The sequence below is a fragment of the Ylistrum balloti genome, unplaced genomic scaffold, assembly GCF_031769215.1.
Source record: "Ylistrum balloti isolate Yb309-2 unplaced genomic scaffold, AGI_CSIRO_Ybal_v1 Utg369594, whole genome shotgun sequence".
Lineage (NCBI taxonomy): Eukaryota > Metazoa > Mollusca > Bivalvia > Pectinida > Pectinidae > Ylistrum > Ylistrum balloti.
This window is the reverse complement of record NW_026781878.1, coordinates 158,477-230,565: the sequence shown is the minus strand read 5'-3', so window position 1 is coordinate 230,565 and position 72,089 is coordinate 158,477. Positions and strand designations below refer to the sequence as shown.

General features: G+C 35.7%; 2 protein-coding genes across 2 annotated transcripts in view; one reads left to right on the top strand and one right to left on the bottom strand.

Annotated features, from left to right (window-relative positions):
* LOC132545229 (NADPH oxidase 5-like) overlaps nucleotides 1-15,392 on the top strand; it is a 21,899-nt gene extending 6,507 nt beyond the window's left edge. The window contains exons 3-15 of the mRNA XM_060208908.1: nucleotides 1,629-1,740; nucleotides 2,235-2,385; nucleotides 3,640-3,850; nucleotides 6,601-6,989; nucleotides 7,785-7,960; nucleotides 8,807-8,998; nucleotides 9,296-9,428; nucleotides 10,095-10,244; nucleotides 11,568-11,611; nucleotides 12,039-12,092; nucleotides 12,988-13,197; nucleotides 14,385-14,669; nucleotides 15,261-15,392. Coding sequence (XP_060064891.1) covers nucleotides 1,629-1,740; nucleotides 2,235-2,385; nucleotides 3,640-3,850; nucleotides 6,601-6,989; nucleotides 7,785-7,960; nucleotides 8,807-8,998; nucleotides 9,296-9,428; nucleotides 10,095-10,244; nucleotides 11,568-11,611; nucleotides 12,039-12,092; nucleotides 12,988-13,197; nucleotides 14,385-14,669; nucleotides 15,261-15,392 — 2,239 coding nt within the window. The remainder of the gene's footprint in view (nucleotides 1-1,628; nucleotides 1,741-2,234; nucleotides 2,386-3,639; nucleotides 3,851-6,600; nucleotides 6,990-7,784; nucleotides 7,961-8,806; nucleotides 8,999-9,295; nucleotides 9,429-10,094; nucleotides 10,245-11,567; nucleotides 11,612-12,038; nucleotides 12,093-12,987; nucleotides 13,198-14,384; nucleotides 14,670-15,260) is intronic.
* Nucleotides 15,393-20,764: 5,372 nt separating this feature from the next.
* LOC132545218 (NADPH oxidase 5-like) lies at nucleotides 20,765-44,917 on the bottom strand. The gene is made up of 14 exons (XM_060208897.1): nucleotides 44,385-44,917; nucleotides 41,818-41,929; nucleotides 31,026-31,176; nucleotides 30,495-30,705; nucleotides 29,917-30,314; nucleotides 29,376-29,572; nucleotides 28,051-28,242; nucleotides 27,323-27,455; nucleotides 25,778-25,957; nucleotides 24,930-24,973; nucleotides 24,614-24,667; nucleotides 24,142-24,351; nucleotides 22,913-23,188; nucleotides 20,765-20,896 (listed from the first exon to the last, which is right to left on the bottom strand). The coding sequence occupies exons 1-14, from the start codon at nucleotides 44,915-44,917 to the stop codon at nucleotides 20,765-20,767; spliced, it is 2,823 nt and encodes a 940-aa protein (XP_060064880.1).
* Between the last annotated feature and the right edge of the window lie 27,172 nt (nucleotides 44,918-72,089).

Here is a 72,089-nt window from a genome sequence, read left to right as displayed (position 1 = left end):
TTTGTCACGTTTTACAACCCATTTCGCGATAAATGCCCGCCTTTGTTACAAATCCGTTAAAGTTTGTAATTTTTAGTGTAAATACATAAATATATATATATATAAGCGGTTATTGTACTAAAGCGTTTTTCGCACTAGCGTTATAATATTAGCATGCTAATTACAGAACTGTACTTCGTCAACATAGAAATTATTCCGATTGCTCTAATTCCTAGTTGCGCTTTTGTGTTCATCACTGATATTGCCCTAAAATTTGACACCGCCAACATTAATACGTTTACAGTATATAAATTACAGTTTTAGACATACATGTATTAGAATTCCCGTTATGCACAGAATACGTAATGACGATTATCTCAGCTCCATATATGGTTGGTCGGCTTAAGACTTCCGGCGCTCAACAGAGTTGCGGCCATCATTAATAAAATAAATAGGTATCTCATAGACTCCCTTTCGGTCTTTCTCCAGAAAATGTTCCCATGAGTATCATCAAAAGGAAAACCTCCAATATCGCTGTTACATAACCCGCTGAATATGAATGAACGAAACCTTTCATAAGCATATCAAATATTTATAAAGGAGCGTAATTTCACAGTCGTTAAAAACCGATCTGCTGCATATCAAATGTTGTCCGTACAATAACCTCTATCTATCACCGCCCTCCCAGCGCCAAGCTGTTACAGAAGTCGACTCGTAAATCGACACTTCGGTCAGTCGTCAAACGGACATTTGTAAGAAATAAAAAAAAATATCTTCAGAAGTCTTTATCGAATTGTTGGTAACTTTTTGCTCGCCCACAAAGATATTGTCCCATTTGTGTGCTTAGATGATATTAATGGGCGAAGCAGGGTGTCGTGAAATCCGAATTATAAGTTCACTTATAGTAATGTGACGATCGATGAAGGAGAGAGATGTATAAAACTGCAGAGTTTTAATGTTATTTAAAGCTAAAAGGCAGTTCATTCTATCTAACACTGTACTTGTCAGGGAAAACTTTTAATCGATAAATAAACCAATAACAAATTTTTTATGTAAATTTTTTTTCGTCAAGAGATACAAAAGAAAACATAGATTTGGTATCAGACAAATACTACATAAACAGTTAAGTCTACAGAAAAAATAATGAAAGAATGTTTAACTAGTTGGAATAAATAAGATATTTTCAAATCATTCCAGCGACAGCGTTTATATTGGTGACAGCTCATACATCACTTTTTTGGTACAATTTCATGATATAAGTCCAATATAAGAGGTGTTCAGTTCTGGAATATATATCCATGTTTCAGCCGTATGATTCAAATATTTACTACTGAATACTTTCTAGAAGCGGGCTTAACTTTACAAGGGGATTAGGGAAATAACCTTTGTGTTATAACGTATCGTGAATTTCTACCTCTTACTAGGTACAGATTTGATGGCCGTTACACGAGACATTCCTCCGGCGAGATTAACTGTGAAGTCTGGTGAGGTAAAACTCGAATCGTCATGTCGGATGATGATATAGATAACGAAGTGGAAATTGTGACAGTTACGCAGAAAAATTCCTCTGCGCATGCGCAGAAAATACCACATTACAAATCTCTCACTGATATATTTCTAACTTTCTTTCCACATTTACCACAATTTAGTGAGGAAGACGCAAAGTGGCTAGCATGGATAGAACAGCAGTTCACGACCATTGCTGGCGAGGACGGGGAAATCAGCCTCGAGGAGTTCAAGGACGCTCTAAAGGTCAAAAAGGTAAGTATTGTCATTCTCAAGGTCACAAGGATTAAGAAAGGTACGTCTATGCTATTTTTAAGGCCAAACAGTTTGTGGTCAGGGGAACTAAGATAAAAGCAATCTCGAAACCTTACATTGTGTAGGTAACACTAAATATCTTATAGATACATATACCTGCACAGCGTGAAACTAATGGCGATTTGCTGTAGATACCTGGCAGATAATAAGTCAACAGCAGATTTCCACACAGATCCTAATTTAGGGTATATCAATGTGACTATTTAAACACTTCCTATATACATCAGTGTAGATATATAGTGTAAAAAGATATTAAAATCATATATCAATCACAACGTATGTTTCATCTTTTAAGCAAAACTCGCAATCAGAAAGTTTTGTTTTCCCTCTAGAATTCAATCAAATGGTACTGTTTCTCAACATTACCAATTAACTCCATAGTAAGTACGAACCACGCAATACTTATAAAGAAAGTTATTTTTTTTATGTTTCAGTCTTTTTTCGCCGAGCGATTTTTTGCTCTGTTCGACCAGGATCGCAGTGGTTCTATAGAGTTACACGAGTTAATGGACGGATTGCGCATGCTCACGAAAGGAACACCTGCTCAAAAGCTCCGTTTTCTCTTCGATGTGTATGATGTAGACGGTAAGTAGATTCATGTTAATATCATACTGTGTATTGTTGTTATATAGGTAATGAAACCTAATCAGTGTTGCTGCCAGAATTGTGGTGTTTCAAAGAGAGGACACTATTGTATAACCTAAATTATTTTATGGTGTTTATCTTACGGAACAGTCAGGGTCATTCCTGGACGGGTGTCAAAAAGGACGCAAAGATAAGAAAGGAACGAAGATGATGAATCACGATAAAAAAAGTTACAATAGGTACAGCAGGAAGAAGACTTGAGAGTCTTTGGGAACCGTTATTAACACGTCTTCTATGATCAGTAAATAACGATGGGATTTAATGAAAACAAAGCCGAAATAAAGCAAGAGTTATGGTATTTATATGACTTAAACAACGTTATAATATGGTTGGTATTAGAAACGAAATTCTAAACGAATTTGAATCGTTAGTGGATAACTAAAACACAGGCAACACAATACAACAAAACTACATAGCATTCGACACTCCCAATGTTAAATTCTGGTCTTTCCAGTTAATGGCACGTTCCTTAATGAGAGCAGGTAAACAACATATTTCTCATGGTCGTGTTAATAAAAATCGTAAAATTTTCAAATTGTCGTCATCAACCTGCATCTCTACATGTTGTTTTAAGATGAAAATATGGTGCACGTTACTGTCCTATACTCTCACAATCAGTGACGTCCTGGTGCTTCTGTTAAAGGACATATGACTCATATAACTGAAATGCCCATTTTGGAAAGAACCATCAATTATACCAATGGTTGTAGGTTTGTAGGGGTTTATTTTTGTGTGACATTTTCCGCCTATATTCGATTTTGCTCTGTATCATCTACCACTGATACATAAAATAACCAATGACTCTGATACATAGCCAAACCAACGATATGTCTGAGAGCAAAATATTTTAAGATTTATTTTTGCAATATTTTGTTTAGTTTGCTGTGTATTAATTTACCATTTGGATGAAATGTTGCGACTTTTACGTAAAGATATGGAAAACATCAAGAAATATACCAAAATGTCAACTTTTCATAATCCGATCTCAATTTAAATAAAACTAGGGCAAAATATTTAAAAAAAGATTGATACGGGGACTCCTGAAGTAGTACAAGAATAAAACCAGGTCCAGATGTTCCGGAAGAGCAAAAGTCGATTGCTTCATCGGCGACACCCGCAATGTAAACATTGGCCTATCAAAGTAAATAACTTTACGTTCTCAAAATGACGTCCAGTATTTATATTGTTCAACAGGCAGTGGCACTATAGACCGGGATGAGTTGAAGACAGTATTGATGTCTTGTACAGAGGAGAGTTCTCTTTCTATCAGCGAGGAAAACATGGATGCCCTCACTGATATTTTGTTCGACTCCGCTGACGAGGACAACAGTGGCGCCATCTCGTTCGACGAACTGAAAGCGGAACTAGAAAAACATCCGGGTGTTTTGGAGAACCTTACTATAAGGTGAGCTTTGTGTTATCTCCCTTAAATTTGTATAGCCTAATTCTTCGTCATGCATATTTCATATCTTTAAACAAGAAATTAATTTTAATGTTTTGTAATTGTAATTCCGGCGTTTTTACGAGAAATACTCTGATTGAAAGCTTTGATGATTTTCCGTAATTGGTTTTTCCATTAGAAAGTGTATGTATATCAAAGGGGTATTTATGTAGAAAATATTCAAAGAATTTGACCTCGACCATCAGTTTCTCTTCTCGTTTGCAATATGTACAGGACGGTTTCAACTTTTGACTACAAATGCGCTACACACATGTAACAAAATGTCAGTAAGTTTGAAAACATTAAACACAACACACAGATGATACTTAAAGGAATTAGTTTACCATAACGTTTTAAAAGATTGTAAAAATAACACAAAAATACATAGTATCTTTTATTTTTTTAGGGTTAGATTTAGTAGAGCAAAGCAATGAACTAAACTACATCATACAGGTGTTTTGTCCTTCTAGAACCCGTCAGTGAAGCTACATCATACAGTTTTTTCGTCTTTCTAGACCTCGTCAGTGATGTTACATCATACAGTTTATTCGTCTTTCTAGAACTCGTCAGTGATGTTACATCATACAGTTTATTCGTCTTTCTAGACCTCGTCAGTGATGTTACATCATACAGTTTATTCGTCTTTCTAGACCTCGTCAGTGATGTTACATCATACAGTTTATTCGTCTTTCTAGAACTCGTCAGTGATGTTGAACTCACAGTTGCAATCTTAGGAGGCAACTGAGGAATCATTTTCAAGTATAATTGCTGATTTAATCAGCCAGAAGTTTGAGTGCTATTAGATAAGTAATATATAGATACACTATAGTATTTAATGCAGTGTGATCTACTGGTTTATTTTATACATATATTTATTTCAATTCATTCTGCCTTGTGTTAATTTCGCCCTACGATACTGACAATCTGATGTTTCAGTTTTAGCACCAGAGTATAGCTAATGATCTAATTTCACCATATTAATAATGGAGCTAAATGAGTAAAATTTAAGTTGTGGCGAACGTTTTCCCGCCAATAGTAAAGCACCTCAGATAGTAAAACCGAAGTCTTTATATACAATTATTTATTTACAACTATTACACCTATAGAGAGCTTATGTTACTACCAGTTTGTATATTATAGTACATATAAAACCACCAACTGCCTGAATCTACCAAAAACGCACACATACATGTGACAAAATCTCAGATCGGTTCACATGTATCCTATCAAATGGTGTCATTATGGTTATAGTGTATTCTACAAATACTTGAAACACCGGTCTACGTATCCCGTTTCTATTCCTTTTGATATTATATTACAAGTGTCAACTATCATCGCTATTCCTGTAATATCCTTAGACTGTGATCAGTGCCTCGTGGAGTATCAGTTAGGTAAATATTCTCTACTTATACCTCAAACACTCGGAAAGGTTATACAAAGATAGGATTATGTGAAAGTTGTATTTATAGACTTAATGTCTTTAGTATCAGTACAATGATGTTTACACTTATATTAACGTTTTCGCAATACGTGAAATCCTTGTGAACTGGTGTACGTGTGTGTGTGTTGGGTGGTGGTGGTGGTTGGAGGGGGCGGGGGTAGGTGAAAAATTGCTGAGCAAGACCTCTTTTATGGACCTTTTAAATACCGAAGCATTCTACATTCTTTTAGGTTTACGTTACTTTTTATGCATTTTCAACCATTTGCAAGTTAGTGAACTATTACGCTAGCACAAAGTAATATTTCATCGAGTTTGATATGATGAAATAGCAAATGATAGAGCAATATTGATCCTCGATATTCAGATCCACGCCGAGGGACATGGCACGACTTTCTAAATATCTTTAGGTATCATAATAAGGGCCATGTAAGGGCAGAAATCGTGTAAAATTCCTTGATTATGCAAAAGTTCAAAAGCATCATGGCAATAAAACGAATGATAAGACCGAAGCCATGTTTGAATATTAATACTTTGGAGATGATTTCACTTTATCAATACCGACAGTGTGATACATACAAATGAATAGCTCCTTATCGCGTCTTATATTCAACTTATCACGTTGAACATCTCTTATAGAATATCTCGCCAAACACTACAGAGTGATTCCTTAATAAACAAAACCACTTTGTTTACATTTGACATGTATCGTGTCAGCATGTAAATATTTACTCTAGAATTAAGGTTATGGGACTTCAAAGTATATTTGAATATCCCATCGCTTTCTACGGACAGATAAAAGTTTATAATTGAAAATAAATACGGTTTCAAATTCGACTCGAGTCTGGCTCTGAATAATATATTTAAAAAACGAAACGAAAGTTTAAATATTTGAATATTCCCATAAGATATTTTGTACTTGTTTTTTCTTTGATGAATATTCTTCATTTTAAAAGTAACTTTCAATTTGTCTCTCTCCATTGAAAGGAATTTAAATTTGTTCAGGAGGAATGCCAATAATAGAACATGACGTAACAATAGTAACAACGACAACCAAATAGTCAGCTAAATAAGAAATGGAAGTGAATAGCAGTTATATTAATACTTTCTGGTGTTTATCAGTGATATCTTGGGACCAGAACGTTAGAAACCCAGTTAGAAATTTAAACAAAAAAAGGTAATGTGTAATTTCTGGAATATATCTTTCATGCTTGATCATTATTTGAAACATACAAAAGAATACAAATATGATCACTTTTTTCAATATTTTTTTCAGTGCAGCACAGTGGCTGAAACCTCCTGCAAAAAATAAAAACAAGAGACGAACTCGCTACTGTACGTATGCGTACATTCGGAATAACCTCAAGAAAGTAGTGTTCTTGATATTGTACTTCTTGGTCAGCATCGGTCTTGGAGCTTACGCAGCCTACAACTATCGGAACTCTAATGGATTTATCATAGTGGCGCGAATCTGTGGAATGAATTTGAATTTTAACTGTATGTTTATCCTGGTACTGATGCTGAGGAAGTCAATTACGTACCTACTGATGACACGAGTGGCAAAATATCTACCACTAGAACAAAACATCTTATTTCATAAGATGGTGGGATGGATGATCGGGTTTTACTCACTGTTTCATACCTTAGCCCATGTAGGAAATGCCAGTAAGTTTAATTAGTAACATTATATATATATATATATAATATATGCTTGCTTACTTACATTACCTTCATGGATTGAATACGATTTACATGACAGGTGTCGTCGATGAAGCAGAAGACGCTTACTCTTCCGGAACATCTGGTATTATTCTCCTTGTACTTTTCCAGCAGTTTTTGTGTAAATCTTTCTTTTGTCCTAGTTGCATTGAATTTGAGTTTGAATTATGATAATGTTGCCATGTTGGTATTTTCTTGATATTTGTTGCTATGTTAACTATGCTACAATCTTTGAAATTCATCAGTGATCTGTGCCATATGATAAAGAATATTTAAGAATGTAGAGAAATATACTGTAACGATTAAAAAGAAACAGAAATATGACATCTGGAAAATGTGAACTTTTTCTTTACGATAACGTTACAACATATAACATCAAACCATAATCTAAACACGATCTACTCTTATGAATACATTGATAACCTCTCTGTGATATGAACAATATTAAGATAATTATGCTATTTCAAAGGTGTTTTTTTATCATTATTACTAAATATCGCGCAATATTGAATAGTTTATACCTGGAGGTTAAATATTGTGCAATGATTTCTGATATTAGAATTCAAACATTTAGGTATACCAAAGTTTATCGCTTGTAGTGTGGAGTTTAAAGTGATATATATGAATGTATAGAATGAAGCCATATAATCATCGTTGAGTGTATGATGTTTAACAAAAGGATCGTATCCTTTCATTTACACGTATTGTTGCTAAAATGCAATCTTATGTATTTTTTTCCAGTTTTGCTTGATATATCCAAACCCGACCTTGCATTATGGGAGATTTTCTTTACCACCCGTGCCGGATATGGATGGGTGTATGGTACAGCCATTTTGAGTGGTTGGGCACTGGACATAATCTTAGTAGTAATGATAATTTGCTCACTAGAATTCGTGCGAAGAGGTGGTCATTTTCAGGTAGGTTTGTATTCGCAAGGATGTAGTTAGTATAAGAATTTTCATAAGATGCTCAATGTCATATAACGTAATGATTTCAATTGCCATATTGTGAATTTTTCAATTCTGGATAGCAGCATTCCAGTATCCTTAACCTACAGTGTTTGTATGTCGCAGTTGATTCGACATTCAAGAGCATGTTCTCCATATCACAATCGTCGTGCGACATTTCGTCAACTAACATACATTCTCATATCATACGGTTTAGGATATATTACGGCCGTCTCAATATGTTTTTTTTATTCCTCTGTGCGATATGAAGCTGTACGTGTTTGATGTTCGCCTGTTGGTTTCCGTTGCTGTATAACATTGTTCCAATTTGAGAACGATACATTACTTAACTGTATTGACTACTTACATAGCGAGTGTCGTCTACTCAGCAGAAGACGCTTTCTCTTACGGAACACCTGGTCTTTTTCTCCTTGTATTTTCCAGGAGTCCCCGTGTAAATCATTATTTCGTCATATTTCGCCCTAGAGTTATTGAATTCGAGTTTGGATTATGATTATGTTTACACATTTGTGATTTCTTGTTGTATTTACTTCTTTCGATATTTATATTTTTTTCCAACCGTAATTTCCGCCCATTCTTTGTATACATTGATAGTGCAATCTGTATATCTGCTAACAATTGCTTATCATCAACTGTAATACATTTCCAGTTATGCACTTAACATATATATTTTACATGTACAATTGTTCATTATCAATTAAACTGTATTTCCATAATTATAACAGACGTATATTTTGCTGAAATTAGAAATGTTTATTATAAACAGTCAGTTATTTCTTCACTTTCACTTTCCAGGTATTTTACAATACACATATGCTATATATACTATTCTGGATCCTGCTGATAATACACGGCTCAAATTTCTGGAAATGGTTTGTGGGCCCAGGAGTGATATTTATCCTTGAGAAATTGTTGCGATCGAAACTGATCAAGAAGGCTAGATATGGCGATACCTACATAGAGGAAGTCAACTTGTTACCATCCGGTGTAAGTCTATGCAACGACATTATCGATAAGCTTAATCTATTATTATACTGTGTGGCTTACAAAATATTATTGACTTGTCTGTCCTGTTAGATTAGCAAAATTTAAACATCGTTAGTTATTGTTAAGAAAAGTTATCATATCTTTATATACATTCACATTTTATTGAGCGACGAAGTTGGTAAATTCCCAACATAAAAAGATATTTTACAACATCCTGGTGCCTTCAACAAATTAACGAATTATTATTGCTTCCTGCCATACCAAATCATCCTACAATGTGTTTTGTTATTCCAACAGGTAACACATTTGGTGATTTCTCGTCCGGAAAAGTTCAGATACAAAGCTGGGGACTACGTCTTTATACAGATACCCGCTATAGCTAAGCAGGAATGGCACCCATTCACCATCAGCAGTGCACCAGAGATGAAAGGTAACCTCGGTTTAATGGACAATTTAAGGATTTGTCTGTTGTGATGTCATCCTGCTGCGTTTCATAATGAAAGATCATTTAAGGATTAACTGTCGTTGTTTAGATGCTCAGATACATGAATAATACTTCGTTTCATATAAACATGTTTTTTTTTCTGAAATAAGTAACGTAGAACATTTCTGAAGGTTTCTTTTGCTGTCTTCCCCAAAATTAGAGTTCAAAGGTGTTTTATAGCTAAGTAATGAAATTATCGATATTTTTTTACTATTGGTTTTATTTTGAAGTGCATCGTTTGCACAGTGTTATTCAATCTTGCATAATGATGAAAAATGGGTCCCTCTGACAGAATAACGATATGAAGCTACACGTGGTTGATGCCCGTTGCCTGTTGGTTCCGGTGTTGTATACTTTTTCTCATTTGCGAATGTGAATTTGCTTACGTGGATTGACCACGATCTGCACTTTCGCAACTCCCGTTCCTATTCGCCTTTTGCAATTTCTTAAGTTCCCATGTGAATCGTTATTTTTTATATATTGACCCTGGTTATCGAATTCTAAGTTGGATTATGATTCTGTTCCCATGTTTATTTTTTATTACAGTATAGAATTTTTTATTTTCTTTAAAGTTTTCAACATTTATCAGCATTCAGCATTTCGTGATTACAGGACATATATGGTTGCACGTGCGATCTGCCGGTCATTGGACGAACAAATGTTACAAGTTTTTTGAGAACTTGGACACTGAGCGTGAGAAGGGTAAGAGCGTGGTTCGTGTTCCCCTACAGAAACGTAAATCCCGGCACATAGGCATAGAAGGTAACTCTTACTAACACTCATTTTAATTTATTTCTTGACAGCATCATTGGTTCTGTTCGTCGTTTTGTCCGTATCATAACTGAATGCGGTAAATTGTCCTATAGAATATTTGTCAAGAGTTAATAATTTCCCTTATGGCCATCATGAGAGAGAGGACATTTGTACAATGTATATGATTTAATGTGATAAATTGCACCTATTAGTCGTGGAAATGTTATCTTGATACTACATACATGTAGCGTAAACCAATGCAGAATAATTCTGATTCAAAATATCCCCCTGTTCCTGATGTGATATAAAAATAGTTAACCTTTAAAGTACCAGTAATTCGTTCGTATGTAATATTTGTTGAATTTTTAAAGTAAGTTTGTTTCGATATAAAATTTTACAACCAAATTCACACGTAAGTTTTATATATATTTTTATTTACTTTTTATCAGTGTCTTACTGAAACACTCATTTATTTTACTCACATTAATAATATAAGTGTTCACTATCTGTGTTGTTGTGATATATATCAGTAAGCACATGCATGATGATTGCATGTTGTTATAGAACACTCACCATAAAACACATTCTTCACCTGTTAAGTTCTACATGTTTGCTTTTGTAAATGCTTTCAGTGGTGTGAGTTTGATCGACTGTTTTATGCACTTTGACATAACTCACCTTTGTTTTACGTCCTGTACTTGATATAAACGATATATCATTAACTGAAAAGGAGATTATCACTAACTTAAATTATAGACAATTTCCTATTAACGGTAAAGGGAGATAACTCAACTATGATTTAAACATTCTCTAAAACACATACATTATATGTACTGTCATCTACATAGTTTACTTACGATAATCAATTATTCCTTAAGTATAATACCTATTCATATACATGTTGAGGTTTATGAATTTATGTGCGCGAAATTATTTAGGAATTCAATATTTTCCTTGTAAACCTAAACCACCTGATTTTTAGATGATACCTATTAATGTTGATTTAAATATTTCTTTAAATTACATTTATGTTGTAGCAGTTACAGTTTGTTGAATAACTATAAGATCGACTAAGATAATACGGCAGTTGTTGTTGATAAAGCAGACAATGTTTACCGTTTTTAAAAACCTGGTCTTTGTACGTTTTCAGGGGTGTACTTGTAATATTCTAGTAGTATTCAGCCTATACCATAAGGTTCATCTACATATAATATGACATACTTTTTTTAAATATTTATTACGGGAAAAGATTTTTCTGAGGATATTTGTGATACTACCACCTTCTATGAATAAATACCTCTGTTTCTGAGAACTCACTTGTGTGTTTTACAGGTAAAATCAAGATGTCACGGACGGGGAACATTGAAATAGAACTAGTAAGTAATTCATCTTTAATTAACATCAATGTCGTACGTGCATTTTATTTACATTAAGTATGTGCATCAGAGCCTTTTCATCCAGATCTCAAGCTGCATGAACATTTTCTACATCAATGATTTTAGGGTACATTTTGATACTCTGTAAACTGAACAAGTGCCAGAACGTGCTGTATACTGAAATATGGAACGAATATATTTGTTGTATCAATCTGTTTATCGATAAAAACATTACTATCCTATAATAGCGTGGAATCCCTTGAAACTTACCACCATACTCTTTCCGTAAAGAATGAATGCTTGCTTATTTTACAAAACATTTAAAGTTTATTTATGGAATTATATATTGAATTCTATGCATGGCTTTTAGTTGCAAAAAATCAACATATGAAAATGCAGTTTTTATCATGTCGTGGAATTTTCCTAGGAAGAAGAATCAGAAATGAGACGAAAGGAAAAGAAGAAAGCAGTCCGCATTCAGGTATGTTACTTAGATATCCATGAAGGTAAATGACGAGATATTCAGTGCCAATATCAACATAAGTTCCTGATTAGACATTAAACGCTACGTGAATGCTACAGCCACAGTTTGTAGTGATGTCTTGGGTCCCAAAATACGGCAACACAGACGTTACACGTCAAAGTATTGAAAAGATAATATTTTAATGTAATTTTTAGCCGTTAATATCAGAAGGAATTCATCAAACCACTTTCTGTCACTCGTCTGATGCTAATAAGCTGTTTCGTCTTTCTACTCTTGCTACATCATACAGTTGCATCACTAACTGCATCAAACCACTTTCTGTCACTCGTCAGTGATGCTACATCATACAGTTTTTTCGTCCTTCTTGGACTCGTCAGTGATGCTACATCATACAGTTTTTTCGTCCTTCTTGGACTCGTCAGTGTTGCTACATCATACAGCTGTTTCGTCCTTCTTGGACTCGTCAGTGATTCTACATCATATAGCTATCTATCCTTGTAAATTTCGTCAGTGATGATGATCGCCTAAGTTGTTTGCGATGACTTAAGTGACCCAAATAAATCTCAAATGTCAGCTCAAATACAACTGGGAGCGTACATTGATCAAAAAATTAAGTTAACTGTATTATTTTCGATATATTTATTTCGTTAAAGATATATGACACTATATGGGCTTAATGGAAGCAAAGACATAGGATGAATATTCCATTAAGGATCTTGAATTTCGCGTTTTTCACCTCATCGCGTATGTTTGACATTTACGTTTTATGGACAGCACCCAAACTATTCAGTTTCCATAGTTGTGCAGCGTATTCCGAATTGCAACTATGTTTAACCATCTCTGTTTCAATTCGATATTTTTTTTATATATTAAATCATTACATTTTTTTCAGTGTTACATAGATGGTCCTTACGGAACTGCTACTCGCGAGATCTACGAGACGGAGCACGCAGTACTTGTGGGGGCTGGTATAGGGATCACACCCATGGCCTCTATACTCCAGAGTGTCATGTATCGTTACAAATCATCATTACGTACCTGTCCACATTGTAACAAAAACTTCTATGGAGATATCCCAGAGACTACCATGAAGCTCAAAAAGGTCAGTAATATTTTTGATAATTATATGTGATATGCATAATAATTTGTTTATCATCTGTATTTTCTCTATCTTATTGGTTTTAGGAATATACAAGTCCTTGTGCGAATATTCTGTATTCTCAGAGAGGTATTCGGTAATTCAGGGGACATTTTATAGCATTTTGAAAGTTACATGTAGTTGTAATATGCATATTAGTCGTCTGTTAATTAGTATGATCGCACGCGTATATTTATCATATGCACTTTATGAAATTACATCATCAGTGTACTGTGTCCATGACACCTCTGACCGGTTATTATAATTATTTATAACTGTATAATACAAAAAAAGTGTTGAAAACTTATATATCTTAATATTCAAATCACCAGATTATAATAACAATGTTTATTTATGTTCAACATCTTACAGTTAAAACCAAGCTGTTGATATATACAATATCTGGTAAAATTTTCTCTATCTGTAGATAAATGTATTTTTAGTCGAGCTAATGTATCTCTTCTTCAATTGAGGCTGATTCTTATATGGTTGAGTGGTTTACAATTCATTCACCTGTAACGTGTGCTTCTAGAATCGTTGATTTAATTCTCTACTTAGGTGGGTTTTTTGTGTTGTTGAATAACTTAAATGGTTATTCGGCACATGTGAGCATTTCATTGGACAAAATCGGCAACGTATGTTCTTAGGGAAATCTTACACCTCAAACAAATATATTTAATTTGATATTTATTATAGATCTAGCTTTTGATCGTTCGCGCAGTCCTGATGGCGTCATAACAGGTTTGCGTTGACATTAAAGGAAGGGATTGAAATATTTGTGTAAATTATGAAATCAACAGAAAAAAGCCCTCTGAATTAATGAAATTGTAGCTCCATTGGAATTTTTAATGAACAGCAAACATACTTGTGTATTTACCCAATACCCTATATGAAATCTATGATCTAGTTACCTTTCAGTACCGGATTTCCTGTTGCCACTATTCGCATTGATTTCACCTGTCAAACTTTCCACGGGAGAAATATTTTGATGTTAACAATACTTTTTCAAGTCATTACATAAACTTCTTTAAATGTACGAAACAGTCACAATATTGCAAACTGGGATTTAAAAAAACCCTGAAAATGCATCCTCGATAGCCTAGGGATGATCCTGATTGTGAAATCGTTTAAAATTTCTACTTTCAATTCAGGTTGATTTTGTGTGGGTGAATCGAGATCAAAAAGCCTTCGAGTGGTTTGTGTCGCTATTGACTCAGTTAGAGATTGACCAGGCTGAGATAGAGACTTGTGGAGGAGCTGAAGGCTCTAACAGAATCATAGATATGCACATGTTCATGACTGCTGCACAGAAGAAGACAGATATGAAAGGCATCGGCTTACAGATGGCACTTGATCTGATGCACAAGAAAGAAAACAAAGATATGATTACTGGTCTACGGACGAAAACAGAACCAGGGAGACCTAACTGGGGAAAGGTATTCTTAATGGCATTTATTTTGCATAAGTGTGTTATCACGTTTCTTTCGTTGTACCATTGTGGCAAAGGAACACATCAAGTGTTATAATATGCAGTCATGATGATCGCTAGTGACAACAATAACTGAATAATTCAAACGTCGTAGGTTACAACAATATTCAGTATAACACAATGAGAGCATAACTACTATTGTCTTAAACACATCTTGTGATAATTTACTTGTATGAATGGCATTTTACATCTAGTGTTAAATGGTCCCGTATGCAAATACATACATGCGTGAGTTACAAACAAACACGTTAATCTAAATAAAAAATGTATTTAAGTACTGTTAAAACATTAATATCCGCGGGGTATTATTTCCGTTAAATTAGTGGTTAGGCTTAATCCATGAATTCTTTTGTCCATGAAATGATAAACAGATGAATGTTGACAGGGATTTTAGTGTTTGTGGATTGTATGAGTAAAGTTTATCAACGAAATTAAGTGATAATAGATATGTTTATTGTCTGATAACCCTGAAATTGGAGTCTCACGAATATATAGGATTTTATGTAATTCTATTTTATATTTTTTTTTCGTGTTGCAGCTTTTTGGCCAGATTATGCAGGAGGACCGGGGTAAAATCAAAGTTTTCTTCTGTGGGGCACCAGCTCTTGGAAAGACGATAAAAGAAGAATGTGAAAAACTGAAGATAGCATTCTCAAAAGAAAATTTCTAAAATTCAATATTGAACACGTTTTTATATATTTGTAAACAATACATTTATTATATTGTGGTTTTTTTATGTACTGAGTAATGAAAAGTGGTGACTGCAATGACTATACTGTGAAAGACGGTTTAAGTGGTATCATGGTAGACAAGTTAGAACTACAATGAATACTAGTTAATTATGTATTACTAAATTATATTAAAGTTATTTGGATTATTTATAATTTGATATGTCGATACTAAATTGTTATGTACAAGCTGTTTGTAATTTAATACAAAACATATATAACCAACAATCATAGTAATAAAGTGTAGATTTGAAAACAATCTTAATGATACCTTTGTTTAGGTTTAAATATAGACAGGATGCCAGCCGACAGATATAGAAGAATTTAAAGTAAGTGTTGTATATTACCGTAAAAGAATACAGAGTACTGTGATACACATTCTCGATTCAGAGTACATATTTTTATCTATTTGAAGTTTTCCCGTCCAATCATTTTTATACACGTTGCTTGGTCCATCTTTAGTTTATTAATCAAATGTTATTTGCTTTCATTTCACGCATAACGCTCTAAAGCATAGATTGGACTTCTACATGGCTTTCAAGTAGGGGTTGTCGCCCTTTTGTTCGTATGATTTAACTGTGTTGTTTATTTAATACTGTACATGTGATGTACTCTGTTCTGTAGTTTTATTGTTAGGCGTGTGCTGTGTGAAATTGATAAATTATTAAATAAACTTATATGTCCTGCAATATTTACCTAATAAAACACAGACTTTATATATATATATATATATATATATATATATATATATATATATATAAGCATAATCACAATCGTATACCGTGAAGAAAGGTATTTCAGAGCGAAATGTTTTTCATTTTTTTCATAACATGGTTATTCCGTCGTTCAACATGTAATGAAATCGGCTCGGTGCTGATCGAGGCCACCCTAGTGTCATTTCAAGACTTCTTGATGCCCAAAACTGAATGACATGATTATCTGTGATATTCACTATACAATATCCTGATTGAAATACACGTGCACTTCAGTGCATGTTACTATTTTTAAAATGCTCAATGCAAGGCTCTGTAAAATGTATTCCTTATTTTTTCATCTGAATCACTGTATAAAACAAAATTAGGTAGAGAAGTGAAAGATCTGAATATAGCGAGAATGCTTGATACAAAGCCTTTATGTCTCATTAGCATCACTTTGTTTATTTAAAATTGTTTCTAATAAAATTTTTGAAAATATTATGAAATATTTCCATAATAATGTATGTCTCAGTGCTTGAAATCTACAACCTATAAACAACAACATCTCCTTTTTTATTGGGTATGTGATACATATCATGTTGAAACAACAGGACTCTGCGTCGAAAAGAATCAAATTAATTATGATCATTTCAATATTTCGAAAATATTCAAAATATGAAAGTGTTCTAGGATAAATGAAGGAGTTGGTACGTGAGTGAATGAGTCAGAGCTTGAGTCAATGGGTCTGTGTGTGAGTCAGTATGTGAGTCAATGAGAGATATCTACCATAATTATTCACCTTATTCATGTTTTTATTAATCTTGATACATTCTATAATGATCTACTCTTGACTCTGTAATAAGTCTATGACACCTGAATTGTACTGTTTATTTTCCGTTTCTATATTATGCTGCAATTTTTGGTAATTTAATAAATAAAACAAATATTTATAAATGCTCTTCGTCTGTATGATTTTATTATGATACACTGCTGTATATAGGTCCAAATACTCTAGATATAAGTCATAAATTGTAAGAAAACTTTGATATTTCGTTCCCGTTCCGAAACAGTACTGTTTTATGGTGTAAATCCGTCAAAAACTCAATTCAAAATTCTGCCGATTAAGTTCAATCTCCCGATTTTCACTTCAACAACATTTGATACATTTGTTAACTCTACACCTTTTGCTAAACAAGTGTAAATTTGACTTCTAAATTGCTTCTTATTTTCACAATAAATTTGAATGCTTTTAATCACCCTAGCTGTTATTTTACAAATTATTTGAATAAAAAATAATAAAACAAATTTATTAATACTTTATATTTATTTTAACACAATTTTCTTCTTACGTAGATCACATTAAAACATGTTATAATGTATGTACACAGGAAAGCCAATGGTAAATCGTGTTTAAAACATATGTCATGCATAAAGACAAATCACGTTGTCCTGATAAACATATTCATGTCACTATTAAGAATAGTAAGTTATGTAGTATGGCACTGTAACAAGGGACTCGTGGCAAGTATTTAAACCTCTCTCTCTCTCTCTCCCTCTCTCACCCTCTCTCTCTCTCTCTCTCTCTCTCTCTCTCTCCCTCTCTCACCCTCTCTCTCCTCTCTCTCTCTCACCCTCTCTCTCTCTCTCTCTCTCTCTCTCTCTCTCTCTCTCTCTCTCTCTCTCTCTCTCTCTCACACACACACACACACACACACACACACAAAAACAGTAAACAAAAACATTATCAAAAACACAACAACAACAACAACATAAAAACCAATCGCAGATTTGAAACGAATATTTACAGTTAAAACATTGAAATTATCGATTTAACATTCAGTGGATTTCCGACGAGAGTGTTTATTTAGTACCTTACCTAGTCAACTGCTTAACCAGGTCAGAGATCTTTGACCACCACCCCTCCCCCACCTCCTCCGACAGGTTTCTGGACTCTATCAGTAGGGCGATCTTATTAAAAGTGTCTCAAGTTCTTATTATCATTTGTTTTTAGTAGAGGGCGAAGCAACATCTTTCCACTAAATGACAAGGAATGCGAATCATTCCCACATTACCTAGGTTTGGAAACACCTATAGCTACTTGGCAACCATCCTGAGAGGTTTCATGATCCGCTCTACTTACTGTGACATTTCCTATTGAAGCGTGTCCAAAATTACTTATATAAACATATGAAAAGGATCATCATTATAAAGTATCAAGCGAAGGCAGGAGTCTCCGAAAGTCATAACGACTGAGATGTTATCATGTAGGTCGCTTTAGAGTATATACATTTTGGATGTGATGAGTCATTTAATACAAGTAAGTATGTGTCGTATTATATTCGATTTTAACCTCAAATTACATCCAGCTTTGTCAGCTATTTTGTTTCCATTACGTTCCTGGATATGTTGTCGTTATTTGATTTTGATGATTACCGTGGATATACTTGGCTACACATGGGAAAAATTGTAGCACTTAAGAATTTACTGTCATTATGTTCATTCCCATCACAAATATAGTGGGCATGAAATCAAACGATTCCAAGTTAAATTCATGTTAATTATGTATCAATTAAAATTCCTGTTTCAAAGATTCCGAATCAGCCTTTGAGATGAAAGTAAATGATGAATTTTATCAACAAATACTAAATTTCAAATTCGTGTGATTAAATAGATTTGATATGAAGTGTAAGTTATATTTTGATATGCTGGTAACGTTCTGGTAAAAATGGTATCATAGCGTATTGGTGCATTTATTATTTTTAAGTATATATATACTTCTCACATTAAAATAACACCAGGCTGCTCTCATGTCTTAGGTACATAATATTTACGTATTTTCTACTTTAAATTTCTACTTACTATGGGATGGTTTCCATAAATATCATAAGTTTTATTCTTATCAAGTTTTTACATGACATTAAGGAATAGATAGTGATAGCAGAAAAGACTCCAACCATTTTATAAATGATTTTTTCTGTATTTTCTGTTGAAAAAACAGGAAATAAAATCATTTAAATCATAAAAGTAGACTTGCAACAAAATCAAACATATTTCAGATAAAATATATATCATGTAAGCAATTGGACTGATAAAATACCATTTTAAGATAGTTGAATGAAACACCCATTTTTGGCATTTTAAGAATGAGCATATAAGGCAGAAGTTAAATTTTAGTGTCAACTGCAGTGAGAATTATTTAAGATAACTCATGTATATGGTGACCTGTCCCTTATACAACTTGCGTAAAATCTTAATCGTGTGTATGCCTTTCGTTGGGTACTTTACAAATATGCAATGATTTGTAACTTGAGAAATGTTTGTCTTTATAGTATATGAATGTAAATAAAGTAAATAAAAACAGCTTATGCTGGTAACGACTTGTTTCGATATTTGTCAAAGTATAAAATCGAAACTGATAACTTGTATTATGCATTAGAAAGAATAATTAAAATATCTGTAAAATATATGACATACAATAAAGATTGGTATCAAAATTGAGTTATTATACACGATTTTGAACATCAAATATAACATTGTAAAATCTTACAAAATATATATGTTTACATTTGTGTACAAATATATGTTTAGCGCATGTCAGATCACAGGTATTGCTTAATGTCCCTTAACTCCAGATTAAACGATTTCATCAGTCAATTAATGGAACGGACAATTAACAATTAAACTGATCAAGATTGTACAAAAAGACAATTCAATTGTACCTTTTGATACAAGTTAAGAGTTAGACAAGAGAGAGACAAACAATTAATTGAACTGCATCAGATTCGCTAGTGATGCTAAGGGTGTGAATTGTGAAGCTGTGAGTTGCCGGAAGAAAACGCAAAGAGATCGAACGAAAAGTCAAAGTCAAGATGGGAAAGGTTACTAACCCCACAGGTAAAACTATTTCGTTAATTGCATATGTTTAATGATTTAAGAATAGCATCATGTATATGTGTGTATCTTGAGCTGTGCTACGATTCTAATAGATTAAAACGTGACTAACAGAGCAACCGGATGGTCAATATACCGATCAGATTGACTGGTCAGATAAGTAAGTTCGTCAAAATATTCAATTCTCATTCTCATGCTGACGTCCCAGCAATAAATCTTTTTCGACAAATTGATACTCCCATCCCTAAAAATTAAGTTTGTAAACCTCGACATGGATTTCAAAGAAAACAGAGTAATTATATAAAAGATGTACTTTATGGTTTAAACACTTTAAAACATGTGTGTATTTATTTATGTGTTCTAGCAAGGATAATTATCTGTAGACTTGAATGTATTGTTGCGTTTAAAGTGCGATAAATATGTGCACTGTATACTAAACAGGTCCCATCACCGGGATTGTATCGGAACTATGTAAAACTATTTCTTATATTTATACAAGCGTCACTGTGAAGTGGACTTTTTTAAAAATAAATCTTGCTTGAAGTTCCTGTCCTGATATCCACTTGAAAACACTACACAACAACCTCACCAGGTGATCATTCCTTCACACCTTGTCACGATCTTTGGTCAAGTGTACTTCACTTTCTTCACATATTTTGACAGCCCAGGGGGTGTTGATCATATCACTATCAACTTCCGTGTTCTATGTCAATATTAATATATTAGTCTTAAAAGTTCTCTTTTGAAAAAGCGAAATTGAGTTTCTCGCATTCCACTTTGATGATTTTCCCCAAAGCCGGAGCCCCGCAAAAGAATACCTTCACCTTACCTTTCTTCTGTTCCGCAATACCTTTTAAAACCTGCAAGTTAAGAAATATAAAAGAAACATTTAAGATGCGCACAGATAAAGCAAAATAAACCCCGTCCTACACGACTACCTATTTATTAGATTAAAGTTACATTTGATGTATGGATGAATGATCCGTCACGGTCATCATTGAAATTTACGATTCATTCATGTGGTTTAATAATGTCATATATCGTTTGTCTGTCAACGAAATTGTTTTTAGCAATGCCATCAGTCATTCAGTTGAACTACTTACTTACTTTAAAATGATAATTATATTTTTCGCTGGTTCTAATCTTCGCAAAAATATACATTGATGTATCTCACTATATCTATACTCATTTTAACAATTCGTGGTCATATGAATTTGAGGATAAAGAGTATTCATGAAGTGAATGAAAAAAATCACCCTAAAAATTAATGGTCCTACAACTAATAACCGGATTAAAATATGGTATCAAGTAAGGGTACAACTAATAACCGGATAAAACTATGGTATCAAGTAGGGGTACGACTAATAACCGGACAAAACTATGGTATCAAGTAGGGGTACAACTAATAACCGGACAAAACTATGGTATCAAGTAGGGGTACAACTAATAAGCGGACAAAAATATGGTATCAAGTAGGGGTACAACTAAAAACCGGACAAAACTATGGTATCAAGTAGCGGCACAACTAATAACCGGACAAAACTATGGTATCAAGTAGGGGTACAACTAATAACCGGATAAAACTATGGTATCAAGTAGGGGTACAACTAATAACCGGACAAAACTATGGTATCAAGTAGGGGCACAACTAATAACCGGATAAAAATATGGTATCAAGTAGGGGTACAACTAATAACCAGACAAAACTATGGTATCAAGTAGGGGTACAACTAATAACCGGATAAAAATATGGTATCAAGTAGGGGTACAACTAATAACCGGACAAAAATATGGTATCAAGTAGGGGTACAACTAATAACCGGACAAAACTATGGTATCAAGTAGGGGTACAACTAATAACCGGACAAAACTATGGTATCAAGTAGGGGTACAACTAATAACCGGACAAAACTATGGTATCAAGTAGGGGTACAACTAATAACCGGACAAAACTATGGTATCAAGTAGGGGCACAACTAATAACCGGATAAAAATATGGTATCAAGTAGGGGTACAACTAATAACCGGATAAAAATATGGTATCAAGTAGGGGTACAACTAATAACCGGACAAAAATATGGTATCAAGTAGGGGTACAACTAATAACCGGACAAAACTATGGTATCAAGTAGGGGTACAACTAATAACCGGACAAAACTATGGTATCAAGTAGGGGTACAACTAATAACCGGACAAAACTATGGTATCAAGTAGGGGTACAACTAATAACCGGACAAAACTATGGTATCAAGTAGGGGCACAACTAATAACCGGATAAAAATATGGTATCAAGTAGGGGTACAACTAATAACCAGACAAAACTATGGTATCAAGAAGGGGTACAACTAATAACCGGACAAAACTATGGTATCAAGTAGGGGTACAACTTATAGGCGGACAAAACTATGGTATCAAGTAGGGGTACAACTAATAACCGGATAAAACTATGGTATCAAGTAGGGGTACAACTAATAACCGGACAAAACTATGGTATCAAGTAGGGGAACAACTAATAACCGGACAAAACTATGGTATCAAGTAGGGGTACAACTAATAACGGGACAAAACTATGGTATCAAGTAGGGGCACAACTAATAACCGGATAAAAATATGGTATCAAGTAGGGGTACAACTAATAACCAGACAAAACTATGGTATCAAGAAGGGGTACAACTAATAACCGGACAAAACTATGGTATCAAGTAGGGGTACAACTTATAGGCGGACAAAACTATGGTATCAAGTAGGGGTACAACTAATAAGCGGACAAATAAATATTTTGAGTTAAAATGAAAATTTTGTACTCGCAACAATATTCTAATTTTGTTTTCCTTCAATTCGTTCAAATTGAATAACATTGTGTTGCTTCATCTCACCTTGCCCCATTTCGGTCTTCCTGCTTGTGTCCGAGTGTGTAGCCCTGTGATCAGATCTTTGTGATCCTTCTTATGTAACAGATCCATGGCTAGCTGGAGACCTATCCCCTTCATGTCCGTAAGGTCCTTTACTGACGTCATATAGAACTGCATGTCGATAATACGGTTGAGATTTCCCGAGTCCGAGCGTTCAGCCTGTTCTAACTCTAGTTCAGTTAACATACTCATGAACCATTCAAAACACTTCTGATCACGGTTGATCCAAATAAAGTCCACCTGAAATAAATAATATATTGATTCGTGAATTCGAACTTTGAACCAGTGATACCATGACATGTCGGAGTTCGCTTTCTACTCTCGTGATTCAAAGTTGGTCCCATACAATCACTGATGAACCAAAAAGGACGAAACATGTTGCATTTTAATTCATTATTTGGTCATATTGTAAATATACAAAGCTCAATCATTCCATACTTTTAAAAATTATTTATCTGATAATTTCAAACGAAAGTTAAGTACTCATGAATATTCTGATCACGTGACACTATTCGCATGCATTAAGACGTGGCATGTATTTACGTGAAAGCTGTAACTAGATGGCAGAGTGCATGATATTTGAAACCATTATACCTTCTTTGTTTTGTGTGCTGTAGACTGAATATATATATAATTCATAGGTAAATATATATATATATATAGGTATATATAACATTTAGACAAGGGTTCACACACTGGGGAACTTGCACGCGGAATATGAACTTTAAAAAAACATATCTAGAAACAATCAAACAATATCCCTATTGAGCAAACGAAAATCTACGTAGTTGTTGTGGACAAAAGGATGTTTGCATATATAAACACTTCTATGTTTGTTATAAAGAAAACAAATAAACTGTAGCTAAATATATATTTATATACATATATAGGGAATATATTTCTTTATATAATATTATTTGTGCTACAGTAGAAACCAAACAAACATCAAAAATCAACCACAACCGATGTTACAATAGGTAATATCAGATACCAATTACACACAATTGTTGTCGATACAACCATATAACATATAAAGGGAAAGATAATAAATCAGAGAAGCCTTCAGAACAGAATGAAAGATAAAAACATGGTCAGATAAGACTACAACCCAAAATCCGAGCTGATGAAGCAGACCAGCGTGATTAATAACAAGGCGGTGTCAATGACGATAATTACTTTACAATATCACATACCTTCTTCAGTGCCATGGAGTGTTCAGGGATGTCGCCGTAGAACTCGTGTTTACAATGTGGACATTGACGCTTTGACGATTTGTAGCGGTACATGACACTCTGTAAAATGGAGGCCATAGGAGTCACGCCAATTCCCGCGCCGATCAGGACCGCGTGCTCTGTATCAAACACTTCCCTACACCCTGTTCCATATGGGCCGTCAATATTACACTGTAACAGGACCAAATCAAGACATGTCAGGTTGTCGATTTATCTACCCGTCATATATCGTTTTCTATTATTTTGAAAATAGAACGAAAAACTCTGAAATGAGGAGGAGGAGGAGGAGGCCATACAAATGAATATAACATTATAATATTGATTTAGAGTTACATACAACAGAATCGAACAATGAACTCTTCTTTCAGACAGTCGAATCGGTAACATTTATGTTGTCAGAACAATGAAACCAATGAACAATAACATAACTTACCAAAATTTTTACTTTCTTATGTTTTCGTCTTCGTCTCTTCTCGGCTCTCAGTTCCTTAAAATCAATCAAGCGTATAATATCAAATGTCAATTACGGTTGTTAATAAAATAGTATCATCAACAACAGATTGATCACCTGACGACATTGCCAGGGTTTGGTTTATTGAAGACACTGGTAATGGCACTTGTGTACAATATTGATACATTTCAAAATTCAACTGATATTAATCTAGTGAATTCATGACTTCATGTGTAAGACAGCATAATAGTCACATGACAATGATCACGTGATATGCAACAACCAACCAAAGACTTACTTCTAGTGTCAGTTCATCTTCTCTTTCAGATTTCTTGAACGTTCCTACAGAAACATAATAGACAGAAATGAAACTACTTTACCAGATAAAGTATTTTGAGTATTTTGCGAATAGGAAATGTTTGAATCTAAATCTATTATGTGTAAAAATCAATATTTGGTCACAACACCAAATCAATTTCCATAATGATATGAAGAACATGGGATTAAACTATTTCATGTGGACTTGGAACGGAATTTTTACTTTCCATGTGATTTCATGGGTCATACCCAGGAGGTATGCCCTGTATGTTGATTTCAGTGATAACCGCCCTTATTAAGAGTGTAAATAGAACGTTTTTAATCACAAAATTTCATCGGTACCACTGTGCTCACATCAACTACACAGATGTTTGTGCTATGACACTCATGATGTAACGTATGTGCATTGTGACGTCACCAAAAGAAAGAGCGTGACTATTGCTAATTTTGAATCTGTTTCAGTCCTAATAAAATGCTGTTTTCCCAGTTTTTGCGAACGTTATGTGATAAACATCGTTTTGGATTTTTGTCTGTCGCATATGAGATTGATGAAATTTGTAAAGGATGTTTCATCTTGTTTAACTGGCGACGAAAAAGAGATCCTGAGATTTGTTTCATATTTCTCGTATGTATGGAAACTCATATGATATCCTCCGTTTCTTCATGTTCTTGAACCTGATACGATTTTGTTTTGTAGCATATCTCAAGTATGACTCATTACAAAAATGGCGTATGAGCGTTTCTGGATAGATTGATGAGTTCAAGTAATAAATATATGAAAAGTGATGACAAAATAATCAAACAGACGATTAATTCTACACAATTTACCTTTGATACTCTTGTATAAAGACCGACTACGTGTTCCTCGTCGACTTGTGCTTCTCCTTTTAGGAATGACGTCATCCTCCTCCTCAAAAGTATTACCTGATCCGGGATCTAGCTGTTCAAAATACTCGTACAGTTTCTTAGTCCAGTGACCAGCCGATCGTATGTGAAGCGTAAACTTTCCTGTGTATATTAAATAACATCACATGTATTTTGTATACACATCGTTAGTTTCATAAGCGTGTATAACTACTTCAATTTTGTGATCGAAATAAAGAATCACCACCACAGAATTAGACGATGTTATCAACAGAAAACTGGAAATAGTTTGAACATTAATTCTCGTTTTTCAAAGAATTTTTAAACATTAAATGGTCAAAGGAAATATTTTTACAAGAATAGAACCACAATATACTGTTTGGAAAGTTCGCGTTTGCCTGTCTAGGTCGGATGGCGATTATCAGTAATGTAAATGACACCGATGCGTCATGACAATGACGTAAGTAAAAATGGATTGACCCCGAAAGGTCAACTGAGTTCAAATGTTACAGGCGTCACTAAACTTGAGCAAGGTCAATCAGATCGGATAGATTATGATTAAAAGCTACATGTTTGTTATTTTAAATATCCGTGAATTAAAATACGGATATAAAACCCTACGGAGTTTTAGAAATAGCGTCGCTATTAAAATTCTATAAGCAACAGTAATATTGATATATGACCGTATATGTCAACACAGCAGTTATCTCCAAAATGAAATTTACATCTCAAAAACTGGCTGCACTATATATGAACATGATTTATTGCAGTGTTTATGACAGAAGTGTTGACAATTTCTACATTTCTTCACGATTTAACGGTAATTAATTTTCATTGCAGTCAGATATTTTGAAGATTGTACCGAATTCAACTATAAACAGAGGATATACAAGATAAATAAGTAAAAAAAAGTGTGAATGTTGTATATTAAAGCTGCATCACACAGCTGTCTCATTCTTCTACAGCTATATATTAGCAACAGGTATGATAAGGTTTGTATGTCGGAACCTACCACTCATTTCAGGAGCACTGCTGATGGCGATAATATGTTATGTTAAATAAGGTTTGTATGTCGGAACCTACCACTCATTTCAGGAGCACTGCTGATGGTGATAATGTGTTATGTTAAATAAGGTTTGTATGTCGGAACCTACCACTCATTTCAGGAGCACTGCTGATGGTGATAATGTGTTAAGTTAGAAACAGTTTGTATGTCGGAACCTACCACTCATTTCAGGAGCACTGCTGATGGCGATAATATGTTATCTTAAATAAGGTTTGTATGTCGGAACCTACCACTCATTTCAGGAGCACTGCTGATGGCGATAATATGTTAAGTTGGAAACAGTTTTTAAGTCGGAACCTACCACTCATTTCAGGAGCACTGCTGATGGTGATAATATGTAAAGTTAGAAACAGTTTTTAAGTCGGAACCTACCACTCATTTCAGGAGCACTGCTGATGGTGATAATATGTAAAGTTAGAAACAGTTTGTATGTCGGAACCTACCTTTCATTTCAGGAGCACTGCTGATGGTAAAGGGATGCCATTCGTAATTAGCGATGCAGGGAATCTGAATGAAGCAGTAATCTCCAGGCTTATAATGAAACTTTTCGCCTTTCGATATCACCAGATGGGTCACCTAAAACAAAAAAAGTCTTCTATAAGATTCTTATCCTGTTTGAAATCCATTAAAGCATGATAATGATTGTACAAAAGACACCTAAGTGACTAGCACCCTTTGAGTGAGATACAGTGGAGCCAAACAATGAATTAAACTGCATCTTATCTTACAGCTGTTTCGTCCTTATGGGACTCGTCAGTGATTCTAAGGGCCTTAGTTTTAAAGCCTTGGAGGCGACTAAGTAAAATCCAAACAGATCAAAAGAAAAGTCAGAATCTAGACTGGGAGGTACACCAGCACCATATTAAGATATCATTCGTTATTTTTTATACATCAGATAACTTTAGAATAGCGTCACGTGCATGTGTATTTTATGAGCCTTGTCACAATTCGAGAGAATAAAAAGGTTGCAAGCAGGTAAACTTAGAAATCTAGAAATCCGTGGTATCATAATTGTAGGATTTTGTGCTGGTCAAGGTCGCACCATCCATCTATCGACTATGCACTATCTTTTACGATGATATTTTTCATTCAACTTTAAAGGGCGAGTTTTCGTTTAGGAAGGACACAATGTATGTCAATGAGACAGGAGGAGATGGATGAGTGTACTTACACCGGAAGGTAGGATGGTAACTTCCTGTATATAATTTGTGCCGTATCGAACGCGCTTCACGAATTTGCTTCGGAAAAATTTCTCTCCAATGAAAAGAATTCCAGGAGCTATAAACCATTTCCAGAAATTTGGTGCGTGGAGAATGAGCAGGATCCAGAACGCGATGTAAAGTGTGTGTGTCCAGTAAAACACCTGTAATTAGATATCACAGGTAATTATAGGTAATAAGTAACAAATAACGGTAACACGTAACTAGATAGATAATATGAATGTAGAATGGCGTTACGGGCCCATTGAAGGTTACAAATTAAAAAAACGGAGGTTACATGTAAATAAATGGATTCAAAATGTAAATGTAAACAAATTAAGATGACAAAAAGTAGAGTTTACAAGTAAAAAAGTAGAGTATATAGGTAAAAAAGTAGAGTATATAGGGAAAAAAAGTAGAGTATATAGGTAAAAAAAGTAGAGTATATAGGTAAAAAAGTAGAGTATATAGGTAAAAAAAGTAGAGTTTACAAGTAAAGAAATGGAGGTTACATGTGAACAAATTGAGGTAACAGGTAAACTAATCGAGGTTACATGTAGAAACGTAGAGTGTATAAGGAAAAAAGGTAGAGTTTATCAGTAATGAAATGGGAGTTACATGTGAACAAAAAGAGGTAACAAATAAACATAGAGGCTACAGGTAAACACATGGAGGTTATAGGTAAACACATGGAGGTTACAGGTAAAAATGTAGAGTTTACGAGTATAGAAATGGAGGTTACAGGTGAACAAAAAGCGGTAACTAATTAACACGGAGGCTACAGGTAAGCACATGGAGACAACAGGTAAACACATGGAGACAACAGGTAAGCAAATAGAGGTTACAGGTAAACACATGGAGACAACAGGTAAACAAATAGAGGTTACAGGTAAACACATGGAGAAAACAGGTAAACAAATAGAGGTAACAGGTAAATGAACGGAGGTTACAGGTAAAGAAACATTTGTTTATAAACACAGGTTTATGGTAAACAACCCAATGTCACACTAGATATAGAAATATTGCGTAATAAAACACCTTTAAGAGGTATATACAAATACATGAGTCATTATCAAACGATAATATTACTTGTTTGAAATGCTTACATTTTTTCACCATTTATTTCAAACTTAATTATTGTTAATGCGTTTATCATTCTTTATTCATAAACGCTGTACCTTGGTCAGTAATACAAATTTAGATGGAACAATATTTATTCAGGCCCGAAATTGAAAAACAAAACAAACAAAAAAATATAAAAATATTGACGTAAAGTAAAATAGAGTGAGAAATCTACCTCAAAATGTCCTGATCTTCTAACAAACGGTAGGGAACAGATGACCATGATAACGAGGACCACATCCAGTATCCAGCCAGTGATGAAAGCACTAGCTCCAACAAAACCGATCCCAGCTTTAGTAGTAAACAACACTTCCCATGCCTGAAGGTCAGAGGTCGCGTTTACGACATTGTCATCAAGCGCCGCCACGACAACTGCAAAAGAAAGATGGTTTTGTAAATATTGACTAAACCTAAACAATTATTTCGGTTTGATGAGGTTGTGAAACATATCCCTGACTCCTGATTCATTAATATAAGATATTTTCCACTTGTAATCTACACAGTTCATATAAATTCTCTATATACACCTGGTACCTCTCACTGAAACCTTAATGTAGTGCTTGTTGTTCCTGTTAACCTCTAGTATAATCTGCACTTGAAATTCATTAACCCTCAAAACTAGAAAAAAACGTAGTTTTGATAATACAATTGTAAGTGCTTGTAAAAAGAAGTTTTATGACAATACGATTAAACATTTACACAACCATCATACTTACCAGCATTTCCGATATGTCCAACGGTGTGGAACAAACTAAAAAAGGCAATAAAAACACCACACAGTTTGTGAAAGTAGATATTTTGGTCGATCGGTAAGATATGATGTAGGAAGGTCAGCCTCAAGTACGTCAAACTTTTCCGCAGCATTAAGACAAGGATAAACATTCCATTGAAATTCAGACACATGCCACAAATTCGCGCCAAAATGTACCATCCGTTCGATTCCCTGTAGTTGTAAGCAGCGTAACTTCCAAGCGCAATGTTGACAAGGATGTACACGATTAGAAAAACGATTTTTTTAAGATTGTTCCGGATATATGTGGCTGTGAAATAGCGGGATGATTTGGAAGGTTTCTTTCTTTTGTCATTGGTAGGTGCCTTCAACCAAGAAGCAGCGCTGAAAAGAAACAGAAAATTTCTGTATACGTGTACAATACAGACCGGTATCACTGATATAGATTGTTAATCTAGTAAAAAATAAAAACATATATATTTTCTCATTAACAATCCCTATCTAATATTTCTGTATTGACGTGTCGATGTGACAACATTATAAAAAGTTTTAGGGCGTTTTTACCTGATACTCAGATTTTCCATGACACCCGGGTATTTTTCAAGTTCCGTTTTAAGTTCCTCGAAAGAGATTTCTCCGCTATTGTCGGTATCTGCCGCTTCAAAGATCGCGTCTGTCATTTTGGTTAAGTTTTCTTCCCCTAATGTCAGGGAACTCTCCTCCATACTTGTCCTCAAAACAGTGTTCAACTCGTTCCGATCGATGGAACCACTTCCTGTCGGAAAAAACAAATACGTGTAGCTTTTCATATTCAAGGCAACGTTATGGACGTGCTTACTATGTTTACTACATTTTATTTTAAAAGAATTTTTTTATTTAAAACGATTATTAAATCAGATCCGACATTTGTACTAAACTACAAGACTTCCACAATCATTCATAGTTGAGGAGAGCTAGCGATCGTTGATGAGGAGAATCTCGGAGTAACCCGGAAACACCTCAATGATGGGACACGTGACGCAATATATTTTAACTTCCGGTCTGGAATTCGAACTCCGGACAGTTCAGTGTATAACGATTAACATGTATACTCACCGTCAATATCGTACACACGAAACAGGAACTGAAGTTTCTCCGTGGGGGTTCCTTTCCTGAGCGTGCGCAGTCCACTCATCAATTCGATCAGTTCTATAGAGCCACTTCCATTCTCGTCAAACATTTGGAAGAACCGCTCAGCGAAGAACGACTGAAATGATAAGATGGTAATATTACAACACATTCCATTGTTGTAAAAAAAACTTAAATATTGAAATACAGTACATGTTGTTTCAAATTTAAATTGTCTGAGTTTCACCTCAAATGCTTTAATCAAAGGGAATATATTTCTGGAGAGTCGTGTAACAGGTTGTATTCCGTAACAGACAATAAAGAAAATTGCAATACATTTACTAGGAATAAACAACCTTAAGTGAAAACATTATATACCGTGGAAGGCATTGTCACATCTTTTACTAAGTATATATGTTTATAATATATCTGTGTGAGGCTATAACTCTCGTCAAAATCAAACATCTCTTCCGGGATTGCCGGCATTCGTGCTGTGGTTATAGTGGTGTGAATGGCTTGGGTGGTGTGTAGATGGTAGAGGGTCGGTGTTGTAATAAAAGGCGATGGTGGAGGGTCGGTGTTGTTGTAATAAAAAGGCGATGGTGGAGGGTCGGTGTTGTAATAAAAGGCGATGGTGGAGGGTCGGTGTTGTTGTAATAAAAGGCGATGGTGGAGGGTCGGTGTTGTAATAAAAGGCAATGGTGGAGGGTCGGTGTTGTAATAAAAAGGCGATGGTGGAGGGTCGGTGTTGTAATAAAAAGGCGATGGTGGAGGGTCGGTGTTGTAATAAAAAGGCGATGGTGGAGGGTCGGTGTTGTAATAAAAGGCGATGGTGGTGGGTCGGTGTTGCTATAATAAAAAGGCGATGGTGGTGGGTCGGTGTTGCTATAATAAAAAGGCGATGGTGGTGGGTCGGTGTTGTCGTAATAAAAAGGCGATGGTGGTGGCTCGGTGTTGTTGTAATAAAAGGCGATGGTGGAGGGTCGGTGTTGTAATAAAAAGGCGATGGTGGAGGGTCGGTGTTGTTGTAATAAAAGGCGATGGTAGTGGGTCGGTGTTGCTATAATAAAAGGCGATGGTGGTGGGTCGGTGTTGCTATAATAAAAAGGCGATGGTGGTGGGTCGGTGTTGCTATAATAAAAAGGCGATGGTGGTGGGTCGGTTGTTGTAATATAAAGGCGATGGTGGAGGGTCGGTTGGTATAATAAAAAGACGATGGTGGAGGGTCGGTGTTGTAATAAAAAGGCGATGGTGGTGGGTCGGTGTTGTTGTAATAAAAAGGCGATGGTGGTGGGTCGGTGTTGTTGTAATAAAAAGGCGATGGTGGTGGGTCGGTGTTGTAATAAAAGGCGATGGTGGAGGGTCGGTGTTGTTGTAATAAAAAGGCGATGGTGGTGGGTCGGTGTTGCTATGATAAAAAGGCGATGGTGGTGGGTCGGTGTTGTTGTAATAAAAAGGCGATGGTGGAGGGTCGGTGTTGTTGTAATAAAAGGCGATGGTGGAGGGTCGGTGTTGTAATAAAAGGCGATGGTGGAGGGTCGGTGTTGTAATAAAAGGCGATGGTGGTGGGTCGGTGTTGCTATAATAAAAGGCGATGGTGGTGGGTCGGTGTTGCTATAATAAAAAGGCGATGGTGGAGGGTCGGTGTTGCTATAATAAAAAGGCGATGGTGGTGGGTCGGTGTTGCTATGATAAAAAGGCGATGGTGGTGGGTCGGTGTTGTTGTAATAAAAAGGCGATGGTGGTGGGTCGGTGTTGTTGTAATAAAAGGCGATGGTGGAGGGTCGGTGTTGTTGTAATAAAAGGCGATGGTGGAGGGTCGGTGTTGTTGTAATAAAAGGCGATGGTGGAGGGTCGGTGTTGTTGTAATAAAAGGCGATGGTGGAGGGTCGGTGTTGTTGTAATAAAAAAAGGCGATTGAGGTGGATCGTTGGTATATGGGGTAATGTTGATGATGACGGTGTGGCGGTTCTGGCTGTGAGGTCGTAGTGTGAGGACTACATAGCCAGTACGATGAGGTTTATCAGTAATATATAGAAGAAATATATACATAACACACGTTATTTATGTCATCAACACGACTAACACTATACCCTAATAGAAATGTAAGAATGAGAGACATCCCTGACTAATCATTCAACAAAACAAACATCTATATATGGTGACATTTTATGGTCGCCATAGTAATCGGATTGAGAAATGTCCAATTTCTTTGTGTAATGTGAAGTTAGGCGTGTTTGTTGCTCGTTAGTATAACTAGATGACGATTAAACGCTTACTTTTCCACAGAACTTGGTTTTATTCTCTTATTACGTTTTCATGTGACTCAGTATGTTTTTTTGTTTTGTTTATAAGAAGCCCTAGATTTGTTGAATTAGAGTCAGAGTATTTAGTACAAGTGACATTTTTTTTCTTTCATATTCTTGAGATTTTGAACGTTGGCATTCAAGTCACATGTATGTAATCTACTACATGTAAACCTTCAAACTTTAGTCTAAGAAATCAGAGTCCCACAAAAAAAGCAAAAACTAAACAAAAAAAACAGTCTGTTTAATTATAAACAGGCTGATTTGTTAATTTGTTTATGTAAACGGCTGTTTTTATGATACTAGTTTGTTTATAAGTATATTTCCTGTTCAAAAGACAGTTTCACGCTTCATCACACAAGAAATACTAGAACAGGTAGTTATACATGTTTTCTATACCTTTCTTGGTTCTATTTGAATATTTAAGTACAACTGAAAGGATCATTTGTTTCCATATATAACTTCCAAGCGAACATCTTATTCAGACAGTAATGGGTTTCTAAATACCATCACCTTTTTTTTCCAGTTTTAAATTTCAGTTTACCTCCCACACTTTCAGAAATATACTTTTCACTTTAAGAAACGAAACAGAAAATGTACGTGAAATAAATTATAAACACGTCTTAATTGTTAACAAGGTTTGACGTCACTACTTTTAATAGAGGCAGTCATCCGGAGATGTTTTGATTTACTGATAGCGATGAGAAGACAAAAAAAGTGTAGTTTAGCTGTCGGTCTAGCGCCTGTGCCGCCATCAGCCCACTCAGTTATCAGTGGACATGCGTATTAGCGATAAGATTTGAGTACTTCCGGTGAGAGAATTTTCGTATTGCCAGCTTTGTTCGGATTATTCGATGTAGAACATTTACAATAAAACTTGAAAATGTGAAGAATAAACACAAAAACCTAGCAAAATGGTCCTTCTCACTGTTCCAATACTTGTTTTCTGTTAATTGAAGAAAAAACTCAAAACAGATCAAGAGAATTTTCTGTCGAAAATGTGTGCAAAATCGGCTATCAACACTAAACGTATATCTATTCATCTCGCGTCATCAGTGATGTGATTTTAAAGACAAAAAAAAAACAAAAGGAACGTTGACTCAAGACTCTTATTACGAATATATCTTCAGAAAGGTCAAAGGTTACAATTTTATATGCTTTGGAAATCTCAAGACATGCGCGTAACTATACAAGTTACAATTTGATATGATTTGAAAATCTCAAGACATGCGCGTAACTATACAAGTTTTCAGTTTTTTCTTTGTCATGCGTGTTTTAAGGGAAAATAAGATTAAATTAGTCTGTTTCAATATTGCTAAACTGCTGTCGGTGATATAGTCTTTTGATGTGTAAACGATGGTTCAATGAGCAATATAGTAAAGAAATAAATTTGAAAGGTAAACATTTCTTTAAAAAAAAAAGAATTATTAAATTTAGACGTGTGTTATCACTGTTTGGCAGGTGCTCTGTGCGTGTCAATGTTCCATTTATACAGAACACAATGACACTAAATCTTTCTATCTTTTTTTCAACAGGTGGAAAATAACATCTTACATTTCGGAGCGGATATTTAAAACTCCGGTTGCTGCTTGACTCGTCGCCTCGATAAACAAGGTCATAGGTGTTTTGTGCGTCGTCGACAATAAAGAATTTAAACACATGAATTGAAGACATCTATGTATTTTTCCCTTTTCCAGCTGTTCTAGATTTAATATCCGAAATAAGTGTGCCTTTAACCGTGGAATAGAATCAAAATTTATGGATTTCACAACAGTGAATGAGATATTAATAAAATATGTGTGAATCACTGGTTTTAATACTCAACCATAAAACAGTTAGCAATTTTACACAGGTATTTTTCTTTGACAATCTAAATTCCAAGTTACCGTAAGATGTCTGTTAATGTCTAGGAACAAGAACACACAACATATGCAGCTATCCGTGTAATATCGTTGACCATTTCAACCCACTTGGAAAAGGGTGAATTCTGGACATGCTGAACGCGTTTTATTATATTTTTTTTTCAAATTGCGCTAAATTTTGTTCACCTAAACACGTTTTGAAAAAATAACTACAATTTAATAAAACATTTGCTTACAGCGAGTAAATAGTTAGGTATTCATTGTATAACTGATAAAAGATGATGTAATTTCCGTTCATTATAACACTTTAAAGTTTGCATAACCATTTGATTAACAGCGTCATAAAATCAAAATAAAACAGGAGTGACCCAACACTAATTTATATCATTATCGTTCGGAGAGTGTAATTAATGTCTTCGTGCAATCAATCTTAGATTTAGATTAATTCAAATTCATTTTTTTTTTCGTTCGGTCAGGCGTATAGCGTGAAACAATCCGTCATTTCAAGTAAGAATTGAAACATGGCTGGCAAATTAAGTTTTTGCTCGTTAGGCTAATTGCATGGTTACACTTAGTATAAATTATATCAAAACGGCGGGTTAAAACGAGGCTCCGAAAGATCACGTGATGAATTCGGCTATCTCCGATCAAAACAGCGATGGATGGTAGACACAACAGTGAGCGCCGACTAGCGTTAGTTTTAAGTTGATAATCTTTATCAATTTCTCTCAGAAAGCGTTATAATTTTGTAAAGAGTCTAATTTTAAGTACTATAATTCTTGACCGAAATCAAACGCATGGGAAAAAAATAGCGAAATTTAACCATTTTGTCCCTTTAAAGAGCGTGCGTAGATAAGGTCATTCTATCTTGTTAACAAACCCTTAAGCCTTTATTCAAACATGATATGTTTTGTGCCGGCGACATCCACGTTTAAATTCGTGTATAGAACGTGGGTCGTTTAAAAGGACACATACCGGTTTGTTTTCTCCGTCATTTCATATTTGTGTCGTTTTTGCAGCAGGTGGACTACTGAGATTTATAACATTAAGAATATCAGTAGGGACATATCTAGACTGACAACGCCTTCTTTAAGTTTACACACAGAACCATGACATTAGCAAATCTGTAAACTCGTCAGGGTGCAGATGTTTCTCACATATCTGCCAAAATCTCAATTTTGTCTTTTTATTTTTTTTTTAATATTGTATATATGTATATCAAAAAATAGCAATTTATTTCATGTAAGCATATATATCTGTCCTGTTCCAGTCTAATGCGCGATGTCAACTTCCAGCTCCTCGGATTTAATACTTGTGACTTTTGAATCAGAAGTCAAGACATATCTTTATATATATCAGATTTCTGACTTCTTTCATAACTAGGCTTTTGCCTGACTTCGTCCCATGTGTTAAAAATCTAAACTTGTCAGTTGAAATAGTATAGCAATTCGGAAAGTACTGTAGGTTGAAACATTTAATGAGCTAAACTGGATGTGGAGGATGCAACAAGCGGGAAATAGTTAAACCCTCTGCAGAAATGGCTGGTCCCTCGGGAGCCCATAGGACGGACGACATTGTCTGGAGGTCCCACAGAAGCCCCCTAGGATGGACCAAATTATCTGAAGGTCCCTCGGGAGCCCCAAGGATGAACCATATTTTCTGGAGATCCCTCGAGAGCCCCCAAGACGGACCAAATTATCCCTCGGGAGCCCTAGGACGGACCCGGTTGTTTGGTGGTCCCTCGGTAGCACCTAGGACAGGCCCTTTTGTCTGGAGTTTCCTCAAAAGTCCCCGAGACAGAGCACATTGTCTGGAGGTTCCTCAGGAGTCCCCGGGACAGAGCACGTTGTCTGGAGTTTCCTGGGAGTCCCCGGGACAGAGCACGTTGTCTGGAGTTTCCCGGGAGTCCCCGGGACAGAGCACATTGTCTGGAGGTTCCTCAGGAGTCCCCGGGACAGAGCACATTGTCTGGAGGTTGTGTTGAAGCGTCTTGAATTTTTTCTAGTGAAATAATTCAAACTGTAACCAAACATCCGGGTGAGATGTTAACATATACTGATTCACTGAAATGATTTCAACATTAATGTCGAAATTTTAACCTGAAAATTTTGTAAGCTTTTGAAGTTCAATACTAATATGATTTTTTTTTCTACAAACAACCCCGCTACTGCCGTCACGGACTGCGTGGTTACTGTTTCAGGATGAAAACCGATCTGCGCTTAAAATTAGATAGACAAACATGATCCAGGGACTTCGTGGTTCTTTTTTCCCTTTGCAAAAAAGTATAACGATTTTTTCTCGGTTTACCGGCGTGTGAGATAGAATTACACTCCTCGCCTTTATGTCTGTCAGTTATGAAAGGTAACAGTACACTCTACAAGGACGGGAGCTGGGAGAACAACTTGATGTTATTCATAATTACAGAGGATATGTATAGACTTTCGTTTTGTTTACTCCTCGCTGCCTTCACCAGACCTTACGTCATAATGTCGTTATAAAAAAAAACTCCATAAAATCTTGTAACTTACCCAAAGAGAAATCATTGAACAAGCAAAATTAACATGATATCGTTGAAATGCGCGAGGTTAAGCTGGTTCAGTTTGAATCATATTTAAGTTAGGCTATTTCTGAAACTACTTTGCCCAACCAACACAAGTTAGTTTAAAATCCATGATGACGTCATGATGCTAATTGGGTCCACATCGTGTCATTTAGTGCATAGCTGATGTAAATTCTTTTCTTTAACTTTTTTTTATTTGCTACTTTTTATTATTACGTTGTTAAAAATTTTCTTCGAAACTTAAAAAATATTCCTTTGAAATACTAACTTGTTACTTGCAATAGATAAGTTATGTTATATACATGTAATGTTAGTTTAAACTGTATTTGTATTGGCAAGTGAAACATGTACATATTGGTGACATACAAAACATAAAGATGATTTGGAAACAAGTACAAATGTACTTATTCTAAGTCCGTCTCATCAATACAGCAATTTAAATTTTACATGTTAACCCTTACACTGACAGCATATGGTGAATTGATTGTAATGTAACTTAACTAATGTTTATAATATGAAACGAACAAGTTTACAACTAAAGGAAGAGAAAATGGAAGAAGAGAAAAGAAAAGGGGGTATATAAAATTAGGCAAGAGTGCATAATTTATAAGTATAAATATTGTAAACATGAATACACTAATTGATGAACATGCAATGTTGACGTCACCAGATACGTTTTCAGGGTACTAAGTATTCAATTTCGTTACCGTGCACGCGACTCCCCCCACTCTCGGGTATCGTCTCACCGACGAATGTCAGTGTTCTGGCAACTTTACAAGCGTATGACAATTATAAAAAAATACCCTCTATAGCCGAGATAGGTAAGTTGGTCAAGCGTGGGCGCGTGTATACAATCGCTGTTAAAGATCGAAAGTGAGCAGGTCGACTCCCCCTACATTTACAAGTTAGTATATCTTAGGAAATTGAGACATGGACCAGTCTGGGCTGTCATGGTTGTGTCTTTAGACAAGACACGTCACCCTTAATGGACGAGATACGACGGGCCTCCCGTATGTTGTGGAGCGTGGTAACCACCAGCTCCCGCAAGGATTCCCCGCCTTAAAAAAATCTGGCTGTTTAAGGGACAACAAACCCAGCTAAGATACACTGAGCAAGTCAAATGTAACGACATAAACAAAAACTTGTCCGTCTTTTTATGATGATTTTAAGTCTCCTACGTCTTTTTCAATCTGTGTCTGTCAGTCTTTCAAACCCATTTCAACTGTCAAAATTCTTACACGTGTTGTTTACTAACAGCAATAAAGCGGTGTGTGTTTTTACTTGGTATGTATCATTTTAGCAAGAGATCTTAAACATGTTTTCTATCAATTGACCTATGCATTAAACATGTTTTAAGTTACTCTACTTTTCATGTTGAAACTGTACAATTGTCTCTATTTACATGTGATTATCAAAATCACAGTCATTGAATAAACAGAGAATTTTACATGAATTTACATTCCTTAGAGACTCACCAGTCTTACTACCGAGATAAAGTGAAATTTCATGACGAGTCTCATGATTTTTATGAAGATTCTGTTGATCACACAACGTATGAAAACAACATTTTATAAGATTCGTATGAAAAAATGTCGATATCTTATATCCACGGCTCGTTTTTTGGTGACGTCACAATGCATATGACGCAATGGCGTTAATACGCCTCGCATTGGGAGTGCCGAACACGAACTTCGGTACTTCACTTGAAGTCAGGTAGACCTATTCTCGACCGACTCGGCTAGCGCTGTCTGTTTTCATTAGTTATATTCCTTTACAAATGTTTTGGCCAGATTAAACGACATATCTATCGAGATTTTAAAAAGGTTGTATCATAAAATTCAATTTATACACTTCAACTGCGATATTGTCGGTTTGTATATATTAAACTGTTAATTTAAAACTATCTCCCGCTTACGCCTACGACTGGGACTTAAAAAATGTTTGCGTGCACAAACTTCTATGATCGCGAGTTTTCATAGCCGAGCCCAGATAGATGATACAGTGAGGGCGATAATAAAGTCTAGCTTTTGGACACAACGTAACGAAAAAATTCATACACAATTATTTATAAAAATCGACATTTACAACGGACTTCTGAGTTCAACCGAAAAATCACAGAAACTTGCAATGGGTGTTATAGATTATAGCGTATCAATAGAACATTAGGTCAATGACATTTCGATGTATTGAAAAAAATTGATATAACTATATCCAACCTCAGGATATTTGGAGATCACGTGATGCCCCGAGAGATAAAGTCCTTACATTTAAAAAACATATTTCTTTTTTTATTTCTTTTTTAAGGTCTAACAAGTTTGTACCCAAATAGTATGGTGTACATGCCCATCAGGAAGTGTTACAATCTATTAAACAACATGTATTCCTGTGGTCTATGTATAAAATTTCAAGTAATTGACACTAATCAAACACACTTAAAACATTGATTCATAAACATTTCGTAACGTGTGGTTGTAAAATACAAGTAACCGGGTACACAAATCTCCTGGCGATCTAGGAAGTGTTGGGCCAAGCTGATTGGTTCACTACACTCCAAGTATCAAGTTAATTTTCTGACGTGGTATCTAAAGGAGCGTGTTCAAATGTCGAATTCTAGGTTTAGCGGAAGAGAATTCGAATAGAAATCAATTCTTGATATGTAAATGAATAACATTATAGACTGGCTCGTATGCCTTCCGTCATCAGATTAAAAAAATAATTCAGAGACGAGTGTTGTGCAAACTCGAACTTCAAGGCGAAGTTTTGAAGAGGTCCTTTGATTATTTTGCCGATGCTAAATGTTTCGACTTTAATACTGATACATGCTGACAACAATGACTCACATTTAACAGTGGATATTTTCATGTGTGTTGTAAATTGTATGCCCCCCTCCCCCACCCTCCTTTCCCACTCCAGATACAAAGTCCGGTCTGTCGAAGCTCGTAACATATAATTTTACAGCACTTACCAGCCTTGTCAAACTACAACGTGTTGTCATTAATGTGTATTAAACAACTTTTCGAAAAATATACATTTAAGGATGTTTGTGATTGATCATGAGGTCTGGGTATAATTTAGGAATAAAGTTAAAATTTTATCTCTGAAATTACACGTAAATAAATTTTCATTGCGACATTATCTCAATTCTACATTTAAAAAAATTACAATTTTACGTTTGGTATTTTTCTAACAGGTTTAACCAACTTCCTGAATAACAAGAGAATTTCAACTCAACTCGCATGGAACAAGTTATACCAGTACACGATTTTCATGAGGGAGATAACTCGTGTATAATTATCTCCCTAGTTTGTTAAATATCCAGAAAGAACAATATTGCGAGAAAAAACATAATGGACAGTAGTTGTGTTAAACTGGTACTCGCCTAATTCAGGGTAGATTCCTGAAACAACATCAGGCCCCACCTGTATAAAACATCTCAACTTGAGATTTCTTCAAGTCGAGATTTTCCTCAGCTGATATCTCCTCAAAAACGGCTTGTATGAAATTTTCTCAAGGAACAGGAGGAAGGCATCGTATAGGATGTCCTGAAATTCCTTAATGAATTTTCATACAAGATATTTTCAAGGAGATATCAGCTGAGGAAAATCTCTACTTGAGGAAATCTCAAGTTGAGATGTTTTATACAGGTGGGGCCTGGCTTGCAACTGTCGGGGAATGTGTTATACACAACATTGACAAGGTGTCAATATTTTGTTAATGTGTTGTGGATTAATACTGTATGATATGATGTATTATATAGGTACTATTATATTACAGTCAAACCTCGTTATCTAGAACTCTTATAACTCGACGACACTGTATAATTCGAAGTATTTCGTCGTTACCGGCTAAACATTGTATACTAATTCCATCGAAAAATCGAATATCTCGAAGTTTTAACAGTCCCAATCTTCGAGATAACGAGATTCGGCTGTACATGATTGTAAATGTCTACTTTCCGATGAAACACTGAATCTGAACGTGAGCTTGTTGTACATACGAGCATATCCTATCCGACCCCGTAATATAATCTAGTGCAACAGTGAGTAGCTTACCTTCTTTATTTGGAAGGCTTCTTTGAATTCTTTAAGAGTTATGTGCCCTTTTTCACCGGCGATCTTTTTGAAGTGGACAGTAATCCACTCATACCATCTTAGGTCGTCCATTCTGAAATAATAAAATACATGTGGATCTTTGATTTTTATATAAGATATCTACATTATAATACACAGATTAGGTACTAATCTAAAAAAAAACTTACCAATATTCAGGGATTTTACCTTTTTGGTATAAATCGGGAGTAATTTGTTTTGCACATTAAAAAAATGGATGTGAAAGTCCCTTTGGAGGTAAATTAGATCGGATTTGTTAACTCACCACTTTTCTCGTTGCGGACAATCGACGCCATATGTAGATTTGGGATGTGCAATCCAAATTACGCACGAGGCACACTAAATACGTTTTGAAATAACATCCCACCCCCACCCCACCCCACCCCCACCCCCCCCCCCTCTCTCTCTCTCCCCCCCCCCCGCTCTCCCCCTCTCTCTCCCCCTCTCTCTCTCCCCTCCCCCTTCTCTCTCTATCCCTCTCTCTTTCCCCCCTCTCTCTCTACCTCTCTCCCCCTCTCTCTCTACCTCTCTTTTCCCCTCTCTCTCCCCTCTCTCTCTCCCCTCCCCCCTTCTCTCTCTATCCCTCTCTCTTTCCCCCCTCTCTCTCTACCTCTCTCCCCCTCTCTCTCTCCCTCTCTCTTCCCCTCTCTCTCCCCTCTCTCTCTCCCCTCCCCCTTCTCTCTCTATCCCTCTCTCTCTCTACCTCTCTCCCCCCTCTCTCTCTACCTCTCTCTTTCCCCCCTCTCTCTCCCTCTCCCTCTCTCTCCTCCCCATCCCCTGATATAAGCGTTTATTCTTGTACAATCAAGAACTGGGCTAATATAGATACTGAAACGTTTAATGGATAGATGCAGTGTATGATATAACGTTATTTAACCAATAAATATTCAAAATACATTCCCGCTCATATTTACATAATTTTTCTCTTTGATAAAAAAGGATGGAAATGTTGACACTTTTTACCTTTCAATTTTTTTAATTTACATGTTTTTCTTATATAAGTGTTATTTTTCATAATATAACAATTGTTGATAAATTCAGAATTCTGATTTCAAGAAAGATAAACATTGGTGTGAATATCGGGACTAAATCCCCTTAACTACTGCACTGCATTTTATCTATTGAATTACGTTGATAAAACTGATAAGCTTGAGATGAATATCACCTGTCTCTTTGTTGTAATAAAACCATTGTAAAGGCAAGCTTATGTAAATATTATGTTTCAGGCCAGGCATAAAATTTTAAAATCACAGAAACCCTGTTAGAAGGTTTCCTACTACATTGACTAAGTTCTTGTGATACACGACCCCAAGTTGTAATTCTACACTTACAACAGTCTGAGATTGTTAACATGTTTGTTATCTCTACCACAATGTCACAAACAAACAGATGTTTAGATTTTTCTGTTAAACGCCAACAATTGGAAAGATGTAAATAATGATATTTGTATTTCCCTGTTTAGACGTTATCAATAATGACGTTTTTAAACCTTTAGTTTTCTGATATTTCATTTATCATTTTTAATTATCTCTCGATGAAGATATTATCTGATCTTTACATATACTATTGTATTTGGCATTGTAGCCTTTGTGGTGTTCATTAACATAAATAGATATTGACAGTCTCTCTCGCGCGCGTAGGGATATAACGTTATGAATGAAAGACTCTCGCGTAACGTCATCGTATCACACATAGCGTTTTCAAATGCTTCCGCGAAATGAAGTCTGTTTGAAATATAGTCCTTATGCAGATCTTGCTAAACATTTGAGGTTTCCTTAGACGGAATATTAATAGAATAAAAGTTTGAATTTTATTTTAGGGAAATCTATTATGAACAGACATGTATGTAAAATATATGAAAAAATGTCGGTTTTGAGGCCGTGGTATCAAAAAGAGTGAAAAATAGACATTTCTATGGTAGTAGTTGTAGTTGGCCAATTAGAATGTTTTCGTTCTTGTTGTGTCTATAAAATTTGAAATGGTTAGAAAAGAACACATGTTTTAATGAAGAAAAGCGGTGTACAAATAAGGGCTCACTTTTTATTTTGTTTATAACATCGGGAAATGACTGTAATTAAACTCGATAAATTTTACGTAATTTGTTTCAATCCCTAAAAGGTACATATTACACCTTTAAATTAATACTAAAATGGTGCTAGATTGATTTCGTCCTGAGGTCAGGTACCATGTATATTTTGTTTTAAACACTTCTGACATAACGGTCTTGCGATCTAAATAAATCATTGAAACAACGTCAGTATTTGTATATAACCAATATCAATAACAAAAGCCAATGATATGGTGCGGAGATTACACGAGTTTTTTTTATTAAAATCATTTATAGTGTACTACGAACCACGAAAATAAACTCACTGATTCATAAGATATCTTTTAATATTGCATTAGGCCTAGTTGTTATTGTTCTAGTCATCCATATACCATTTAATCTAAAAGTAATCAGTGATTTATTTTACTTATTTCATTAAAACAATAACATGATATTAACTCACCCGTCTGGTATGGTTGAGTCCCGATTGGATGAAGAAATGCCATTCCCTCCGTTGACCTTTGTGCGCAAGGTCGGACTTTCTACAGTAACGGTCACCGGGTCGTCATCAATACGTACTCGGAACTCACCACCACCATTCTCTTTACCTTTATTTACATTGTTTATTTCCTGTATTCGTACAGCTTTATTGTCTTCAGGAGAACCATTCGGAACTACTTTGGGAACATCGTCCTCGTGCATGTTGTCGTCCAAATCCGTGATTTCGTGTGAAATATTAACATTGACGTTCACATCGCCGTTATCGTTGTGTTTGTAATTTCCTGTGGAAATAGTTCCTAAGTCGTTTATCCTATCGTTTTTGTACTCGTCAGCAATGCTGTGGCAACTCACATTATCTCCATCATTGCTCAAACGGTCGTCATTCTCGAATGCAACATTCACCATGCCTGTGTCGACTTTAGTGTCCGCACCCATATTACTGGTGAGTGCATTCCCTCCAGAATCCATACCGAAATTGTCTGTTGTAGAATCCATTTTCGTTTAACTGGCAAAGAAGTAGATTTCTAATCTAATGTAACATTGCCTCGTCTACCTGGATCACCTGGAAAGAAAAAAAAATAATGCAATATTTTTTCAGAGTAAGATGATTTTCACTAATGCTAACTGATATATCTGTTTTGTCTGAAACAAAAACAAAAATAAAATTCAAAAAGAGATCAGAAATTTAGTTTATAGATCAAGACACTTGAAAAATTTCTTCAGTAATTTTATATATTTTGATACAACTGTAGCGCTATAATTCAAAGCTGTCCACATACCAAGCCGTTTTTGGACAGCGGATAAATATTCGCATCGGACTTCCATCAACATTTCAACATAACAGCCAATTCAATTTCAAATTTTAAAATAAAACATCAACGCAAAAACATGCTACCGTACATTAATTAGAATTGTTGATTTCAATGTAATAAAATACATACACTTAAGTTGGAATGTCACTTGTCTATCTACATACATACAACGGGACAAACATCCACCTTAGACAGAGTAGTTCATAATACCGAATTTGTGATCCGTGTATAAACACCTTTCAATAAGTCACGTGATTTAATGTACAGGTAATATTGCGTCACGTGATTTACCGGTAACTCGGGAGTGTGTTTTGTTGATAAGCGGAATAGCTTTATTATCAGGATCAGGAAGAGGCTTTGTGAGGTTCAGTTGTGTCTGACGTAGGTGTAAACACTCAGCCCGTCACATAGAAATAATGCGTCCTGATCATTTGATAATACAACATCCGGGTTTACAATATGCAAAATGACATATCGAGTCATCGTATATTTATTAAGTTAAAAGTTCTTATACTAATAACCAGAAAAACACGATACCATAGTCATATTCGTTATTTTTTGTTCTTCACAAACCGAGCGATTTTCACCTTAACGTTTTAATGTAAACATATTTTAACAAAGGTCGTTCTAAACGTATAGCTTTATACAAAATGACCAGTTATATTTCCTAATTCCATTAGGATGTGAAGGCATTTATCTTATTTCATGGTCGATCTCCGCTCACGGCTTTTCAACATTGCGGCAGACAAGAAAAGATTGGAATGTGAGTAAAACTAGTTTCAAGCGTTATTATTTTCAAATGCAATACTGCATGTAGGTACAAGTGCATTGTGTACGTAATAAAATGATCCAAATTGATATATATGTACGAGTAACTCCGTTTGTGAAAATAGACAGCGGGCGAAGGAGAAGTTTTGTACTGTTCCTATGCCATAATACAGTACTTGAAAGGTTGACTCCGTGGCCTATTGTCGCCTATTCCTGTACGCTTTTACTTCACCTTCTTCAGCGAAACTTTGAATGAAATGAAAGTCGGAGTTGGTGGTGTTTGTGACCGGTGATAGCCATGTTAAAATCATTTACTTAACCTTCTTCAGCGAAACTTTGAATGCAATGAAAGTCGGAGTTGGTGGTGTTTGTGACCGGTGATAGACCTACAATCAATAGATAATGACACTTCAGCGTGTTTCGTGTCCAAAGAATTTTTTGAAATCATTTCTGATAATGCTGGGTTTTTTTTATCTATTTAGTTTAATTTCAATATATTTTTCTTTTTTTATGTTTTAATGATGGAGCCAGTACTGAATGGAAACATTTTTGAATCAAAGATTTCAATGAACCGTGTATTTTACAGTCCAAGACTACATGTCACAATTCGATAGCCCTTCCTTTCGTACATCTGTTAAGTTGAGACATCACTCTGCAGCTACTATTTAGTCGCCTCGTGTCATCATGCAATGATATGCAGCCGATAACTAAACCTTCTTCCGAGGCCATGATCAGAAAACGTAAGTCATTAAATATAAGTGTTTATTATGAGGTACATTGCTTATCCTCAATATTGCGGGGTAAAGAATCGGGTCTTTCTTTTTTATTTCAAATAAGACAAACGCTAAATTAGATCTATTAGAATACTGGTCTGCAAGCTATCTTATTAATGATAAATAATATTATATGTAATATATCATATTTTACAGCATAAAGGAAATAACTCCATTCCGGGATTTAGTTGTTTTTATTTTTAGTTAGAACGTGTGTAAAAATCACAATTCAGATTGAGGCTAAATATCATGATGTCTTCTGTACTTTGAAAGTTTCAACTAACGTTTCATTTTAACAAGGATATAATTTTACATCCAAAGCACACTACAATATCTAAAACATACGGGAAAAAATCAGTTACTGTTTGTAAAGTAAGTTTGTGCAATATACATGTTTGTCAACTTTTTTATCGGTCATCATCACGTGTATTTTTTTAACTTTATTTGAGAACGTTGAAGTTCATATTACACGTTTCTTAAAACGTGACGACGAAAGCTGGTAAACTGTTTTCTGACACACAGCGGACTTACTCCGGCAAGTTACACGCCTGCCGAAAAGACCAAACATTCCCGATTGCTGACACCAATTGACGTAAAGCATAACGTCATCATTCGGTGTACTCCACTTGTTGTGAAAAAACATAAATCAAACAAATAGGATAAAGACTACAACAGATTTTTTTTTTTCGGAAATCTCAAATCGGTAAAAAGTGAGAGTTAATGACCACATTAAAATATAGCGGGATGGAACCCCATCTTGCTTATCTGACCCTGACGCTCTGCATTTTGAAAAACTACATGAAGCAATAAAATTGATTTGCTGAATTCCTGAATCAGAAATTAAAGCGTTCATGTATTTTGGCCTCCTAAACGCCAATTTCCAAAACAAATCCTTTCGGAACACTGTATTTAGACAGGTCAGATAGGCCGTCTGTGCGGGCCGGCTGTACGCGAATGTCACTCGTTCACGTGTCTACACGGGCAATTGGTTTTCGGAGCGTCTCTCGTGTTAACAAGCTAATAGTTCCAGGCCACAAAGGTAATCATGTAGTCCTTATGTTCATTACGTCCCTTGTTATATCGTCCCCACACACATTCACTTTAATCATATTTATAAAGAAAAATGAAATTGATACACATGGTGATGAGATAGGAGATATTTAACAGCCGGAAAACTTCATTTAATGAGCAGATGAGTTGACATGAAGGGTACATACGGACAAATACATTTTATCTCTGTGGATATTGTGCTACATTTGTCAAAGCACATCGCGTTCTGTATTTCATCATTTGAAACACATCAGACCTGAATCACGTGACTATCCAGCGAAACGACTTGGACTAGTCCCAGAAGTAAGGACTATCAAATATCAGTACATTTCGACAGAGTATGGTAATTTGACTATTGCCTGACACAAGCGACGCAGATTTTAGAGATCTAAATACGTCCTTGGTATTGCTCCACTTGTGTGCATACTTGTGTATGTCTCCTCTGATCGGCTGTTTGTGTTCCGCATCGCTTGTATCACACGAGAGAAGAGTGACTTAGGTTCTGTTTAAAATATCAAATATTGTGATTGTTCTAATTTTCAGAACTATAACAATATTTCAATCTCCATCAAAAATGAAAAGGATGTTAAAAAAACCAATATAATGTTTTCGTTTTAATTTATGATGAAAACACTGTCACCTTTATTATTACAGACATATTTCAGATAAGTTTACAGGTGACCTGAATAGTGTTAGTTTTGTGCACCGGTATATAAACATTGCTGGTAGAGTGTGTTGCTCCCTTCCAGCCGTCTGTCTCTTTCCCCGTCACCCCCGACCCCACCACCCCACCCCACCCCACCCCCACCCTCTCAAACCACCACCACCTCCTCCCTTGTTCAAATTACCTTTACAATAGCTACAAATATACACCAGTTGTTTGAAGTTCCTAGACATATGTGACCTCATTGTCGGACATTGTGGAATTCAAAAAAAATTACAATGTGTTTATCAAAACTGAGACAGGCTTCAAATCCAGAACTTATGGAAAGTGATACAGGCTCCCGACATATTTAGGATACACGCTACCATATCAAATCAACTTTTTTTTTAAAAATGCACCTAAGATTTTCGTGAAAATGTCGCCATGTTTATTTTTAGAATGGCATTCGATAGCTGTAAGTAATATGAATATTCATGAAGACAATATTTGAATTCTCTTTAAAAGGCGATCACCTCTTCATGGTTAAATAGTACTTTTGTTACTATATCAATAATATGCGTGTTGAGTTCTTATCAAAAGGGTTTTTATCAAACATTTAAATCTTTCTTCGTTTCTCAATTTCGACAACAACTTTCGTTGATTTCATTTTAAACTTGACAAGTGTTTAACATAATCAGACAATTCATCAATCATTTAATTTCCATTTGAGGTCTTTTGAAATTTCAAGTGCGGGAATTCATTTGGAATAGCTGATTGAACATAACAGGCTTAAAAGTTTCTAACATGCTGATGAAACATGGTCTAATGAAATCGCCATTCTCATCATCTACTTGAAATGAGTTTGGTGGTGTAAACCACACAGATATGTACATGGAAACATATTAGGAAAATTTTGGAAGTAAATATCCAGACTTAACTGTGAGAAAAGGACTTCAGACATCTTTACAATGTAGAGATGCGGTAGGTTTACCACGGGTGTTATTTAGGTGCGAATCTAGAGGTCACTGTACGTAAACTACATTAACAGAGGCGTTCCGAAAAGACTTCACGAAATCAGACAAGGGAAATCGCATTAATATTAACAGGGGCGTCCCGAAAAGACTTCACGAACTCAGACAAGGGAAATTGAATTAATATTAACAGGGGCGTCCCGAAAAGACTTCACGAAATCAGACAAGGGAAATTGCATCAATATTAACAGGGGCGTCCCGAAAAGACTTCACGAAATCAGACAAGGGAAATTGAATCAATATTAACAGGGGCGTCCCGAAAAGACTTCACGAAATCAGACAAGGGAAATTGCATCAATATTAACTGGGGCGTCCCGAAAAGACTTTAAGAAATCAGACAATGGAAGGGAAAACTTTTACCGTAATGTAAAAATATAGTTAATTTGCTTACTTTGGCCCGAATGTTTTGCCTTTTTTTAACTTGAGCAACAGACAGACTAAATATCATTTTAAAGTATCAAGACATACCTCGAAAATAATATCTGGTGAAAATAAATTTGAGACGAATCGTATATTGATACAAGTATAGAAATGACAAATAAACTTTAATGGGTAGAAAATTATGTTATGCTTCAATAGGAAGGGGTAATAAAGATACACCCTGCCACCGCCAGGGTTCGAACTCATGACCCTTCTCTCTCTAACTGGACACTTTATCGCTCCACTGAAGGGCAATTTTCCACCAGCCGAGGCTAGTAAGGCAAGGTGTCCTCTCCTTTTATATATAATTATAATTGTTGTCCTGGTCCACTGGTCAGTCAAAACATCAATGGTACAATGTATAACATGCAGGGAACAGTAAATTTTATAAATTTCCATTTAGTAATAAATAGTAGAATTCAACTCGCCAAGGACCTAAAATAATTTCGCGAAATATCAACAAAGGGAGATGACTTATCTGGATCAGATATTTGCTATTGAGTTCTCTGTAACAACAGGGTGACATATACAACAGTATGATATTGAGGTCTCTGTAACAACAGGGAGACATAAACACCAGTGTGATATTGAGGTCTCTGTAACAATAGGGCGACATAAACACCAGTGTGATATTGAGGTCTCTGTAACAACAGGGTGACATAAACACCAGTGAGATATTGAGGTCTCTGTAACAACAGGGTGACATAAACAACTGTATGATATTGAGGTCTCTGTAACAACAGGGCGACATAAACAACTGTATGATATTGAGGTCTCTGTAACAACAGGGTGACATAAACAACTGTATGATATTGAGGTCTCTGTAACAACAGGGCGACATAAACAACTGTATGATATTGAGGTCTCTGTAACAACAGGGTGACATAAACACCAGTGAGATATTGAGGTCTCTGTAACAACAGGGTAACATAAACACCAGTGTGATATTGAGGTCTCTGTAACAACAGGGCGACATAAACAACTGTGTGATATTGAGGTCTCTGTAACAACAGGGAGACATAAACACCAGTGAGATATTGAGGTCTCTGTAACAACAGGGCGACATAAACAACTGTATGATATTGAGGTCTCTGTAACAACAGGGAGACATAAACACCAGTGTGATATTGAGGTCTCTGTAACAACAGGGCGACATAAACAACTGTATGATATTGAGGTCTCTGTAACAACAGGGTGACATAAACACCAGTGTGATATTGAGGTCTCTGTAACAACAGGGTGACATAAACACCAGTGTGATATTGAGGTCTCTGTAACAACAGGGTGACATAAACAACAGTGTTATATCGAGGTCTCTGTAACAACAGAGTGACATAAACACCAGTGTGATATTGAGGTCTCTGTAACAACAGGGTAACAAACACCAGTGTGATATTGAGGTCTCTGTAACAACAGGGCGACATAAACAACTGTATGATATTGAGGTCTCTGTAATAACAGGGCGACATAAACACCAGTGTGATATTGAGGTCTCTGTAACAACAGGGCGACATAAACAACTGTATGATATTGAGGTATCTGTAACAATAGGGCGACATAAACACCAGTGTTATATCGAGGTCTCTGTAACAACAGGGTGACATAAACACCAGTGTTATATCGAGGTCTCTGTAACAACAGGGTGACATAAACACCAGTGTGATATTGAGGTCTCTGTAACAATAGGGCGACATAAACACCAGTGTGATATTGAGGTCTCTGTAACAACAGGGTGACATAAACACCAGTGAGATATTGAGGTCTCTGTAACAACAGGGTAACATAAACACCAGTATGATATTGAGGTCTCTGTAACAACAGGGCGACATAAACACCAGTGTGATATTGAGGTCTCTGTAACAATAGGGCGACATAAACAACTGTATGATATTGAGGTCTCTGTAACAACAGGGCGACATAAACAACTGTATGATATTGAGGTCTCTGTAACAACAGGGCGACATAAACACCAGTGTTATATCGAGGTCTCTGTAACAACAGAGTGACATAAACAACAGTGTTATATCGAGGTATCTGTAACAACAGGGTAACATAAACACCAGTGTGATATTGGGGTCTCTGTAACAACAGGGCGACATAAACACCAGTGTTATATCGAGGTATCTGTAACAACAGGGCGACATAAACAACAGTGTTATATCGAGGTATCTGTAACAACAGGGTGACATAAACAACAGTATGATATTGAGGTATCTGTAACAATAGGGCGACATAAACACCAGTGTGATATTGAGGTCTCTGTAACAACAGGGCGACATAAACAACTGTATGATATTGAGGTCTCTGTAACAACAGAGTGACATAAACAACAGTGTTATATTGAGGTCTCTGTAACAACAGGGTAACATAAACACCAGTGTGATATTGCGGTCTCTGTAACAACAGGGCGACATAAACACCAGTGTGATATTGAGGTCTCTGTAACAACAGGGCGACATAAACACCAGTGTTATATTGAGGTCTCTGTAACAACAGAGTGACATAAACAACAGTGTTATATCGAGGTATCTGTAACAACAGAGTGACATAAACAACATTGTTATATCGAGGTAGGATGATATACACAGTCTATCTAAAGTCTTCAATGGAGCTTCGTGTTGCTTTTCGCTCAAGGCCAAATGCAAAAATAAAGCTACATCAATTTTCACATTGTGAGCGCTCTTGTAAATTATTATATGTCAATAAAATGTATCATTTTTGATGTTCTACAGCAGGGGAAGTATCAAATAGAACCAAAAGATACATTTAATGGATAATGAGCAATTACCTTGACACGCCCAATTTTGATGAGTATTAGGGCCTATTATAAAACTGTTTCATGTTTAACTTTCGGTACATAGATTCAAAATTTACCAGGCAAGAAAACACCTGCAGACAAATTTACATCGACATGTAACAAAAATCAAACAGCGACCGACCTGGAAAAGATGGTTTAGAATAGATATGAGGTGTTAACTGACTGGGGGCTACACGATAAAACATAGTATAAAACTGCATGACAGCTGGTATAGTTATGTAATTTTACACGAACAGTCTTGTTAAACGACATTTAACATAATGATATTACATAATAATATATGGATCTCGCCAAACGGTATTAAGGGTGTAAGTATGTGTTGTAGTTATTTACCGCACAAACAAAAGAGTTCGATAAAATGTTCGGGAAGCGACAGATCTCAACAACACGTGGTGTTTCCCCGATATTTGTTTTATTGACCACCGACATGGAATTATTTACCATGAAGTAGGACTTATGACATTAATCTGTTTCCATCTTCAAACGTCAGCGAAAAATAACGATACGAATGGGTGAATTCCGCTCAGGCGTCTGCTAAAATACATGTGTCCATATTGTTTCAAATATTGTGAAAAAAAAAGACATACATGTAAGAAGCACATTTCCATAAAAAATTAGAATTAGATAAAGTATAGACAGGATATGTATCGTACAACTATTGTGTTCTTCTAGGACCCATTAATAGCGCTAAGGGTCCCAGGGGCCTGTAACAACGTTTCAACAACACCCCCAGACCCCCCCCCCCTACCTGCCCCACCCACACACCCAGCGCTCCATTAACATTTCTCTCCCAGAAGATCTCTGTCACATCTTTCGTTTCGTTCTTTCGTTCTTTTCTTACTCTGCCTCAATCCACTTCTTCTTAATCACATTTACTCAGAAGAGACTACCCCTCCCCCACCTCCCACCCCCACGCACTCATATACATGGTCATAAATGTTGATATTTCAATCTTCTAAGGAGAAAATGTGTATATGCATGTGTGTAAAACATTTTACCTCACAACTGAAATAAAAATTTTGAGTTATGAAGTGAAATTGTGTGTGAAAGGTGGATCAGCGTCGATGTTTTAAATTTATGTAAATAGTGTCACACGTCAGTTTGTTATTGTGATAAATCGTAAAACTTACACAAATAAAGAGTTTGAAATCTGAAACATGTCTCTGTCTGTTGTGTACTTTGTGATGACTCCATGCTTCTAATGTTACCACGACACAGAAACTGTCAAACCCAATCCAGATCATAGTATATCTACATTTTCCTTTCCATGCTGGAATCAGCACATCTCCTATTGTCTGCCCAAACCAGGTACTGTAATCTTACCCAAAAGTCTCACTTATTATTAAACATAACACAAAGCGTCGGCTTTCAATAACACCACAAAGACTTCGGGTTGCATAATGCAAAACGGTTTGTTTATAATACAAGTGTAAATACGGTATCATACCTGGAGCGAGACAGTTAAATTACAGGTAACACTACCGACCCCTAGCTTTCATTCCTGGAATACTAGATTCTAATTGTGGTCTGAAACAGAACCTTTACAATATGTGGTTTGTTTTTTGTCATCAAAAATAGCATTATGGTTGTATAAATTTAGGTCACGGATTCTAACTGTTAAAAAAATATCTCATTTCACTTCTCCAGCTGTCTACTGCCAGTGTCCTATTCTATCCACTTTCCGATCTTTCCTTGCCAGATTACCAGATGACCAGTCATACTGGGCATAAAGTGCGTTAGTTAGTAAACAATAACACCGGAGAAAACATTGGCATGGCCTGGTGTGGAAGTGTAGTAACTGTTTTGGGGGTTTTGTTTTTTTTCTACTATACAATCGTGTATAGATGTTCTGAATGCTTTGCGTACCAAACTTATTCCATTCGGAAGAGACACAGATTTTGCACCTTTCACATTTTATAAAATCAAACATTAAATAGTGTTCTAATCATCTCATGTATCGTGAGTAGGATTTCATTACGTCATAATCAGCGATGACGTCAGCGTATGCGTAATGTACCCCAGATGTGACCAATATGTCATCTGAGCTGTTCAACAACAGACGTAGATTTAGTTCAGTTTATTCTGCTTCTCGCGCAGTGAACTGCCGGGGTCATGTGATCTAGATTTAACCAAAAGGGCATTTGATTACACTGATAGGAAAGCAATAAAATTAAGAACATTCCTATAACAGTCTTATTTTTTTAAACAACAACTTTTCTGTTTATCACTTTTTTCTGCAGATACCAAACAAATATGAAATCCTATATTAAGTCATCTGATGTCACACATGTGTAACAACCATTGGTGACAAAACTGATTCGCGTGACTCGTCGTCAATGTTAACAAAGTTCCTACTCTTTTTTGATTTTTCCATCTGTAACATAACGCTGTGACCTCAATAACAGACATATGTGGCAGAGCTGTTTAACGTTATCAGACTGGTGATATGTCGGGTACAGCCAAGTCCTTTGTACCGTCAACAGATAAGTGATCAGTTTCTTTCAAGAGCAGAAGTCACGCACCTATGTATAAAGTATACCATACACAGGTTTCTGCTGTAGTTGGGATTTATTTTTAAATATTTCTGTATTTCAAAATCAAATTTAAAAAAAAAATATTTCACTTAAATTTGTTTTATTCCGCCTGATATATCTTCGTTTTATTTCAGTTTTAGTCACAAAATATAAGTACCGTTTACCAACCAGCTGACAAATCTCGAAAACACAGTGTTGTACTTGGAGTATGATCGCCGGTATCATGGTTGGATAACTCTAAAACAAGACTTATTTTTTTGTTTCCCGAATTTCTGACATGAATAGAATGTAAGGTCAAAGATTTAGTAAGGCATAGTGAACGCAAACTGGTACCTTGTGATGTCTCTTAAAACTCCCAATTCTATACCAACATCAAATAGCTAAACAAAACAAAAAAAACCCCAGAAGGTCGTAAATTCGAACATTGAAACTTGTGGAGTGATATTTATGTCACGAAAGAAAGAAAGCATTTTTAAACACTTACCTTCATGGGTACTTGAGCACCTTTCCAATCACAGAGCCCGTACACGGGGTTACATTTACACCCCTTCCGAATTTAAACTGCAAAGATTTCATCCAATCAGTTTTCTTATGAGTTCGTTTTAAAAATCGTGGTCTAAAACTGGAATTGTAGAAGCGATATTACGCTTTTAGTAAGTAAGCATGCGCATTCATTCACACTTCTGAATCAATTACGACGGACATTTGAATCAGTGCGTCTGGTTAGTCTCCCGTCAGGACAACGCGTTACGTACAGGTAACACATCAATGTTTCTTACACACCTCAGTGGAACAGCAACTGTGTTACCTAAGTCAGGTCACAAATATCGTACACGCTTCGCTGATTCTCCAAAGATTCACTCTAGTAAGCGTAAATAAAATGTCTGTATGTAAGCTGACTATTAATTGGTTGTGTAAAAGTCTGTTTTGTTCCGATACACGTGTTGAAAAGATTAGTTGTTCCACTTGAACGTGATTACAACACAATGCTTTTTCCCCCGCGTTACATATTTTACTCTAGCTATTGTCGTTTCTACTGGAATTGAAGTATGTTGATCTTAAAACTTACTTTATGTACATCATGTTTGATAGCAGGTATTCTAAAACTGCAACACACCTTCTAGTACACTTTTGTTATGATCATATCCCACCCCTATGTCGTTATGTTTAATCTATAATGTTTTGATGTACGCGTGAAATAAACAATGAAAAGAATTTGTTAACAAATTAGATTAAAGATGACGAACGAAGCAAGGAAACACAGCTTTTTCTTCGTAGCTTCAAAATTCAATTTGCCGAGACATCTGGATTCCTTTATGTAATAGACACAAAAATGATTCTATCTTAACATTGAAGATTTTTGCAAGCAACATTTTTTTAATATAACGAATTCTTCAGTTGTTCCATATACTACGAATTAACGTTACAAAATGACTATCATCTTCTAGTTCATTTGTATAGTTGATTCTATTCCGTCCGGTATTTTGAGAACGACCAGATTCAATTGCTAAAGAATGTGCAGGCATGCGAAATTTTGTTAAACATGTTCTATGTAACCCTGGTAAAATACTACTCACAATATACTACCTAGACAGCGAAAACTTCTCTTTAGCTCAACGAGCGGCCAACCAGTAAGTCAGAGGTCCCGGGTTCGAATCCTGGCGGAGACATTTAAACAAATACGTATCTGTGTTCCTTTCTTTATTTTCTCATGGCCATATAAGTAGTGATGAATGTTTTGTTACATGTCGGAATGTATAATGAATCACTTTGTCGTTTCTACATTTAAAGATGTAGGGGCATTATCTTGATAGTGTAACAGAAGTTGTTGTTTATTTCAATATCTCCGCTAGGAATCGAACCCGCGACCCCTGTCTTACAAGTCTGACGCTTCTAGTCTCGATCGATCGAGCTAAAGAGAAGTTTTCTCTAGCTGAGTATTTTGACAAGTATTTTACTAGGGTTGAATAAGTCATTATGTAATTATCAATAATTATAGTGTAGGACACTAAGATATAATATTAATATTATACAGTTATGACGTGTGATTATAACTTCAGGTGCTTTTTAATGTTTTTGAAAGTAATATTTAACAGAACATTGCATGTTGTTGTGCCTATCTGAAATAGAACATTATGTCTGTTATTTAATATGAATTATGATCAAAGTGTTAGACTGCTTTATTGATAAGTACAATATTTGTAGTGGTGTACCATCATACAGTGTGTCATGTTCTTTATGTCAATGTCTTCTCTTCGATGTGCTGTAAAACACAAGGAAATTAAGAATGTGATAAAATTGAATCTGAACACGTGTCATTTAAACATGTCAACCATTAAATCTTTATAAACACGTGACTTCAGACTGGACACTTCAGTATCATACTAATTCAATTAGGTTTGGGTATATTCTAGTTCCATGCATCGTAAAAATCCTTATAATCTTAATAGATTGCTTCATCCAAAGCCAAGGGGAACGAACAGTGGGCAATTTAATTGATCATATTAGTATGACACGTGTGCAGTTTGATTGCTTTAAAATTGTTAAAAAATTATCTTTGGTTTGTATTTATTGGTATGTACAATATTTCGTATCTCTGTAACTGTGAAGTTTTCGACTTGAGGCTATGCTGCAAAACATCGTCACGTGACATCACTTAATCGATCCGAGATAAATAATTAAACGATGTATTAAATTAATCGTTTGAAATATCATGAATTTACTACAAGTATTTATATTTTCGACTACGACGTCATTTTTTCCATACACTTGAATAAAACAACGACCTTATCAAACGAAACGTGTATAGAAACATACTGACATGTTAAAAATTTATTTAAAATTCAAAATCGATAAAATGTTGACAAAACAGGGACAAAAGAAAGATCAACACGAAGACCTGACTAGTTTACAGTTTGATTTACAACGTATTCTACAAAAAAAAATGTCACCTCAACTCATAAAGGTCATTTAACACTGTTCTTATCAACATACTACCTTGTTTGGGGGGATACTTTAAAATAACGGTACTTCCCTAACTCTGACGTCATAATCCTCACAATCAGGTGTGAATCTGTCTGGAGAGTTCTTCCTGTTTCAGTGGAGTAGGAAGTTCTCAATAAGTGAGGGGGCAATCCCCTCCCTCGCCCCCCTTCCCCGCTTCCTACACCACTGGAATGAAACAGACGGCGAAAAAAAGAGAATTTTAGAGGATTTTCCAGAATTTTCTAACGTGTTTGACAAATTGAATCTGTAAAATTAATTTTCATGTGTATTTTCTATTTAGTAAAAAGAAGAAATTGATCCCCTTTAAAAAGTTCAAATGGAAAAAAAAATTGTAGAGGCGGGGGAGAGAGGCAAAAAGAGATAATGTTTCCCCCTTCAAAAAAGTGAGGGGGACAATTACCCCCTCCTCCCCCTTCCCCTTCCCCCCTCCCCCTCGCTTCCTCCGCCACGTTATGCGTTCATAACAAAGAATCATAAATACAATATTACGTGGTTTTAGCGGGAAAAAACGTATGTAAGCATCACCTGCTTGGCGCCTGAAGATGTCCTGTCGTCTGCTCTAGTCGAAATTATTGCATTTTTAAAATAAACTTTTCTTTTACCCTTTTTCTAAATTAAACTTCACGGTGACGGATTTAAAAGGATACCTAAATCGCACGTCATAGCAAAGTATTATATCTTTTATATCGGAATTTTAAACGAAATTCGGTTTTAATGGATGTCATTTCGTCTTAGGTGGTTCTCGTCAAAATGACACGCACGACCGAAATACCATCGTCTGGACTGGTTACCATGTCTAAAATTGTCTTGTATCCTCAGATATCAGATCGGCACCTTCTTGTGTAATTTTAAAGGAGAAGTTACGTCACGTGACATAATAAAAGATATTACGTAAGATACTATATGAACTATACTAAAGCTTATTTGCATGAGGGTGTACATTGGGGACCCCCTTACCATATCCTACGCATTTATATAAAGCTTGTGTTATAGAATAAATGTGTTACTTCTAAGTATTTAAACATGTAATGATACATTATGACAATACAGTCATGTATCTGTGTCAAGTACACAACACATAGTCATGTATCAGTGTCAAGTAAACAACACATAGTCAGGTATCAGTGTCAAGTACACAACACATAGACATGTATCAGTGTCAAGTACACAACACATAGTCACGTATCAGTGTCAAGTACCCAACACACAGTCACGTATCTGTGTCATTTATAGTATTTATTCGGGTATATATGTTTCACATTCTTTTATAATCCTCATCATTGAAGGAAATAAAGACAACAATGATTATAAGATGTATTCGCTGTACCAAGTCTTTGCGTATCTTTTATCATAATAGACATACATTTAAGTATCATATTCTTTCAGTTATACAGGTAACGCATTACTTCTGCCGTTCGAATGTAGAAATTTTCATTTTCATTTGAAATATCTGCCAGTCATTGTGAATATAAAAAACGACAAATGTCACATTGTACAACAAACATCATGTCAGCATTTAAAAATACAACTACCACTCACTCTCAAACCGACAAATTACATCACATGTATTACAGAAGAATGCTTGTAAATCCTTAAATCGTAGAATAATATTTGAGGTTTAGGCAATTATTGATTTATGGTTTAAACAAGTTTATACAAAGACGACATAATAATCTCCCCATAATTCTATTTCCTTGTACGAAATGAAGTTACAAGTGTGTTATACTCGTTGGTTGAACATAACTGATTTGTATCGACCGATTTCTGGCTGTTTGAAGGGTGACCTCGATGAAGCAGAATATTTATACCCTACCCGGAATCCTCGCACTCTTTCAATTGTCTCCTAGTAAAAAATAAAAATCTGTTTTGTTCATGTTGTTTTAAAATAGTTAATAAGGAATGGCTTTGTTGGAACCCGGACGGAAGTTCGCATTGGGTTTTGTCTTTCACTGGGGGATTGGGACTTACAGGTGACTGTGTACATCTAGGTACACTTTGAATTAATACTTAGTGTAGGGTACAAGGTTGGTAGAATCTGGCAGCCCCGTTCGCGTGAGGTAGGGGATCTCAACCCAAGAGGGTGATTATTAATGACCTGAGTCTACAAAGTGAGTTCAGGAGGCTGTTGTGAGGCCATAACCGGACACCGTTTCAATGGTGTTTTGCATCCCATATGTTTAATAGGCCTAGTTATTTTATCTCAAACTGTCCCATATTTCTTCTCTGTCACGCGATAAAAGAGGACAGTCATTCGGCCGAATCCGACTCGGTATCTGTAATCAACGTAGTTAGTGTGTGTTGTATTAAAACGTGCATAGGGATGTGGGTTTTTTTTTTTTTTTTTTTGGGGGGGGGGGGCTGTTGAAGGGTGGGGGTGGGGGGTCACATGGAATGGAGTGGGCGAACTCCGAGCTTGATATTTTACAGGAGCTAACATTATTGGTCAGAAAGGGGCTTGGGGAATGAGTAATCCACATACAAAAGGAATATCCTGAATCAAATCATTTGCACAGTGATTAACCAAGTGTGACGAGATTAATTTATTCCATTTACGTATGTCGTGGTTGTCTAAATCAAATTCATTCCGGTCAATTATGACATTTAGAAATAAATTGTCTTAAAAATTGAAACGTGAAAATACCAGTCATGTCCGGATGTGGTAATACACTTTGCTTCCGATTCCAGTGTAGATATTCATTAATAAACGGGCCCATTAAATATGTGTCCGATATCAACACGTGCTGTGATTTTTTTTGTTTTTTGTTTTTTTTGTTTTTTTTAAGGTTTGCCAATAAGACATTGAAAAAAATATTATCTCTCTTAATTCTGCTATTCCATATCAAGGTAGAAATCTGGTTTTCCGTCAACTTCAGAACTATTTCCAAAAGTACCGTCACGTCAGGATCTCTCTCTCTCTCTCTCTCTCTCTCTCTCTCTCTCTCTCTCTCTCTCTCTCTCTCTCTCTCTCTCTCTCTCTCTCTCTCTCTCTCTCTCTCTCTCTCTCTCTCTCTCTCTCTCTCTCTCTCCGGTCATTTTTTTTTCATTCGAAAGATAATATTCAGAAGGACCCAGGGTGTTGCTTTAACAACGCCAAACCAGTTTTATGCTCTTTTATGTCCCAATTTACAAATATCTCCGGTTAAATGGACACCATAGTGACCTATACGCCTTCATTGCCATCTCGTGCCAATGTCCACACTTCGGAACTCCTTCGTATATCAATTTTTGTTTCTTGCGAAAATCATAACATTCGGAACATCCCTAAAACATACCTATGTATATTATGTTATCGTGTTTTTCACCAACCCTGGATTTGAAGTTGCCCGACCTCAGAATGACCAAAGGAATGCTATTAAAAAGTAGATGTATTCATCACACAGACAATAGGTGTTCGTACCAGGGCAACTAGTCAGTAGTTTGTCTGATACATTAGTTCGTAGAAATATTGAAGATTCAATCGCTTTATTCAGCGGCTTTGTTCGGTAATATGGGCCAAGTTAGGTTCACGGAAAGGCGAAAGTGAGAGTACATCATCTGCAGGGGATTCTCAGTGGGGCGAAAGTGAGAGCACATCATCTGCAGGGGATTCTCAGAGGGGCGAAAGTGAGAGTACATCATCTGCAGGGGATTCTCAGAGGGGCGAAAGTGAGAGTACATCATCTGCAGGGGATTCTCAGCGGGGCGAAAGTGAGAGTACATCATCTGCAGGGGATTCTCAGCGGGGCGAAAGTGAGAGTACATCATCTGCAGGGGATTCTCAGCGGGGCGAAAGTGAGAGTACATCATCTGCAGGGGATTCTCAGCGGGGCGAAAGTGGCACTGGGTACATGTTTTAGATTTTTTCTTTGAGGGGCGAATGTGGGAGAGTCAGCTTTTATTGGTGAGTGCACGTAGGGGCAAATTAGAAAGTCGGCGAGGCGAAAGGGAAATATCACACTTATTGTGTGGAAGGCCATAGAGGGACAAATGCGGGATATTACACTTGGTGTTTGGAGGTCCGGATGGGCGAAAGTGAAATATCAGTTAGATTATCCAATCAAATTACAATTTCTGATATCTTATCCAATAAAACGTTACTATCTGGTCAGATGTTAACAGAGAATTTACTGCGCATGACAATGTCCCGTACATGTCTTAATTTACTCTTCGTAAAATCCGACGTAAGCTTGAAGCCTAATGTTACACCTAGTATCGTCTGTTGTGATACACAGTCAACAGGTACATACATATACATGACTGTCAGTTCCTTTGATTTATGCAAATTCAGAACGCTGAACTGAATAAATGTAACAATACTTTTTATAATTTCTTGTATATAAAGGAATTTCTGTTAAGACATCTAAATTGAATTTTACCCGACATTTTTTTTTATACTTTAACTTGTAGTACGAGCTAGCGGTTAATTCTAACCCACAATTATAACATTAAGGTATTTTCTGCCTCTGTCAAAACTTAGAATTAAGTAAAAAAGTATGTTTCTAAATTATGATCTAGTAGTAAATAAATAGAAAGTTTAGTAGAAAGATTTTAATATGAATAAATTCATTTATTTCATTTATTTAAGATTACTTAATAAAAGGCGTGAATGGGATTTTTTGAAGGGGCAAAAATGAATGACTACTACCACTTTGCGAGGTACCTAGAGGTGGGATTAGAAGAGAGTAGTTCCATTTTGCGGGGTACTTTGAGGTGGGATTAGAAGAGAGAAGTTCCATTTTGCGGGGTACTTGGAAGTGGGATTAGAAGAGAGTAGTTCCATTTTGCGGGGTACTTGGAGGTGGGATTAAAAGAGAGTAGTTCCATTTTGCGGGGTACTTGGAGATGGGATTAGAAGAGAGTAGTTCCATTTTGCGGGGTACTTGGAGGTGGAATTAGAAGAAAGTAGTTCCCTTTTGCGGGGTACTTGGAAGTGGGATTAGAAGAGAGTAGTTCCATTTTGCGGGGTACTTGGAGGTTGGATTAGAAGAGAGTAGTTCCATTTTGCGGGGTACTGGGAGGTGGGATTAGAAGAGATTAGTTCCATTTTGCGGGGTACTTGGAGGTTGGATTAGAAGAGAATACTTGAACACCTACTGTTTGTGTTTTCATAGAGGTGAAAATGAAATGAGGACTTTAAAAAAGGACACAGCTTAGATGAAGACAGGGGGTCTACACGAGGACTAATCCTCATGATAATTCCCAACTTGTACAAAAGTAATGCTATTTTTAATGACGTAGATTTAAACGTATGGTAGATGCTATAACAGTGAAATGAACTTCGCAAAGGTAGATCTAGCATTTGAAATATTCAGAAAAGTCGAGTCAGCATTTTTTTTCATGTTTCAGGCTGCTATCAAATACTTGGTAAACAAGTTTACAATCAGTTTTATAAAATAAATACGTAGTTCTCTATTTTTTTTTATATATATTTTTAGTTTTACTTATCATTTTCCCGCTAAATATCCCGGATGTAATTGCTGTACCTTGAACATCCGGGTCATGTTTTGCGTTACATGCACAGAATTATGCACAGTATGATACTGCTGTTTCCTAGTTTCGGATCAGGGGAGGTAACCATATCTTAATTACTGTAATCAGTCATCATTGGACGGGAGAATATGATTAATACGAGACCTTTATACGCATGAAAATAACCGTTTAATGGCGTGAATATATTTAATTTATTGTATATTGTAAAGATTTGACATATAATTTAAAGACAACGTTTGTTAATACGATATATTTCATTAAGTGAAAAAATACTGCAGAAAACTATCTATGGAAACATAAATGTATCACACACCCAGCACCACGTATCTATGGAAACATAAATGTATCACACACCCAGCACCACATATCTATGGAAACATAAATGTATCACACACCCATCACCACGTATCTATGGAAACACAAATGTATCACACACCCCTCACCACGTATCTATGGAAACATAAATGTATCACACACCCATCACCACGTATCTATGGAAACATAAATGTATCAAACACCCAGCACCACGTATCTATGGAAACATAAATGTATCACACACCCAGCACCACGTATCTATGGAAACGTAAATGTATAGTTATTTTTTATGATATGCTGATTCTTTCAGTGTCACACTATTACGGTTCGGGGTTCTAGGAATATATAGTTATCATATACATGTTAATATCAATATGTCGGTGTGATTTATACTGTCTAAATCTGTATATACCTGCCTATAGTAAACTCCTTATATAGGATAAAATAAGTTTAAGTTTATTTTTTTATTCTAGAATTTTCATTTGAACAAAAATAAGTCCGTCGTACTATAGAATTTACAAATCATAAAAAAAATGTACTTTACATCATTGTATGTACATCATTGTGTGTACATCATGGTATGTACATCGTTGTATGTACATCATTGTGTGTACATCATTGTATGTACATCATATTTGTATGTTCATCAGTGTGTGTACATCATTGTATGTACATCACTGTGTGTACATCATTGTGTGTACATCATATTTGTATGTTCATCATTGTGTGTACATCATTGTGTGTACATCATTGTGTGTACATCATCATTGTATGTACATCATTGTGTGTACATCATTGTGTGTACATCATTGTGTGTACATCATTGTGTGTACATCATTGTGTGTACATCATTGTGTGTACATCATCATTGTATGTACATCATTGTGTGTACATCGTTGTGTGTACATCATCATTGTATGTACATCATTGTGTGTACATCATTGTGTGTACATCATTGTGTGTACATCATTGTGTGTACATCGTTGTGTGTACATCATCATTGTATGTACATCATTGTGTGTACATCATTGTGTGTACATCGTTGTGTGTACATCATCATTGTATGTACATCATTGTATGTACATCGTTGTGTGTACATCATCATTGTGTGTACATCATCATTGTATGTACATCGTTGTGTGTACATCATTGTGTGTACATCATTGTGTGTACATCATTGTGTGTACATCATTGTGTGTACATCATTGTGTGTACATCATCATTGTATGTACATCATTGTGTGTACATCATTGTGTGTACATCATCATTGTGTGTACATCATTGTGTGTACATCATCATTGTATGTACATCGTTGTGTGTACATCATTGTATGTACATCATTGTGTGTACATCATTGTGTGTACATCGTTGTATGTACATCATTGTGTGTACATCATTGTGTGTACATCATTGTGTGTACATCATTGTGTGTACATCATTGTGTGTACATCATCATTGTATGTACATCATTGTATGTACATCATTGTGTGTACATCATTGTGTGTACATCATCATTGTATGTACATCGTTGTGTGTACATCATCATTGTATGTACATCATTGTGTGTACATCATTGTGTGTACATCGTTGTATGTACATCGTTGTGTGTACATCATTGTGTGTACATCATTGTATGTACATCATTGTATGTACATCATTGTGTGTACATCATCATTGTGTGTACATCATTGTGTACATCATTGTGTGTACATCATTGTGTGTACATCATTGTGTGTACATCATTGTGTACATCATTGTATGTACATCATTGTATGTACATCATTGTGTGTACATCATTGTATGTACATCATTGTGTGTACATCATTGTATGTACATCATTGTGTGTACATCATTGTGTGTACATCATTGTGTGTACATCATTGTGTGTACATCATTGTGTGTACATCATTGTGTGTACATCATTGTGTGTACATCATTGTGTGTACATCATTGTGTGTACATCATTGTGTGTACATCATTGTGTGTACATCATTGTGTGTACATCATTGTGTGTACATCATTGTGTGTACATCATGATTTTTTCAACATCATGTTGTGTACATCATTGTGTGTACATCATTGTGTGTACATCATTGTGTGTACATCATTGTGTGTACATCATTGTGTGTACATCATTGTGTGTACATCATTGTACATCATGTACATCATACATCATTGTGTGTACATCATTGTGTGTACATCATTGTGTGTACATCATTGTGTGTACATACATCATTGTGTGTACATCATTGTGTGTACATCATTGTGTGTACATCATTGTGTGTACATCATTGTGTGTACATTGTGTACATCATTGTGTGTACATCATTGTGTGTACATCATTGTGTGTACATCATACATCATTGTGTGTACATCATTGTGTGTACATCATTGTGTGTACATCATTGTATGTACATCATTGTGTGTACATCATTGTGTGTACATCATTGTGTGTACATCATTGTGTGTACATCATTGTGTGTACATCATTGTGTGTACATCATCATTGTGTGTACATCATTGTGTGTACATCATCATTGTGTGTACATCATTGTGTGTACATCATTGTGTGTACATCATCATTGTGTGTACATCGTTGTGTGTACATCATTGTGTGTACATCATTGTGTGTACATCATTGTATGTACATCATTGTGTGTACATCATTGTGTGTACATCATTGTGTGTACATCATTGTGTGTACATCATTGTGTGTACATCATCATTGTATGTACATCGTTGTGTGTACATCATTGTGTGTACATCATTGTGTGTTGTATGTACATCATTGTGTGTACATCATTGTGTTTACATTGTTGTGTGTACATCATTGTGTTTACATTGTTGTATGTACATCATTGTGTTTACATTGTTGTATGTACATCATTGTGTGTACATCATTGTGTTTACATTGTTGTATGTACATCATTGTGTGTACATCATTGTGTGTACATCATTGTATGTACATCATTGTGTGTACATCATCATTGTATGTACATCATTGTGTGTACATCATTGTATGTACATCATTGTGTGTACATCATTGTATGTACATCATTGTGTGTACATCATTGTGTGTTGTATGTACATCATTGTATGTACATCGTTGTATGTACATCATTGTGTGTACATCATTGTGTGTACATCATTGTGTGTACATCATTGTATGTACATCATTGTATGTACATCGTTGTATGTACATCATTGTATGTACATCATTGTGTGTACATCGTTGTATGTACATCATCATTGTATGTATCATTATATTGTAATATCATATAATCATTGTGTACATCGTTGTATATTTACATCATTGTGTTTAATTATTATATTTAATATCAACGATTTAACTCAAATGTTATACATAAAAACAACATATTTTACATACCATAATATTCAATTTCAAGATATATCATATTGTATCTTCTGTAGTATAAAATTATACCAGGGATAGGCTATGTTCCCTCACTACAAGCTGTACAATACACACATACACTGTGTATAATGAATCTTTATATCGCCTACCTGTCACAATTACACCTGTCTCAGTTCAGAGAAAATTCATTTATTTAACTGGTTTCAAGTCACTGTTACGGACTTTCAGCGAACGAGAAAAGATAGGAAATGAGTAGGGGGGAGGGGGAATAGGGATTGATGGGAGAGGCTTGGATACAGAGGTGAGGTAGAGAGGGGCCGTCTATACTAGCCGATCTGTTCTTAAATTATAATAAAAAGACGACCCCTTGGCCAAGTTATAGCCCTAACCTAACACTAGGCACGGTTTAAAGACACTGTAGACCTTGTTATCTCTATAACCAGGTAAATGGTATGGTTTATATTTGATTAAACATCGTCTCCACGCTGGCACTGAAATTATTTTCCTTTGTATAATAATTATACAGTTTGGCGATATGAATGTTGGTTGCGATAGATTTTATAAGCTCTGTCTACATTTGTCTCGGTGTGACTATAAAGCTGCATATGTTTCCGTCGGACACATCCTCAAATAGAGAATATTATGTAGTTGAAAGTAATTTAAACGGATATAAAAAGAAAATTGAATTGACAAAAAAAAAAAAAAAAAAGATATGTAACTTTTAAAAACATGTAAATCAGACCTATTCGATTTCAATACAGTTCATATTCTGTCTCGAAATTATGGGACATGATCTCTTTTCCGTCGGTAAACACACAGTTATATCTCACAACTACACTATGATCACGGTAATAGTACCTATTTAATAGATTCAGGAGCAAAAACAAGTTTTAATTGGATATTAGTGAGATTTAATGAAACGAGTTTTAGAATATTATATTTCAAGGTTTCCAAAAATGAAAGCTTCGAGACGAGATTTAGAAAAAAAATGTCACCCGAAAGTTTAAAAGTCAAAATGTGTCTATACAGGTATGTCAGACGTCGTACAGTTCATTGACGTAACTGAAGTCTAAATGGCGCCAAAATGACGTCACGCTATTGCCCTGCGGTCAAAAGACTGCCTCCATACTCCTGTGAATACAACCAGATTAACACCGGGTTATAAGATAGATCACCATGGAAACTAAAATATAAACTTGTAAATGTCGATTTCGCAATCGTATTGGCTGAGATTTGAGTTCAAGAAGGGCTATGTTGAAATATTGAATAAAACCAGAGAAAATTCGTGTAGTTTTTCAGGTAACCCGTTTGTTTAAGCATATTTTATTGCCGTCAAGCCAAAGGATTGGACACAAGATACAATAACATTAAAAACACCCTTTCCTTTAGAAGAAAAAAAAATTGCCTACATACATTACAAGATAACTCAAAATAATCATGCACATTTTTAATTAATATATATATATAAATGATTTTTGACAAAAGAAGAAAGACGTTACATTTTGCACTAGCGCTTTCACTGTATTAGATCTTCAGGTGCATAGTAACTGTACATAATGGTGTGGCGTCACAACATGTTATCTGTCGATGACGTCATAATATAAAAGGGGCATAATTATATTTTGCAAACTTTACAATAATATAATTATGCCCCTTTTATATTTTTTTGTCAAAAATCATTTTTATTTATGATTTACTCGCATCTCGTCAAATCAAGTTTTTTCTATATGTGTGTGTGTGTGTGTGTGTGTGTGTATTTAACTCGAATTTCATAGTTAAATCAATACATTCGTACACAATACATCTTAAATATGTCATTAAACAAAATCACATATATTTATGTTAACATAATAATTATTATCTTTAAAGAATACATAACATGATTGATCTGTAAATGGTGCCATCCACTACAGAGCCGACGCAGCGAGGACATAATTAACACCATTCACTGCTTTCTGCTGTTCAAATATCCTGTTCAAATGATGTCGTATTTATCATTGTTCAATCGAACCCTTACTGCAGTACAGTTGTGAGTTCTCCGCATTTCTTTTCTCTATTGTCGGGCACTGTCGTACAAAATGTTAAAATGGCCCTATTTCACCTGTAATTTGACGCTACTAAACAAATATCGGGGTTCAGAAAAAATCCAACCACCTGTACAATAGTTGAGGTATTCTGGACGACGAACCAACATTTCCGTGAGGGACATTTTTTTCTATCTATTTTTAATTTTCTCTTTATGAAACGTACGCCACCTTGCAGCTGAAAGATTTTTTCTTGATTGAAATATAATTTATTGCCAAGATAAAAAGGTGGGTTGGGCACAAGTTACAAGAACATTGCTCACGCCATCTCCTATTGATAGAGAACCCTCCGTATTCATGTGTACAAAGACTTTTCACAACGAGACGTTAACAAGTAAAGAGGACTGTTGGAGAGGAGAAAGAAATCGTTAGCACTTTAACGTTTTGTTTGTTAAGACTACATAATAAAAAGACATTAAAATTATAAAATATTCAGTACTGGATCTGTTAGTTATTTTGTGATATAAATGTCGAACTCTAATAAATAATATGTCTAGTGCCATCTTTATAGCGTTATTATACTATTGATGTAGTCATAGGTGTGGAATAACTCGGAACAACCGTGCCTATTCGTGTCCGTTAAGGTAGCCGGTTAGTGCCAAATAGCAAAACTTCACATTCTCGCTCTCGGGAGGAAGCGACAAGGCAAGACAAGTGAACAAAGTCACGAGGCTGATCTCGAGCTCGCCACTCGTCTCGCGATATCTCTCTCACTCTCTCGTCGTTATGATCTCGCGATGTCTCTCTCACTCTCTCGTCGTTATGATCTCGCGATGTCTCTCTCACTGTCTCGTCGTTATGATCTCGCGATGTCTCTCTCACTGTCTCGTCGTTATGATCTCGCGATGTCTCTCTCATTGTCTCGTCGTTATGATCTCGCGATGTCTCTCTCACTGTCTCGTCGTTATGATATCGCGATGTCTCTCTCACCCTCTCGTCGTTGTGATCTCGCGTTGCCTCTACCACTCCTCTCGTCGTTGTGATATCGCTCCACCGTCTCGCATTTGTAACCTCCCTGCCCCCAATCCTGTTACCGCCGTGATCTCCATTTCTTTCTCCGCTTAATCGATCCTTCGACTTCGAGTTAATGGAGCAAGAGTGCGAGATTTGATAACTCACTCTTACAGCAATCCCCACTTCTTTTTACCCCGATATTAACTTTCGTATATGGGATTTTGTCACCGTCTATTGTTATCTAACTGTTTCCCAGGTAGGTCAAGATATGTAGAAATCCCTTCACTTGGTTTTGCATAATGTAGGAACGCCGCGCCAGTACTACTATATACAAATGAAATGATACACAAGTTAGTGCTAATTAATCACTTATCACATACTTTGAATAACCTGTTTGATTATACATACATGCCATATATGATTATAAAACTAATATTTTCATTTTGAAACACACAGTACTACGGCAGCGTATTCCGGTCACGTTGTGTTCTATTTTAACTCGAAATTTCGAGATAGCAACTCGAAATTTCGAGTAAGAAATCCAAAATTTTGAGATATTAACCCGAAATTTCGAAATAGCAACGCGACAGTTTGAGATAGCACCTCTAAATTTCGAGTTAATAATCCGAAATTTTGAGTTAGTAAGTCGAAATTTCGAGTTATTGAAATTTTGAGATATTAACCCGAGATAACTCGAAATTTCGACGTACTAACTCAAAATTTCGGATTACTAACTAAAAATTTCGAGTTAAAATAAAACACAACGTGGCTAGAATACGCTTTTGTACAATATCGTATTACGAAATGTATAGAGTTAGTAAACTTTTAGATGATATTTACTTGTACAGGTGATTTTCAGCGAAACACTTCATCCTGTGTTAACCTATAAATATTACAGTCCTAAGACACATGGTATATACATGTTAAACTGTTTGTGACCCGTTCTCTGATTCCTACAGATCAGGTTTGTAATGTCCACGCCCCTTCAAATTTCACGTGTTTCTTCACATTTCAATATTGTAGAACCTATTGCAGATGGCGAAACCCTCACTTTTGTATTTTTTTCTTCTTTTGTGTTATCATATTTCCAGACGTGTTCGAGGTATGTAGACTTTCTCTCTGTCTTATACCGGATGTTGTAACACTTGTGGAGAACTGTTAATACACAGATTGAGGACGATAAAAATAACACTACAACAATAAATATTGAAATTTTTGGAACGGGGTAAATATTTGTCTGAAACTGAACCACAACAGATTTGGAGAAAATTATTAAGCAAAGTAGACAAACTAAAGCGAAGCCAACTCGCTCTCCGGAATCTACCGGAAGTGAAAATACAAAAAAGTTAAGAATAAATACCATAACAAATGGAGAATACATGATGAGTTCGTATAGTCCATTTATCCTGGCGAATTCGATCTCAACGTTAACATAAACTCTGCTAGCTTTATCTATCACAGTTACAGATGACGTCATGTAATCCCAGGCATTATTTTTCACCAAATCAGTGACGTCAACAGCCGATGTTGTGGTAATGAGACGCAACTGTGATGACGTCAGTCCTAAAGGTGAGAGCTCAATTGCGCATGTCTGGACATCAAATGGGTAATCGG

Bases quoted from the DNA above. Each gene is read 5' to 3' on its own strand.
- LOC132545218 (XM_060208897.1), bottom strand. From the start codon at position 44,917: ATGGATTCTACAACAGACAATTTCGGTATGGATTCTGGAGGGAATGCA. The intron at 28,243-29,375 runs GTAGATTTCTCA...ATCTAATTACAG, and splicing joins GAAGATCAGGACATTTTGAG to GTGTTTTACTGGACACACAC. The intron at 27,456-28,050 runs GTAAGTACACTC...TTTTTGTTTTAG, and splicing joins TTACCATCCTACCTTCCGGT to GTGACCCATCTGGTGATATC.